The sequence below is a fragment of the Athene noctua genome, chromosome 2 (assembly GCF_965140245.1).
Source record: "Athene noctua chromosome 2, bAthNoc1.hap1.1, whole genome shotgun sequence".
Taxonomy (NCBI): Eukaryota; Metazoa; Chordata; class Aves; order Strigiformes; family Strigidae; genus Athene; species Athene noctua.
The window spans coordinates 131,119,174-131,191,262 of NC_134038.1; the positions used below are offsets into that span (position 1 = coordinate 131,119,174).

The following is a 72,089-nucleotide window of genomic DNA, read 5'->3' on the forward strand; positions in this document are numbered from 1 at the left end:
TCAAAGAGGTTAAAATCAAGTCTCTCTGATGGCATTTTTACGAGATGACTCCCCAGATGAAGTGATTTGAACTTCTGTTGCTATTATTAAAATGGGAGTGTATTTTTCCTCTTTCACTTCAAATACCCTTCACTAGATGTGCAAATGCTGTAAATGTCTTTATGAAACACTATTTTGACAGCCTTTTAATTATAATAATTAAAAACTGTTTACAAAGTCAGACGAAAAGAAGGTTGAGCTAGCTCGGCCTGTGACTTTCCCTGCCTAAAGGTTCCTGGTGACAGAGCTGGTAATAGTTTTTGACTGTGAATAAGTCTTAGCTCTACAACAGCCTCAGCCTGATGGAGTGTTTTATGTCTGCAGAAAATTCCAGCATATTATATTGTCATACCCATGATAGTATGAATGACCTCAAGCTTTGAATAAAATACAGTAGCTGGTGTATCTGTTTAAATGATTAAGCAATGAGCTAGGGACAAATCTCCCCTGTCATTACTGTGTCTGCCTGCTGTGCCAAGTACACAAAGAAAACACGAAGACATCAGTATGAGATGCATTTTAAGTCTAGGAGCTTTTAGGGAAATTACAGGGTTCTGCAGAATTTCATTCCCCATTAGGGCTGACTAGTATTAAAGTGGAAAAGGAAAGATCCCTTGTACCTTTTTCCCCTCCATGAATCTGCACGCTATGTTGAGGCAGAATGTTTTATCTAATTGAGAAGAATTGCTCTATAAAACCAAGCCTGCCATTTCCTTTTTGTGGCAATCCAGTTTTAGTCTACCATTAACATGTGCAAAGTAGAGCGCTGCTGTGACATTTTGTGCATAGTTTAAAACACTGAGAGGCTGTCCCTTGTTCTGACCACAGAACCTTAATAAACAAATGAACACTTTCTACTTGGAAAAACCTTCATCTCTAAACCCAAAATAAGAAGCTTTTCTTTGCCAAAATATGGCGCTGCAGGGATTAGACTGTTTTGGTAGTGTCTACCTCCTTTGACAGCTGATGTTGCACTGAATACAGATTTTCTGTGGGTGCAAGATACCTGATTATAACCATTGCCAAATATTTGTGAATATTTTTTTAAAAAAAAAGGTATTTTAACATTTTGTATTTTCTTGTCTATTCAATTCAAGCTGGTCAGTCTACATTGCCCTTTATAAGCCAGAGAAGACAAAAGGCTTAAGGTGAACATTTCCCAAGTGCCAGCCATTGCTTCAGCAGAGGCTGTGCCAATCAGATTGGGAAAATCAGCACAGCTGACCCTCCCAAAAATGAGTTTAAAGACAAACCTCCTATCTCTACCCTGGTCAACATGCACTGTTTGATGCATTAGGACCTTGACTTTTAACCATGTGAGAATAAACTAGTAACTTTTGAAAATATAACCAAAGAAAACATGGGGGATGGGGAATCATGTGGTCTATCATTTGCAAGTCACATGCACTCGTCTTTCTCATATGTCTACAAAAAACATTCTAGTAATAGTGCCTTTTTCGCTTTTTCGTATGTTTGAGGCTTCATATGGCAGATATTCTTCCCCTCTTTATGGGACTTGTTCCACCCCAAACATAGCTGTGAAAAATCTCCACAAAAAACACTCTGTCGTTTACTACTTCTAAACTCTTTATTACCTTCCAAACTCACAGCCAGTTGTACTGAAAGACATTTCTGCATAAGGAGCTCACACATACAGCCTACCTCTCTTCTAAGGCTTGCACCCAGCAACTGGTGCTGCGCTGAGGATTTGTAGATTTTCTTTTTCAGTGTAACTTTCAAAGATGAGTTTGGAGCAAGCCTTTGTCATGGTCAAAGGATGCTTTGCTACCCTACAGCCAACCTGCCAAAGGGAGGGACAAATCCAGATGAGACCCATCATATGTGAAAACTCTATCCCCCTGACTATTAGCATAGAGTTTATGTGCACAAAAAATGGATGTACTGGGAAAATTAGGAATGATCATAAAGATTCTATCAGTAACTTTGTGCCTCCTACAGTGGGCTAATCTCAACCACTAATACTTCTCATCAGCCAAAAGAATCCTTTATTTTCAAGTCTGTCCCTGAAAACAGGAGGGAGGTGATGTAGATGGCATTCAACTTAATATGTGTGCCAGCTGACCTATAGTCCACAGTACAGGAACCGTTTTACTATGGTGTAACATTAAAAATGCAACTTGACACTATTATTCATGTTGAATGTTAGCATCCTGCTCTCATCAGTGCGGCTCAGTGATTTACTCTTGTGCATCAGTATGCAATGTGAACACAGCATGTGGAGTCTGGTCTGAATGTGATTTTCAAATTTATTGAGAAAAATCAGAGAGTCCTTGAAGATGAAAAGCTTCATCTTAGTGCAGGATGTTGTGTTCCATGTATAGACTTCACTAGTACTTCCATATGGTTCAGCTTCCTTAGATTTCAGTAAAAACTAAATTCTTTTCAGGGTCTACTTTTCTTCTCATGCTCATCAGTCCTGAACTTCAACATTCACTCAAAGGCTGTATTTGGCCCCTCACCCTGGTAATGTGGAAAAAGCCCAGCTGTTTAAGGCTCACAGACCTCAGCACATCCACACTCAGTAACCATCAGTGTGAGATCAGGCATTGGCTCTGTGCAGAAACACTGTGTACAGAACCACAGTACACAGCATTAGCTTCCTCCTGTAAATATACTTCCACTCACACCCCACCAACGGAAAAGTATTTAGCTCTCAATGTGAAGTCACCTGAATATTGTTTTCACTATCCTGCAGGAGAGGCCTGCAGGAAATATTTTGCAAGGATCAGGGAGTATTTACCCAGCTCCTAAACAGCAAAGAGACTCTCCTTCAAACTTTTCAGTGAAACTCTCTTTCAAAAAATAAAAACCCAAGCCTGGACTGTTTCCCAAAGGCAAAGTGGGCTAAAAAAACTCCTCCAATGGGAAGAATTTGCACTCGGCATGACAGCTTGACTAATCTTGATTGATGCATCTATCAGCTATTAGCTGCAAAACTAAAGGCACTACAAACACCCAGGTAGGAAGAGGGCTTTTATCAAGGCCCACAGATTTGAAGTCAGATTTCAGGCCAGCAGTTGCTGACAAACACTTTGCTTGATGGAGGAAGGTATCATCATTTTCTCTTTTCTGATTGAAAGAAAGTCCCGGGAGCTCTTTCTTTCTTCATTGTAAAGTCCTCATGAAGCACTGAGGTGTCCCCTAGATCCAGCAGGCTCTCCCCTGCATGCTAAAAACCTCTTCCAAGCAAAACACCCCAGTTAAATCAATGGAAGTGTTGCCTGAATTAGTATCTGGCCTTGTAGATGTTAAGCTGAGTGGAAATATCCTTAGACGATTGACTTCTCAAGCCTCTCAGCATGGGAGTATCCTGTTCCTGAATCCACTGCTCAGGGCCTGAGCCAGAAGGCAATTATATGCAATCTCATCAGCAGTGACTGGGAGGAAATAACTCCCTCTCAGTGCAACCTGTGATAATGATGCTCACTCAGGGTATGTGCCTTGTCCACTGCTGTTGCACCAGTCAGAGGATTATAATTTTCTGAGGTGTTCCTCAGCAGTGCTCCTGTTCAGCAATTATCCTTCCACCTTGTATGAAGGCTGTTGTCAAAGTGGCTGATCCCTAACTTCATTACATTCACTCCAGGATCATATAATATTTAATGTTTTGCTTTGGTTGTTGCCAGTTACCCTGCCCTGCAGAGCTGGAGGACGACTCACAGATAACCCCTGGCAAACAGAGGTGCCACAAAAACATCATAGTTTCCCTCTTTTGTAAAGATTGCCTCAAGAGGATGGTGGAGAGCAAACCGAACAGGACAGCTGCAAGCAATCGGCAACTGGAACCTGTTGTGCTGCTGGCAAATGCATTTCTTTGCTCCTGTCCAAGCAGCAAAGGCTGCCTCAGTTTGAGCAGCTCCCCAAAAAGCCTTTGTAGTGATTGCCACTTGAATCCATGTGCTGGTTTTGTACATGAGGAAACAGGTACGGAGTAAGCCTTCAGAGGGGCAGAGGAGCACACAGAGGATCTTTCACAGCTGGCCCATACCGCTGAGGTTGATACACATTTTCATCTCTCTCTAAACGGGCTTTTACTGCCAGGACTGCAGAGAACCCCCTGTTTCCCTTCCCATCTGTGTTTCTAGAGGTATCTCTCAGGGCTGTTTTCTGCTCCTGCTTGCTGCTCCACAACAGAAAAGCAGATGTCAGGGATGCTCTGGACCATCCTGTTCGGGTTAGCCCAGGCATTGCAAAGCTGCTGGGAGAGACACTGAGCTTCTCCTGTCCCCTCCCAAGTTGATGAATTTTCCCACCCTTACTGGTACATGACTTCCCACTGCCAGGAGAAACCCTCCCAAAATATGAGAGACATTTTTTTCCCAACTGTTTAATAGAGAAGATCCATTTCCCAGGAGATTATCCTGCCACAAGCAAGGATCACAGGACACTTGTCTATCAGTGGTGTTATCACTGGAGGACTGTGAAGTCAGCAGGAGACATTTAAAGGAGCTAACATGCAACAATGAAGACAGCAGATGGTCCAAGGAGTACTGTGGCAGCAAGTGGTGGCTGGAAGGCCAACAGAGGCAAGAGGAAGGAGCAGGCAAAGTGCAGGTTGAAGGGGGTATTTTCTGTGAGGTAGGAAAGAGCAATAACTTGTCAAGAGAATTTTTCTAGCACCATTGGCTGATTTCTGAGAAAGCCCACACTGCTTGGCATCTAGCTTCATAAAACTCACTTGATTTTTCCACCTCCTGCAAGGTCTGCTTTGCTATAACTAGGGTAGCAATGCTGGGTGCCCATCAGCACAGGGGGAAGGCAGACATCTGAACCGGTTCTGTCTCTGCAAAATCAAATATATACTGGTGTTGATATCAAGCTTCCTTCAGAAATTGAAATGGTTTTGAAAGTAGTGACAACAAAGAAGAACATCTAGACTTTATGAAACTCCTCTCTACCTTGACTATGAAGGGTCACTTGAGGTTATTTTTTGTTAGGATGAGAGAAAGGCTTTGCCATTGCCAGGACCTTTTTTGTCAGCATGGCAGTCCTGCTTCAAAGAGATGCAAACAAAAGTGTGGGTAGAAACATTGGCCACCTCTGGGTGCTCCATGCCACTGACCAGGCTCAGAAATCTCCTCCTGACTCAGACCTTCTCCTCTGGAAGTTATCCACAATAGTTCCAAGGCAACAACTTCCCTCCCTCATGACATAAACAAAGTCTGAATTAATTATTCAGTGCAGCTCAAGACATTTTAATAATTGAGCATGAAAGCTTAGAAAAAAAATGCTAATGCTGTTGGTACCTTTCCCAACAATAAAGCTTGCCAAACAGAAGAGTTCAGTGGAGGGAAGATGATTTATCTTCTACTTGCACGGCAGAAGTTGTCAGAGAAGCTGTATGTGGGTCTGATAACCACTCTGCTTCTGCCAAGTGATCCATGCTGTTACACTTCACACAGCATTCAGGGACAGAAATCAAGGTCTCCCCATTTCCGATAGTCTCCCAAGGGCAAATATACCCACTCCCTCAAGATGAGTGGAAGCTCAGACACAGTCCTGGTGCAGATCAGCATCTCTCTGTTGCAGACATTCACTCTGAACCGGGCTTGTATGCTTGTGGTCCTTATTTACTGTGCTAAAGGTGTAGCCTGCAGCACAGGTTTTATCTGAACACCAGTTCCCAAGTAGTCTTCTGCAGTCAGGATGGTTCTAATAGCTTTCCTGTGTCCTCCTACAGTTTCTTAGGCCTGCACTTCTCATCCCTGTACCTCATCCATTCCGATGTGTTGTGGAAGTAAAGGAGAGACCCTCACCCTCAGACCCATGTCTTCATAGGCAGAGAAACTATTTATCTTGTTTGGCATGTTCGTTCCCATTACCCAGAGTGTGTTTTACTTTACCATTTGGTTACACATTTGGCTGACACAATACAGCTGGGATGCCTGTCACTGGTTTTCAATAAACCTTGTTTTTGCAATGTTAATGTTATTTCAGTTGCGAATACATTGGCATGGTTTCCAAAGTGTTGTCCTAAGAGGAAGAAAAGCCAAATATTTTATATTTATACCACAGCTAAGTGCTATATCACATATTCTTATCACTGTGGTCTGTTTTCCAAGTAGGACATTAAATGGAGTACATGCTCATTCCTTATTTCCAAAGTCCTACCTAGACTTGGGCCCTGTGGTTAGAGATGCATTTGCTACCACTTAATAAATTTTGCATGTCACAGCTTGTGTCACGTGCATGTGTCACAAGTCCTGTCACATGCACCTCTGGGAAGAATCTGGCTGCCTCCTCTGTGTCTCCTCCAAGTAAGTAACTGAAGAGAGCAGTAAAGTCTTGTTATCGCCAGCTCTTACAATGGCTGGATGCTTCCCCACCTCTCCTTACCTGCCATGTGATGCAGCTCCCCCCTGTCCTGGTGCCCTCCACTGGACTGACCCCAGTATGGCAGTGTCTTTCTCATGCTGGTGAACACTGAACTGGACCCAGTGCTCAGGGTGTGGTCTCACTCAGCGGAAGAGAGGAAGAATCACTTTCCTGGACCTGCGGTGCTGAGTTTTGCTTTAGCTCACCAAATCCAATCATGACATCGCTACTGACATCACTGGGATTTTGTCAGTCCTAGCCTTGCTGCCCTCAGCACATCCTTCTGTTTCATCACCTCTCTAAACCTGGCAGACAAAGAGGAGAAAGACTATTCACAATTGAAACTGTTGACATTGCAACAATGTGCCAGCTTAATTCAGAGGTGGGCTTGATAAGAAGTCAGATCTAGCAGGAATCCAGAGGTAAAGGTCTCTAGAAGCACACCACCTTCACACGCTCACTGTGGGAAAACTGTTGAGCCCACACCGCAGGGTCTGAAAGCCTCTCTGGACCTACAACACTACCTGAAATCACAAGATGACAGCTCAGCCCTGCTCACGCTTAAGAGCTAAATGGCTGCACAGATTTCAGCTGTCCCTGGTGCAAAACCTATCACTCTTACTTATGTGCATATTATAAATGACCTGTGATTATTTTATACACACTCTAAGCTGCCACATTGCAAACTATGGCCAATCTGACTATCTAACATAATAAATGACAGTTTAACTCCACACATTACAGGCACTGTCATAGCTACTTCGGTGCAAAGTTGTGATTATATTGTGTTATAATACAAAATGCTGACAGCATTATGGTTTCTGGCAATTATCCTATTTTTCTTATCTCTCTGAGTCATAGAATAAACGGAATAAGCGGTAAATGAGAATTTGCGGTCAGGCTAGTGTTATGTTGCCTTTTTTCTGACCAACCCTGTTGAGCTATGAAGATGTAAAAGTCCTTGGCAGAAATAGCTATAAATCAGTTCGATAGGCACCTGCTTGGTTGCTTTTATCTGCTTGATTTATCCTTTGGTAATCAATGACAGATTTTAGCTTTGATCTGACTGTTAGGAAGAAACAAAATTGACACCTCCTCTCAAGTAAAATCACTACTTCAAATTGCAACTGATTTAAAAATGTGAAAGGTTATAAGGTAAATCAAGATTTTCAGGATTGAAAAAAGAGTCCTCTCTCACCCAGCTCATGACTTTAACCTAAATTACGTCATTTTAAAAAATTCTGAGCATGGTTTAAAGCAATGTATGAATGAAATTAATTTTATTCTGTGATTTGAAGTTGTCTTAAGCAATCAAAGTGAAGCCAAAGAAAAGTTGGTGAAGCTGAAAATCAGTGAGAAGTTTCTATGTTTGCAGTACATCCGTATTTACCATCTCCCTGTCTTTGCTGAGCTCAGTTTTGGTTTAGGGTCAGCTGCAGTTCCAAGTCTACCATTGAAGGTATAAGCCAGTCACAGGAGAGTTTATTTGACTGGAAATGAACTTTTAAAGTTCATTTTGAAGTCTCTTATTATCTGAAGTCTCTTATTATCTGTGTACCAAAAAATGCTAAAAGTACTTCAAATGATGTTATTTTGACTAATGGTTTCATCAGTGACTAATGACTTTGTTTAGGTCCTGTTACAAACTCCTCATAATGCTAATATGAAAACACTCCTTAATGACACTGTGCCCTTTGTTTAGTACTTTTCAGATATATGTGTTATTTGTATGAACAAACTTCTTGAAGTATGAAATTACCTGGGGGGACATTTCATAACATTTATTGTGTCAGCAGCAGAAAAGACATTTAATGGAAATATTGTATCCAGCACACATTGCCTCAGAAGTGTCCATTCTCTGCCAGCACTACACAAAACTCAGAAATCTGCATGGAGACAGATGCCCCATTCCTTCACCTCATCAATTAAATGCCAGTAACACTTCATGATGCTGACTGCTTCCTTTTCTCTTATTTGGAAAGCTGGATTCACTGTGCGGGAGGACTAGTAAGGGACAAAAGTCTGCTTTAACCACAACCTGTTTTCTACACTTTAGTGCCCCTGGGAATTTCAAAGGCCTTATTTAACATTTAAGACAGGTAAATATTAGAACAAGGTGGCAACCAGAATTTTCATTTTACAGGAAATTTCACTAGTTTGAAGTTTGTTTTCATTCTGAAGCAGAACAAAATGCCACATGAAAATTTCCATGAAACAAATATTTGAGGAAAAGCCTGGGTGGGACATAGATAAGGTAAAACATTTCACTTCATTTTGTCTTCTTTTTCCTCTCTTCCCAATGTAAGGTTCAACATATTTAGAAATTACAAAGTCATTTCAAAAGAAAGGAAAAAACTAAACATTGCCAAAATAAAAATAAATTGAGTTTAACCCATCTCATTAATAAAATTAATTTCTTCACTACCTGAAATTTCAACTTTGCCTAAGGGTATTTTTGAATGAGAGAATATTACACTGGGGAAAATGATCCACTTTTCTATGATGCAGTACAATAGGATGCTCTGCTGCAGGGACATCATTGCTGAAGCAGAACAGGAGAGGCTGGGAGTCTTCTCAGCCTCTTCGTCATCTTTGGCTGCTGCCTCTTTTTTCCAGAGGTCTTGTGTACCTGTTTGAAAAACAGTCAGGTGGAATGTACTGGTAGCCTGGCAGAGCATGGCCAACAGCCCAGTTCTGATGGGGAATCCATGGGGAGAAATTACAGCCTGTGGCCAGGCAGAAGGAATAGGTAGGAAAAAGACTCCAGGATTTGTGAAAGAAAAATCAGGGAAAGAAGGATTCAGTAAGTAAAAAAAAAAAATCAAAAAAATCAGCATATTTACTTGAAGTTGCAGAATGTTTATTTTGCTGCTTCTTGTAAAATTTGTAACGCATTGGATATAGACCAGGGTACTGTTCTCCTAAAGTTACAGGTTTGGGCTGTGAGTCTTGCTTATTTAAAACCTGATCAGTTGCTTAATGCCCTTGAGCAGATTATAAAGGAGAAAAAGGTCAGATTTTCAAAGGTCCTGAGCATTTTCTGTTCCCACTGAGCTCTGATAATGCTAAAAAGTTCTGATTTTCCTCACTTTTTGGTCATGAATACAAAATTAAATGACTAGCAAGTCACTATGGCTTTTTGTATAAGCATCACACACTGAAGTCAGACAGAAAGACCTGGAGAAAAATCAAATGGAGATTGCATAGGGATTGTGACTTTGGATAGGGATTAAGACAGCAACCATCATTTGTGTTCATCTTCTCCAAAATCTTCAGACATGTGCTCAATGCTCAAAACCAGTGAAAGGGAAGCCTGAGTACTGGGAGCAGAGACACAAGCAGGCACAAATGAGCACAAGGTATGGGAAACGCACTATCAGGCTAGACAAAGGTGATTTTGCAAAGGCATATGTCTTTCTGTAACCAATACTGCTTGGCTGTGCTTTTTAAGGGGTTGATACTTCATCACTGTTTCCAGAATAGGTCACCAAATCCTGACTAGCCAGATCTTCAGCCAATTTAAGCTGCTGTAGTCCTTTGAAGTCTGCAAGGAAACACCAATTTATAGCCTCTGTGGGCCTGGTCCAAGGTTTCTAAATAAGAATAGACATATTAATTACATATGGAAACAGCCGTCAATTCCAGATCACATTGAGAGACAATGGTTATAATGTAATTGTAGTTTTCCACTGTTCATGACAGTCCATGACATCAGCAGATTATTTAATTACAGCTTTCTTTCTCAGCCCAGGATAATATGCTATTGCTCTCTGGAAAACTAGATTAAATTAATTAAGAAATAAGGTGTTAGATATTATCTTGAGATAAATAGGTCTATCTGAGAAAGTATTGAAATATTGCTGAATATTTATCTAAAAAATCTGATGAAGTCACAGAGGCATTAAGGTGATGAATGAGTTATGATTTGTCCAAAGTGGAAGATTGAATGATCCCCAATTTATTTTCAGTCTAACCCTACAGCTCACTTCCTCCTGAAAGACTTGAGGGGGTATACAAAGTTCAGCCAATTTTTAATATGAGTTTGGTAGTTCAGAATGGTGTCATCCTTCCACCTGGACTGAGAGTTTAGCCATGTTGCCAGAGGTGTATGAGAAACCTACCTCTTTGGGTCTCATGGGCACTACCACCAGCCCATGTATGTGGGAGTCTGAGACTGAAGAGGAAGGGGAGCTCTCATCCCTAGAGGCCATGGCTCAACTTTCCTCATTGCTATCAGTGCCTATTTTAGGTTCCAGGGGTGAACTGTTATCTGAGGGCACACCGGTGGTGAAAGTTCTGGACAAAAATCCACAACATCCATGTTGTGGAACCAGGATAGGAAAGATGTTGGGACTGCTTGAACATCTAAATAGAGTGCATGGAAAGAGGAAAATCTTGTTTCAGTATGCCCAGTGTGGGAGAATGCGAGACCTGAGGACGTACGCAAAGTCCAGCCAATTTTAATATGAGTTTGCCTGTTCAGCCTGCTGGAAGTGTATGGTTTTGCTGACATTGGGCTTTAGAGAATGCTTGCATCTCTGGCTGCTCAGTGACAAACCCATGCAAAGCCTTAAATAGCAAGATGATGGTGTTTCACATCAAGAAGCAACAGCCACACTTCTGTTCGCTTTTTAATACCCCCATGTGATTGCCCCAACAATGATGTGATCGTCACCCTACTTAAACAGTAGCACTGTGCAATTCTGGAGCATCTCTCCCATGCAAACTATTTTCTTTTCTCTAGGCAGATGTTAATGCTGGTTTCTCACCACCCTGACAAGTACATTCCTGTCCTTTATAAAGCATAGCCCCAAACTTTAAAAGCTTCTAGCTGAGTAAAAGTATCGCTGCACACTGGAGCTAAAGGTTACATTAAAGAAAACATCCCTTCCTGGAGTATTTGCTAGGAAGAAAACAAGGTGGGGTTTTTTTTTAAGCACCCTTTTGTTGTTTCCCTCACAGAGGAACAGTTCTTTTACAGTTGTTTTGCAGGTTTTGTTCCCATTTATGGGCCTCAGAGAACAGAACATTTTTGCTCTCAAGTCTCACAGCAGATGTTTAACAAGTTCACTCCAGCTAAAGACTGTGCTCCACTCTGGACCACAATGGTGGTTGCCAGCAGAGACTGCTGGTAGATGGGACATTACTTAACACTGCAGAAGGCTTCTATCAAAGATCAAAATGAGCTGTTTTCATGAAGCAAAGGGAAAGGAGTGGCAACTGGTGAAGATACCATCAACCTTCAAAAACCCTGTCTGAATGAGGCACTTTCGTCTGGGCTGGGGGCCTTTGCAAATCCCAGATTGCCTGCTTTGATCATCTTCTTGTCCTAGCTAACTGTACTCAATCCATGTATTTTATCCAAACTGTGGTAGGGTCTGTACAGAGCCAATGGGGGAGTCTTCTATTTTAAATAATTTCTTTTTTTTTTTTTTTTTCCTGCATCAGCACTGTATGCCTGGTATATGTAAAGAATCCAATAAAAGGATCCTGATAAAGCAATGTGGTGGGTTCACATTGTCCGGCTGCCAGACACCCACACAGTCACTCTCACCTCCCCTTCTCAAGCATCAGGGGAAGAAAATAGGATGATAATGCTTATGGCCTTAAATGAAGACAGGAAGATCACTTATCAGATACCATCACAGGCAAAACAGCCTCAATTTGGGGAAAATTAATTTAATTTATTGCCAATTACAATAGAGTAGGATGCTGAGAAAGAAAGAAAAAAAATAAAACACCTTCTCCCTATCCCTCCCTTCTTCCCAGGCCTTCACTCCTATGCTCCCAACTCCTCTACCTCCTCCACCACCTGCGCGGTGCAGGAGGATGGGTGGTTGTGGTCAGTCCAGAACATCTTCTCTCTGTCTTTTCTTTCCCTGGGGGAAGCGTGTGTCTTCTCCATGTGCCTCAGTCCTTCAGAATAAACCTGCTGCACCACAGTCCTCTCCCTGGGTTGCAGGGGAATCTGTTCTGGTGCCTAGACCACCTCCTCCCCCTCCTTCTTCTCTCATCTTGGTGTCTGCAGAGCTGTTTCTCTGCATTTTTTTTTCCTCACTCCTCTGCAGTGTGGTGGTTTTGCCCTTTCTTAAATGCTTTCCCAGAACCTTGCTGATGGGCTGATCTGTGCCCTGCAGTGGGTCCATTGGAGCCATCTGGAACTGGCTGTCCAGCATGGGGCAGCCATGCTCCTAACAAAGGCTTGCCACCTACATCCCATACTAGGAGAAAGAGAGGGCACTTTCCTAGCAGCTGCTGGGCCAAGGCATCACATTTTGCCCATCTTTGAAACTGGGGGAAAGGCTCTGCAATAGCTCGTGGGGCAGCAGGAAGCACTGCCCTAGGACACCAGACTGATGCTTTGTCATGTCCCCAGCAAGTCTGACATGTCTGTACATTGCTGGCCTCTTCCACAGTGCTCGTTTGTCAGAAGTTTGGGCAATAGAGAAGCTGATCCAGCATGTGTGAAATAGCAGTAAACTGTTGCTATACTGGCCTCTCTTCAGGTAGGTAAGAATGACAGAGAGATCATGGTTTTCACCTAATTCTTTCTTCCTTTCAGTTCAATCCCCTGGGCATTCAGGAATTCCCAACAGGCATTTGAGATTCAAAAGCACCACGGGAAGGGAATTGGGCTGCACCTGCAAACAACAGAAAATCTCCCATCCCCAGCAAGTGGCTGATGCTGATGATTACTTCAGCAGGCACTTCAGGGATGGAAGAGCAAAAGCCAACATCATCAAATTCACAGTATTAATTTCATGTCATCCTACGTGTAGCAAGCTTTCCAAACCCTGTGGTGTTCCTAGAGATGTATTATCCTATCTAAATAAGAGAGGTAAGGGCTCCAAAAAGCTAAATGTGGTCCTTGACAAAAGCTTTTCACTGTGACAAATACCTTGTGGCTAAGGATGGTAGTCTTCCCTTAAAGAAAGACTACCTTCGGGGCAGAGCTGCAGTAGGGCTAACATGGGAAGTCTGGCCTGAGGAGACACTTCTTGAAAGTCTGAATTGCTGTACTTGATATGCTGGAAACAGGGAAGCAGACAGGAAAATAAAAGTTGATTAGTTTTCATTTCTTGTGCTTTTTTTTTTGTTCCAATGTGATTTTGAAAAGGAGCTTCCTCAGACCCATCAATTCCTGTCTAATCTGACAGACTCCCCCTTTACCACAGTATCCTAAAATAGCATTAAACATGGGAAAGTTGGGAATCTCTTTAAGCAAATCTAAGACACTGATGGGTTTCCAAATGGTCTTTCCTACTTTTTTTTTTTTTTTTTTTTTCTCCCTTTTCCCTTGCATACATATATCTCATGGGCACTAGCACTTTTGACATGCTAGAACATCATACTTGTTTCTACTGTTTGATTTTGGCTCTGAGCTTGTCTTTTATATGAGGCGGTTGACAGTCACTGCCATCTTTGCGGGTATTCTGCTATAAAGTACCACTGCTCAATCTGAAGCTGATGCTTAGCTATGAAAACTGCAGTGGTAACTGCAAGGATGAGGACATGCTGGTTTAGGAGTTGAATGCAGGACCACCACAACCACCACCACGCTGGATTCAAGAGTGTCATTAATATCTCAAAAGAAGCCTGTCAACCTGAAGAGATGCAAGTTTAATAAAAGGCATTTTATTACCCCAAATTCTTCAAATAACATTTGGCATTTTGAACAACAAAAGCTGTAATTGCTGGATTGTCTCTTACCCTTTGTGAAAGAGCAAAAAACTTTTTGTTCTTTTAATACTTAACTAGAGGCCATGAGAAAACCAATGTCATGCTCTGATTCACATAACAGAGGAAATTGCTGAAGATAGGACTGTCCTGCTGGTATTGTAAATGGAATAGGCTTGTGCTCCAAGACCTGTTCACAAAGCACCTTCTGCAAGTTAAATAATTGATGACATAATAAAGCTAATGAATACATACTCCATACAACTACATGGCTTGTACTGTGCATGTCAGAAATGGACCTTGACACGCTTGCTGGGATCCCATCTAAGGCTCTAACTGTTCTTTGCTTTGTGAAAATATCTTGATAGTAACTCTGGATCTTCACAGGGCAAAATACAAGCTCACCTCTCATTGCTGTTTGCTTCAGTTTCTAAAGTGGGTGTGTTGCTTGGTGAGGTCCACTCTTGCAGCACATGAAAAGCACTCACAGACTGGTTTATTTCAGGCCCAGAAGGACTTGTCCAAGTTACTAACCTGGTATTTAATGGAATATTTCTTCGGGTAAATTCCACAATTATCTTGTTTTTGAAGTTGAGCACAGATTGATGAATGATCAGAGAGGTCATAGGAAGTTCAGTTAGACTATGATTTAGTTTATGAAATTATCCAATCTACCAAACAATGCAAGTGATGCAGAACTACCACAGACTTCCATGAGCTCTGACCAACACCTCGTCATGCTGTAGGCTTAAGCTCTGAGACATTAAGATGCTTCTTGATTATTTCTTGGAAGAACATGTGTGACATAGTTACTGAGCTAAAAGAATTTTCTTATCTATGACATATTATATATGAAAATAATGTTTAATTATATTAAAAGCTAGGGTTTTTTATCCTTTCTGTTTAAGTTCTGTTCTAGGAGATACTGTGATATTGTATTATGACCCTTGTAGAAGACATTGTACTCAAGGAGCAAGTGATTTTGGGCAAGCCATATCTGCTCAGTTGGGCCTTGCATGTAGGGCTTGAGAAACACATAGGTTATTTAGCACAAGTAACTGCTGTAAAGGAATTTCCTGAAACATCCCATGCCTGCCTGTGCTCCACACTGGTGGGTGTTACTATAGACATCTGTCAGGAGAAGGTATATGGTTTTGTTTATTACAAACAATAAAAGGTACCACTCTATGGGAAGGAGGAGGAACATCTCCATGGATGGGATCTGCATAGCATACCATGGGAAAATGTAGCCATGGTCTGTCCAATGCTGCATGAAAGCAGGATCCCCAGCATCTGAAGGGACATAAGATTTGCTCAGTATCTATATTTCTCCTTTTATTCTATCTAATTAAACCAGCTATTTTATTACAGCATCTGTAGCTGTGCCTTCCTTACTAAAATCCAGAAAGAACCCTGCACCACCAGTCCCCACCATCCCGATGCAGAACAGATACATGCAGGTATCCCTGCACAATATCATGTCACAGTTTATTGAGACTCATCTATCTCAGTTATTAACATCCCAAAATTTTGCAGAAATGATACCATGTTTTGGAGACAAGGTCTAAGACTTATCATTAGGGAGAAGTGCTATCTGCATTTAGATTAATTTTACAGGAAGGAAATCTGCAGGGATGAAAGAACAGTGTATCTCTTGTTGGGACTGTGGTACCTCCTCACCTGAGTGTGTGAAGCTCTGGAAACCACTCTGCATCCTGAGGGAGGCTTAATCCTGCCTTCCTTTCTGCAGCCAGTCACTGACAGCCCCATCTGGGGTGAGAAGCTGCTGCCCTGGGACATGTTCCTCTTGCACTTTCCACTCCTACCCCCTGGGCTTCTCATAAGACTGCTTCCCTTTAGTCACAGGGTAGTGACCTCAATGCCCTGCCCTGGACAGCCTCTTGCCCAAATATCACTGGCATCCCTGGGAATGGTCCATTCCTGGTGACATCTCAGTAAGGGTCTGTGCCTTCAGACCTGTTAAAGACAAATCATCTTTTGTGGAAGAGTTTTCAAGAAGTCCTTCAGAGTAAGTCTAGAAGTTAGGTTTCTGAATGGCTTTTCATATTGAAGCAGGTTCTATCTTGCTTATGGTCTGTTAACTGTGCAGCCTTGTGCTCAACATGCACACTCTTTTCTGGAACACACTACTGTAAACTCCTGGCATCATTCAGCATTTTCTCTCAGTACAAGATAAGCTTTTCCATACAAAAGTTTTTGCACATCCTATCCATAAATGTTATCGCTTTTAAAATGTATTAAACTATTCCTTACTACTAATAAAGTACGGAAATAATTTTAAAGTCATTGCTCAACACAGTAGTATCTGGTATTACGAACAAAGCAAAAAGATTCCTACTGTTTCCCAGCATGTAATATACTCTCTACATTTTTAAAAGACTTACATGACATATATTAAGAGTGGCCAGTGACCATTATGTTTGTAAGTATATTGGGGAGGGAAATAAACTCCACATTATACAAAAATAGCATACTTAACATAAGCTAAAAATATTTCTCTGCAGAGACTGACTTCTCTAAATAAGATCTGTGCAATGAATGTCTTCTGTAGATAAAAAAAAAGCCTTTATAAAAGACATTGTCTCTGGGAATATCTCACAAGTAACAAGCTGTAACAATTAAAATGATTCTAGAAAATTATTCTAGACAAAGGACCAGATCCAACATAAAACATAAACTCTCCTAGACTCAGTTGTATAGGACCCAGTCTCCATCTTCCTAGAGAACTCACAGCCATGACTGAAGTACCTTGTACTTTCCTTGTTCTGTACAGTAGGCACAGATTTATGACCATGAGAAGCCAGGACCTTAAGCTGGGAGTCAACGCAGCTAGCTCATGAGCAATGTCTGTGAAGATGTCTGTAAGAGTCATCTCTTCCCAAAATAAAGGCACCTCACTTGGAGCAGTAGGGAAGCATCTCATGCCCCTGAGCAGCTGGGACCCCACATCAGCCTGTCTTCACAAAAGAGGTGCCAGGTGCTCTGTTCTGCTCCACATAAGCACTACTGTGGTGCTTCTTCCCCTTCAGTGATTGCTTAGCCACTGAGAGTCAGGTTCATTCCTTTGCAAACATCTGGATCCCCACATCTCTAGTGGAGATGAGAGGGTGCTCTGGTCTGGGCTCATCAGGACACACACTGATGCTTTCACTGAGGCACCTAAAATCATGTCAACAGTGAAGTTTCTCTGTGGTTTTAGACACCTATATCGACCAGTGAAACTAACCCAGGGCACTTCTCTAGTCTAGAGAAAACCATGCACAGCGACCCATTGGACAGCTGATGCAAGACATTATAATTGCAGAGCTCACAGCTAAATTGAAGCTTCATGCTGCTCCATCTGTATTCAACCAACTAGCTTTCAAAACTTTTTCCATCTGATTCTTCATTGCACGAGGCATTCTTCCATATGATTCTTCATTGCACAAGTGTACCCACTAAAGATGGGTGAGTTACTCATGCATTACTACATCAGTACTTGTCACAGTGAAAATGTCCATATTATTAAAGGTTTCACAACTATTTAACTGTTGGAGAACATGTTCAACATTTTGCAATATGGCAGACTTCTGTCTTTCAAACTGCTTAAACATTTTTGCTTTAAACTTTTCACATTAAAGTGAACAAAAGAAGCTTTCCCGGTCCTCTACCATGTAACAAACTACAGCATGTCATTGCACAATACTGAGGTCATGTTATTTAGACATCATCATTCCTTTCAGAATAGTGATATTATGCCAAACAAAATGTCTCCACAAATCCTTAAAGTTATTCTTTAAAGGAAGCACTCAGAGTTAATCAAGACCATTTGTGGCACTGAGGAATTTCTTTTTAATTCTCTATCTCAGATACAGCTGTAATACACATATTCTCAATTCAATTTGCTGTTTAACAGAAAGAGTTGATCGAATTTATACATTTAATGTAAATTCAAAGATCTGATTCTCTCTTCAGACAGCTGAAGTGAATGTTCCACTCAAGCTGACAAGTTGTGCAAATGTGAATTGACAAAAATTAGAGCCAGTACCTGTTTTTCTTTGTAAAGATTAGTTTAACAGATTTTATCACATGAGTACATTCTAGCACTGAACTATTGAAAGAGGTTTCACTAATCTAAAATCTGGGCCATTTAAATTATAAAACTAAAACCTCTGAGAATTTCAGCTGACAAACCTGCAGTCATTTTCCAAAAATTTGTTTCCTCTGTGTTTCATTGTAAGTTCACAAAATTAAAATTAAAATCCTTTTCCAGCAATCTTGGTTTTCCTGTTTTCTTTGTCAAGCAGCTCAGTAGCAGCTTTTCTTTCAAGGTGCTATCTCACATGGCACCATAATGTTTTGATGGCAGCAGTGCAAAAAAATGACTTTCAAAAGACGAAAACCAAAACATTTTTGCCTCAATTTAGTAATATCGCCTCCAGAATGAGTAAGCAAAGTTCTCAGCTACCACAGTGTATAGCAAGAGTCTACTTTGACCTCCCCCATCATGAAACCAGTTTTCATAGAATAAGAAAAAATGGTTTTAAAAAGCTCTCTGAGACAAAGTTGCTGCAGTCCTCCAAGTGCTACTTCTTCTTTCCCAGTGGGCAAGTGAATAATGAAGGCTTCATTATGCCAATGTTTACTGAATACATCTTTCCAGAACAGTGTATACCGCAAGGAGTATAGCAATTACAGAAATACTGAGGACTCTGTGCATCCTTAAAAAGGGGTATGAAGACATCCAAGTGTAATGGAAAGCACATAGTGAAGATAATGCTGCTTCTTGTAAACAAGAGCATGCGAGTCAGCCATGTAAATCTTCCTATGTCTTCGGGGCCCCAAGAATCAAAGTTATCTATAACAGGATTAGTCCAAGCCCCCATGCAGAACACTGGCAGAAAGGGATTAAAGTCTTCTAGGATGCTTCATGCTCACCTACCATTAACTAGACCACTAAGACAGCACTATTATGGAGTGAACGGTAGCCTCCATTTCAGATGCAGATCTCCTCATGCCCACGCTCCGTGCTTTTCAAGGTGGAAGCTGCACTGCACTCCCCAGTACCTCTCTCAGAGCTCCCCTGGACAGTAACACAGAAGAGATCTGCCAGAGCTTTCTATGAGCCCAGAGGGTTGTGAGGAAAGAGGCAAAACTTTTCTGGCCACAAGTGTCAGAAAGAAGACTTGATCGAATACTTACTGTTTATATTGTCAGAAAGACAATCTTCTGCTGGTCTAGAAAACTGGTCACCAGCCATCTGATGACAACCACGATCCTAGGATCTCTGTGGACAGTAACTCTGGGGAACAAGACACTGAGAACGTGCTACCCTGGGGAAGAGTGGCTCCTCAGTGACTTAGGTAGATCTCTCAAAGTTGATGAAAGCTCTCCTTGCAGGCGGTGAAAAGAGAAACAGGAAAATCTTTATGGGTAAGAGTTTCTGGTCCAAATGAGCCAGGAGCAGTTGCTGTGCTGAACGGATGCTCATATTACCCTGTTCTGATCAGGATGGACTCAGACCAAAAATGAAGCAAGCTTTTGTCAGACACCTTGGCTCTGGATAGCTGAATAAAACAAAGTTTAATAGTAATGCCTTAGCTGACATCCACTCCTTTTCCTGCCATGGACATAACAAGAGCAATTGCAGTTTTATCTCTGGCCACATCCCGGGTCTCTTCCCTCTGCAGAGACTGGTTCTGGCAGAATTTCTGTCCCAATTGGTGCTTTGTCACCCCTCCTCCTTATTCTGCCACGGCAGTCTTTTCCCCTTCAGCAAGAAACAAGCTACAAGGTAAATAAGATTTTCTCACCTAATGCTGAGATTTCTTGAAACTACCTCTAAATTGTCCAGCTAACTAACAATGAGTCAATGAGTCAAGGAGAAGGACTACTTTTGAGAAGAGGTTTTAGTTGTGAGGGTTTCTGGTTTTGCTATGCATGCTGAGTCCACACACAGTCTATTTTCTTGTCGTGGTTCCTAAAACCTTCCTAGGGCCAGCTTCATTTCTCACCAGCTGTCTTCTGAAGTGCAACCACTGATCCCATCACTGCAGGTCTGCTTCTCTCTCTGCTGAAAGGGTGAAGCCAAATTAGGGTCTGAAGACAATTTCTTCACACAAGGGCACTAGTTCATTTTTGGTGAGTCATTTTAGGGCACATCCATGGATTTTTACTGATGAGGATCTGCTTCTCAAACCACGTCTTTCATCTTGAGAGGAAGACTCATGATGAATTAGTTCTTTTTACGCTTGTAGTACATACCAGGACAAATTTGGAAATATTTGCAATATTTTGCTTTGAATAGCATATCATGAGATCATCTGATGTTAGTCCCTAGAAGGTCTGTACCAGAGTTAGTGCCAGGGACTGCAGTGGTGGAATGAAAACTGAAGGAAAATTGCAAGACTCTGCTGCAAACCTAATCTCAGAGCTACAACAAATTTATTCATGAAACTGCCAGTTCTTCCATTCGGACAGTACTTCTGCTTCTCACTGTCTCCCCCTGTTTTTACAGTGGACAAAACTTCCATTTTCTTTTATAAAGCTACAGGAAGGAAGGAAATTCTCTGTGTAAACCTATGGAACTGTCTCTGTCAGAAGCAGAAGATCCCAAGCTATGCTAAGTCTACTGCTGTTAAGAAAACATCTTAAAAAGGGTATGTGTCATGGCTGTAGTGGAGGGACTTCCCTAGCAGATACACACAGGCAGCTACCGATGTTCACTAAATCCTTCTGTGAAGGAGTTGCCTCCTGCATGACTTATGTGATGGGAGGGGCATTTGGCCCAGTACAGCACCCACTGCAAGGATCCTGCCGATGCTGGGACCTATGTTTCCAGCTCAGAACACGGGGCCAGACCCACATGGGCAGAGTACAGACATGTGGGCTTGCTTTAGGTATCTCTAAGGATAGTTCTGAGGCTCTGAGTGTGGGCCAGAGGGGTAGAGCTGGAGGACATTCAATGGTCTGAAGTTATAAGACTGATTTTGCTTCTCTGACATGGGTGTACATAAGGGGATGGGGTTTGTGCCCCAGTCTGGAAGATGACATTGGAGAACAAGACCAAGATTATTAGATCTTCTAGGCAAAGACTTTTTTTTTTTTTTACTTAATGTCTGTACTATTTCTTCCACATCCTTGAGCTTTTATTGTTGCCTTCATGCTATCTTTTAGTAAGAGTAAAGAACAGTAGCAACAATTCATGGTTCAGTCAAATGATATATTCTGTATATTTTGTTCTATTTTATTTATTTATCTCAGTTGATCAGCTGACTGTTTAATCAGATGAATCATATGCTATTTTCCATAAACCATAGCAATTTTATCTGCTCTGGAGCAATATAATGATCCGACAGTTCCTTCTAATGTATCACAACAGGAAGCTGACTAAAATCATAGCTCACTATTAAATATGGAGGACAGAGCTAAAGAACTGTATAAAGTTGCAGAACAGGATAATTCACAAGACTCTGCAGATTGGAGAATTATGTGACTTTTTTTTTAATATGGTAACTAATGTTGCATTTTAGGCATTCTTATTCTCTAAGAAGAGATGTATGGACTATCTATCCACTGAAAGAGCTTTATTGTACTTACCAATGTCATAGGTGTGGATGAGAAATCATAATTTTGCTGGAAATCTTGTTAAGAAACTTTCCTTCCAATGTACATCATTGGCAAGAAACAGAAGTTCTTTTTAAATGGACTGAATTTTCTAAATGGTTCTTTCTAGAAATACTTTGGTTTTGTGATCAGTTATTCCTGGATTCAGCATATCCTAGCAGACGTGATTTTTATTACAGTGAAACAAATCTACAACCTTGATCTCTGAAAATCATCAATACTAGCAGGTGTCCTAACACATTCATTAAATCTGGAGATCAGCTTAATGAACACCCTTATTCCATCTCTCAAAAACATTTCTAGGATTCCCAGAATCATACTGCAATGCACTTGTGGAAATTGCAAGCAAAGTGGTGCTGGTCTGACTTTAGTGACTATGACCAGATTTGAGGATGCAATGGGATTCAGCAGCATGGGTCTGGCACATTCTTCGTAGTTAAACCAGTTCCCAGGCAGTGTGTGAATGACTTGCATACTCATCAGGACACAGCTTGATTAAATTTTTCTTTTCAAATAAATCTTCTGAAGAATTGTATTTTTTTTTGTAAACTGGGCCTGATTTCTGGTGGTTCACCAAATTCTACCTTACAGGTTTTTTGTATAGTAGTCGCTACTTAGTATTTAGTGTATTTTAAGTAAAGCATCTGAATGACTTGTCCAAGTCATGTGTTTTTGCTCTCCAAATGGATGTCTTTTTGAAAGGCAAATCTAAAGAGGGACATGGTTCTAATTACAGTTCTGGAGGATAGAGAAATATGCATGTTAATATTTGTGAAACACCCGGGAATTGCAACTGTTTGCATGAGTAAAGCAGCAAGTCATTAAAGCACTCACAATAGAGAATAATATGTTACCAATAGTAGTTACATGTCTTTTCCATGAATATTCATAAAGCTATTAGTGCTTTATTTTTTATACTGTTCCATTAATGCCAAATGAAACTATACCACAAACATGCACATTAGTAATCACACAAATATATCTTGGAGATGTTGAGAGGTATTAAGCAACTGGTAAGATCAGTGTGTAAAATGTACTTCTAGGACTGTACTTGCTTGGAAAATACACCAAAGAATTCAAATATAACAGACAATGATTTTCATCATGTGGCTGAACACAAATAACTTCCTCTAACTTCAGCAGCATGACACTGTTGGTTTGCACTAAGCATAAATCATTTATACAGGATGTCTCTTATATGTCTCATTATGAGATGCTATGGACAACTGAATGAGAGTGAGGAAAGTTTCATTTCCATAGAATTCAAGTCTTCCCATTCATTCTTCTTTGATCTGTGTATGGTCTTTGATTTCTGTAGTACCAGCAGCTGGTGAATAACAGATTGGCTATCAACATAGATCTGTGAACACCATCTTAATTATTCAGTACTTACCTGGTCTCCCAGAAGGTTGTTGTCCACTTCTGTGTGGTCATCAACCATCTCCTGAAGAACATAAAGCCCCTGGAGACTGATTAGCTGTGTACTCCACACAGTAAAACTGTTAAATGGTGCACAAGACCATGTCCTGAGCCACTGAAACACATTCCTCCCTGTTGAGGTAATGAGAAGCCGCCCTCTTAGTAAGGCAGAAAGGCTTGGGATAGGGTGGGTTTTCAGTATGGAAGGACTGAGAGGGAATTGCCCTGGGGCAATCTGCTCATAGTGGTGGGTCAGGCTCTGCCCCTGGGAAACCCAAAATCTAGTATTGTCTGTGAGGTATTTTAAGCATAATTGGAAAATAGGCAGTAGGCATCACATTCAACTTCACCTACTCACAAAATGATGATAAGGCTAACAGCCAGAAATAGAGTGCTACTTGAAAAAATCACAGCAAATAAATGATTCAGACCTATGAGGAAGGGAATAAATTACATTTGCTTAAAAGCCATGCTAATGAGTGCACTGCCTTTTTCTCTGTATTGTTGGTTTTTCAGTGAGCATATATATCAGATGTTTATCTCACTTTGTTATTCAAGAATTTTATGTACATCTGCCGCACATAGCCAAGGGGACATCTGCAGAAAAGAGATTGGAAAAATTGTATATCTGTGAGAGAATACTACTATTGTTTAAATCTCAAAAATTATTATTGCAGGTATTGATTTATCCTGCAGAAAAATACTGTTAGCAGAAGAGACTTTCATATACCTGCATTCCCCAAAATGACAGAAGAAAAGGGGGTATCTCATCCTAGAAAATAATTTTAGGTTGTCAATGCCTTAAGCCACATTGGTTTCATTAGAAAAGAGGAAATAAAACAAAGAGTCAAATTAATTTTATTTGGAGCAAATAATTTTAAATTTTCCTGCTCTCAGAAACAGTGGTGGAGGACAGAGCTTTGAATGGAATGAGCTTAGAGAAGACGAAAAGTGCCAGATCATTAATTAAAAAATAAACAAGGAAAATTAAGTGATGTGCTGAAAATGAAGGGAAAAGTGAAGAGAGGCTTTAATTGAGGGACAAGTAGGAGAAAAGCAATTAAGATACCATTTGGGAGTAAACAGGAGAGATGACAGAAGATAAATCATCCTCCAAGAAAATCTCTCTCGCTCATTAAATATTTAAAAATTATTTATTATGAGAATTCCCCCCCTCACCTTTCCAAAGCTTTTTGCTATGTGCTCACAGCACTTGGAGTAGTAGGAGGACTCCAGGCCCTGACAGGTTGGCCAGTTTTCCTCTGGCCACAGGAGTTGGTGACATGCTGAAGAGCTAATGCACAACTGCACATTTCTAGTTGACAGCAGGCTCACAGTCACTCTTACCTCCAGTCCCAAACCCACATAGACATAGGTTGCTTGCAAAGCCTTACATCTGAAATGTATTTACCCTCCAAGATGCAAGGCAAAACAGGAGGAAATCCTGGTCTCATTGGGAGTGTAGTGTTCATGTTAGCAGAGCCAATACACCAATTACACACCTCTCAAACCTCTGCTCTCATCTCACAACATCCCCCAGGCATGTAACATTATATGATGGGCAGAGGCAATGCAACAGTAAGCTCAAGCTGAGGATCAAGACGTTCAAGACATTTTTGGAGTATGTGCTTTCCATTTGGAGACTCACTCCACACCTGCAGCACAACACCAAGGCTTTGCTCCCACACCTGACTCTTCACCTCATAACAAGCTGGGGCAGTGCAAGAAAAAGACCACAGTGCAGGCACTGACTGCTGACATGTGATAGGACCTAAGTGCACGATACTGCATGGTGTGCCTGATGCCTCATTTAATGGATGTAATTCCCCCAGGACTTAGAAGAGCTAGAATTAACCATTAAATCCAAGAGCCTCCCTCTCAGGATATCAATGGATGCACTTTGCATTGTGCAACTGTTTGACCTTAGTCTGAAAAATATTTTTTCACATTTTCATCTAGTGCTGTCTGCTGCCTAAAGGCAGAGCCACTTAGCAGGTGTGGCCAGAAATGTTAACTGTTCTCCACTACTCCCCCCATATATTTCTTAATTTCATTGACACTTGTAGATGATGGTACTTGCCTTGGGAGAATCTTCAGACACTCATTGGAGGAAAAAGGTCCTTTGTCCCCCCTTTTACTCCACCCTCAGAATATGCTCCAATACCCTGCAAAGTCCCCCCATGTATAAAAGAGAAAGGGTAAAATGAACAAAAGAGACTGGGACAGACACTCAGGACAAGCAGCACCTTAAAGAGAGATTAAAATTGCCCTAGCAGATGGTTAGAGTTTCTTCTAATGTAAATGTGGATTTGTGGAACAGAGCCACATAATTCTGAACATTCACTTGAGGTTTACATATGTGTTTTACACGTCTCTGTATCTAAAGCTGGGGCAAGGATGCACTAACAGCACAGCAGGATGCTATAGCACTCCCATCAAGCTGAACTGTACTGTACTGTCAGGTCCTACTGAATCCTTCTGGCCAAGTGAGTAGAGAGCAGCCCTGAACTGAGAAATCCCATTTGTTCCTCACATTTAAACTTTCATAGTTATTTCCCTCTCTATTTCAGTCTTCCTGTTTCCCCAGTTAAGTACCAGACACTTGGAACAACACTCGTTCTGCTACAAGGTTAGCTAGCACCCTGAAACTCCATTTTTAGAAAAGGAAATAGCTTTCTAAACCCAAGGAGAAGGGTGGGTGGGAGAGTGGATTCTGCTACATTATCAGTTTGAAAGCAAAAGTATATAAAAGGATGAACATTAGTAGATTCTGCACCATTAGCTAATTTTATGCATACTAATATATCAGCACCATAAAGTGCCTGGTAACTTAAACATCATTATGCTACTGCAGGATTTGACAATTTATGTCATATACCATGGAGAGTACATGGGCAGATTTTGGGAGTGGACCTGACTAAGAGATGAGCATTGAAGTAAGCAGAAAGGACCAACTGTGCTGCAAATCCTTGTCTCCCTGCAGGGAGAGGAGCATCACTGGTGTATCAATCAACTGCATTTTACCCCTTTAACAGCATCTCAAACATCTACTGAGCCCATGCCAGGACACTGCAGCTCTAATTTGGAAAAGGAAGCCCTTCCAGACAGACTATCCTTAAGAGGCTACGAATCTCTGTGTTATGGTACGATATTTTAGACACTTGAACTGATTCTGAAATGTGGCAGCTTCATTGCTGCGGCTTTACACATACTGTAGGGCAATCAATATCACTATAAAGGTTTTGTGCATGCAATTAACAGGTAAAACATGAAAGCTTAACTCCTGGTTGGTTGTTTCTTGCAAAGAAAGATGGATGAAATTTCTCAAGTGAAAAACCAGTGGACACAGTACTACACTGGAGTCCAACTGGAATGGTATTTTCTAAACAATATAAAGAATAGATATCTCTTTCCACTCTAGAAAACTGAAAAGATAAAAATGGTGATATTAAGATGCAAGACTAAGATCTGATGCTTAGAGCAGGAGAGACTGTATCACCATGATTTTTTTTCTGCAAGGTTTCTTTTGTGCTCCATGGCTTGTTTTAAGTATCTTGAATCTAGAGTTTTTCTGTCTGTGTCTTTAAAAAGATTAAAAGGTGAGGAATAAGAATCCTTTACACCAAGTTACAGTTTTTCAGGGTCTGAAAAATATTTTGAAATTATTTGGAATCATGACCAAAGTCTGCCTGTGTGCAGAATGAAGAGCCTAGGCCTCAGTTTTTGATGCAATGTAAAGGCTGTGAACATGAAATAGAGTTCCATTACTCACTTCATTAGTTTGAAACAATTAAGAAGACATCTGCTTATCTACATGTAAGACAAGGATGAACCACTTTTAGGAGACCAGAAATACATATAAGCAAAAATACAGTAAATGAGGAAACCCACTTTGCCCTCCCATGCATCATGTCTGCAATTTACATCCCCTCCAGTCATTCTTACAGCTCCACCATACAGCTGGGAAATGGATCCTTTAATTTTTGACTCAGAAACTTAACAGTTTTTTGGTAGAGGGCATGAATTATCCTCTGGAGATGATGGGTTACCTCCACTGATTACGAAGGGACTTTGGGAACCAGTTTAGACTAAATACCTAACTGTTAAAGATACATGGGATGACTTTTAATAGATCAATAGAGTTTGTATCAAATATTAATTAACCATAAGAATAATTTATTATTCTCTTATACCAACACAATCCAGTCTGTAGCATCTCCTAAGTATGTCTGAATTCAAAATGAAAATGCTGATTTCTGGAACAAGTCTCGCCGCCATAGGAGGCTATGGACACGACTTTGCATCAATTTTACTTTGCAAAGAGTCTTTATGCTGCAAATGAAAAATCTTTATTCAATACAAGCTGATTTACAAGGCTAAATGCTATGAGATTGGAAGTTATTGCAGATAGTAACATTATTTCATATCCAAGCTTTTATTTTAATACTACTTAACCTGGAAGGCCACACTGCAAGTTAAACCTAGTATCATGATTTACCACTGTCAACTTCATAAGTTAACTAAATCACCTATAGAGCTGTAAATAGTAATGAATATTGGAAATGCACACCAGTTATGAGTTGTGTACACTTGGCTCAATGTTATGGATATTAATGAATGCTGGTGAGTGGCTGCTTTGGTTGTGAGTGGTGTTACTAGGTGTAAAATTATAAATATTAACGATGTAGAAAAGACAGTCTATTTGGTTGTGACTTGTGCTTTTTTCTGAGCATGTATATATATTTCACCCTTCAGTGTTTTGATGGGGGTTTAAGCAACAGCCTCATCCTCCGCTGCTGCTACAATGAAACAGTATTTTGACAAACGTGTCCATCCAAAATGCACGAGGTGGTTCCATTTCTGAGTTTTGAACACAGCTCTGTCTGCCAAAGACTGTCTCAGTCCCACCATCAATGCTGCCGGGCTTTTAGAGGAGGATGTATCTGCTGAACCTTTGGCAGCCCCAGACGTACATCTTGTACTTTATGCTATAAGCAGTGCAGATGGCAGCACTTATGTTTAACTTTTGCGGATACTTCCCGTTGTAAAACTTTGTTTTCAGTTGTTTTAAAATTTCCCAAAGTTTTCTGGTGTGTCTGCCCCCAGCTCAGGTTTTCCATTAACCTGTTTCCTGTATCAGTGCTGCAGACAAGGTGAGGACACAGGGCCTTCATGCACACTGAAGGGAGAGCAGCATTCTTCTCCTTCATTCCCCTCTGGAGCCTGAGATGTCCCTGACCAGACCTGATGCTTCTCCATCAGATCTGCCATGGCAATTTGGTGCAATTACTGGTGTAAACTGGGGCAGAGCCTTTACTGTGCACCTTATGTGAAGGGCAAGTGCAGTGCTAGAGTAGGGTGCAGCCTGGAAATCCACCTAACTGTGGGAAAGATAGTGCCCCTGTGACCTCTCTCCTATCTGATTTATTTAGTGTGTGTTAGTATTTAGAAGGGAAAGATCCTCAGGCTGACTCATGCTGTTGCTGTATTTATGCATATTGTAATGCTGTGCTGTTGGACCCAGATGTGATGATTTCCAGAAAAAAAACATGCAAGGGTCACTGGGGTGGGGATGCTGGAGATAGAAAAAATATTCAGAAGAGGGCTACTATTATGAGCAGTTAATCATAACTGGCTAATACTTCAAGGCAACTGAATTTCCCTTAGCTCTTACATTTCTCATTGAGTTTCCACAACCAGACAAGGCACAGGGTCTTCCAAAATTTCTGGAAGAGGGCAGCAAATGCTCACTTTCAGACCTGTAACTTTTTTTTTTTTTTTCAAGCAAGAACAAGTATTTAAAAATGAAGGTACAACAGGAGAAATAAGTTTGAGAAAGACATCCGATTTAGGGGAGGAGGGGTCGTGGGGCATAAAAACGACTACAGGAGCTGCAAATGCTCACCTTTGTCAGAAATGAGAAACCAGTCCTTTGAGATTTCACATTCCTCTTTAGAATTTCATTTGGGAAGTTAGGTCAACACAGTTATTTCTAGATCCCCAATAATTAATATTAGATGAAACTACATTTTCTTCTAATTGTCCATGACTTCTTGACATAGCTCATACCTTTACTTCAGTCTCAGTAAAGCATATATTTTCTGCAACAGACAATCACAAAACTACACTGAAAATGTCTTTTCCATGCTTTCCTTCCCTTTTTACTTTCTGGCAATTTTTCAGAGTATTTCTATTAAAAAAGAAATGGTTTTGGACAACGTAACCCAAATGGAGTTTTTAACTATAGTACCAATACGATAACACTTCAACACAAGTAAAGAAGTATGAAAAAAAATGCAAGACAAAGTTTGAAGGAACTTTCTTCCCTCTTTCCTCCATGGATTAAAAGCACAGTGGTAATAGATTCATCAGTTTTCCAGGGCCTGTTTACAAAATGAATGTTTTTGAGGGTTTGTCTTTAAAGTACAAGTATGAAATTGTAAGTCTCTTGTTTCAAAACCCTTTGGAAACCAGGCTGTAATAATGTCTTGATGTTTCTTGAAAAGTGCCAATTCAGCCAGACTAATCTTTCTGAAAAAGATTTTTAATCCTAGGAAGAAAGTTTCTTAGGTTGCCTGATATTTTATAAACTGGGATTTCTAAACCAGATGAAGTCCATTGGTTTGTAAGTGAGTTTCTGTCTTTATTACAGTAAATTATTGAGTTTATCCTGATTAACATCCCAAAGTTCATTAGTGTTCTGTCTGCCCATGCCTGAACCATATATTACTGAAAAGTTTTGTCTAGAACTTACAGAATCACAGAATCATCTAGGTTGGAAAAGACCTTGAAGATCATCCAGTCCAACCATTAACCTAACATTGACAGTTCCCAACTACACCATATCCCTCAGCGCTATGTCGACTCAACTCTTAAACACCTCCAGGGATGGGGACTCCACCACCTCCCTGGGCAGCCCATTCCAACACCTAACAACCCGTTCTGGAAAGAAATGCTTCCTAATATCCAGCCTAAACCTTCCCTGGTGCAATTTGAAGACCATTACCTCTTGTCCTATTACTTGTTACTTGGTTAAAGAGACTCATCCCCAGCTTTCTGCAACCTCCTTTCAGGTAGCTGTAGAGGGCGATGAGGTCTCCCCTCAGCCTCCTCTTCTCCAGACTAAACACCCCCAGTTCCCTCAGCCGCTCCCCGTACGACCTGTGCTCCAGACCCTGCACCAGCTTCGTTGCCCTTCTCTGGACACGCTGGAGTCATTCAATGTCCTTTTTGTAGTGAGGGGCCCAAAACTGAACACAGGAATCAAGGTGCGGCCTCACCAGTGCCGAGTACAGGGGTCAGATCCCTTCCCTGTCCCTGCTGGCCACGCTATTGCTGACACAAGCCAGGATGCCATTGGCCTTCTTGGCCACCCGGGCACACTGCTGGCTCCTGTTCAGCCGGCTGTCAATCAGCACCCCCAGGTCCCTCTCTGACTGGCAGCTCTCCAGCCACTCCTCCCCAAGCCTGTAGCGCTGCTGGGGGTTGTTGTGGCCCAAGGGCAGCCCCCGGCATTTGGCCTTATGGAAACTCCTCCAGTTGGCCTCAGCCCATGGCTCCAGCCTGTCCAGGTCTCTCTGCAGAGCCTCCCTACCCTCGAGCAGATCAACACTCCCACCCAACTGGGTGTCATCTGCAAACTGACTGAGGGTGCACTCGATCCCCTCGTCCAGATCATCAATAAAGATGTTAAAAAGGAGTGGCCCCAAAACCCAGCCCTGGGGGACACCACTGATGACCGGCCGCCAACTGGATTTAACTCCATTCACCACAACTCTCTGGGCCCGGCCATCCAGACAGTTTTTTACCCAGTGAAGCATGTGCCCATCCAAGCCACGAGCAGCCAGTCTCGCCAGGAGAATGCTGTGGGAAACAGTATCAAAGGTCTTACTAAAGTCAAGGTAGACAACATCCACAGTTTCCAACTTAATTTCTGTATATAAGATATAGATTAAATAATTGCAATGTATTGATATGTTTAAAACACTTTTTATGTGGATGTAATTTTCTATCATGTGTCAACAATTTGTATGAATGCATTTTAGTTTGTCAGATTCATCAGCAATATCACCATTGTTCATGTGAGTGTGTGTGCATGTTTGCATCTATGTGTAGAGATATGTGAGAGCAAAAAACTGGATATCCAGGCATCGCTCTTTGGTACAATCTCGTGATTAGTCTAATACCTTCAACTGAAAAAATCTGTACCTGTTTATCTTTACATAACACTACAGGACTTAATTTCTAAAATACCAGGTAATTCTCATTTGTATTTCCATCAAGGTTTAGTTTCTATTCGAACTTATGCCACTTTTCCTCTCCAAATATTACTAGTCTGTTCTTGTCCTTTTGTTCACCTGTAAACATCTCCAGACCAGCAAGTTCATCCTCATGGTGAGTTGCCACAAACACATCTGTCTGCTCCACTCCCTGCTGCCCGGCAATACCTTTCAGGGAAAAATGTCTCAAACTGAGGTCTCATTCATTACATTTAGAGTTACATTGCACTGGATATAATCATGTTCAACAGGTATTAACACTCTTTGTACAGCTTCACTTTCAAGAGTTGAAAAAATGCTTCTAGATTTTATTTAACCTTTATTTGACTACCTAATATGATTATGACTAACACAGCTCTGTACATATTATGACCATTAATCATTATTTGCACACAGCTCATTTTTTTTGAGGCACAATTTTCTGTATGAGAGAAAGAAAGGACAAAGGTGATTGTATTTTTTAATATCTATTTGCCAAGGAAAGGGAAGATTTTTCCCTGACTCGACCAATAACCCATTTAGCTGGTATGCTTAAGAATTTCTTACTGGTAATTTTATTAGGCTAATTTAATTAGGATGAAACTTGACCTATGGGATGTTCTCATTATTTTTATCTAGATGACTGAAACTTTTTAGGATGGAGAATATGAATGGTAAATGACCAATATTTTTATTCTTATGGAAGTGCAAGCCTTCTAGACTTGTAAGTGGCAAAGTATTTATATATATGTTTAGAAATGCAAGTCTTTCAGTCTAGATGCAGAAGAGTCATCCCCAATGATTTCCTGGGATCAAAAGTCTACTTGCAGACAGGAAAGTGAAGAAGCATAAATGCAGTCAAATGAAAAGTAGTCTTCTGTCTAGTGTTTCCAACTCTCATATGCACTATTCAAGCAATTACAATAATTGCCAAAGACTGCTTCCATAAGTATGGAATACCTTTCTATTTACTCTTTCCTAACTGTCAGGACAGCTACTTCACATGCACTTAATACACCACATAGTGTGTCATTCAGTGATTGCTTAAATGATCAGGTTCAAGCTTTCAGATATACTGTGACATTTTATTTTAAAGAATGTCAATGAAAACGACACTATTTCCTTCTGATGGTTTGATCTCTTGATGCACAGAGAACAGTTGCATTCCCAGTTGCAACTGGGCTGTCAATGCTGTAATAAATTATCAGAAAAGCCCCCACATCTCGCTTATAATCTGAAGTTGTCACTCAGATGTAGTAAAGGGGATAGGTCCCCCAATTAGTACTCTGTGTTCAGACCACAAAATCTGAACACAAAATCTGAAGAGTACACACACTGGGTTAGACCAAAGATACATCTGTCCCAATATCCTTTCTTCGCTACTTACTCAGCATGGAAGAGGACAGCCTGATCAGGAAGGTGTTTTTTTCCCAGGGTGAGACTCATCCCTTGCATTTCTAGAGTGGTGATCTTTAATCTTTCCAAATGCAGGAAATCCAGCTGCACCATTTGTGATTAGCTGGGCTGTGTTCACTTTCTTCCTGTAAAACCCTAATACTAAAAATAACTGAAAGGAAAAAAAATAATAATAAAAAAAAGGCAGGCCAGTACCTGCCCTCCAGTGAAAGGTGCTGAAGCTCCATAAGAAGTCACTGTGGCACCTAAAGCATCTGGTGCATCCTCCAAGTCATTCATCAGTTCCCTGTCTGCCTCTGGGACCAGTCTGAGGAACACAGGAATGAGCAGCGCATGATGAAAGCCATGCAACTGCTCAAATCAGCTGAAAAAGAGTTAATCCACATCTTCACCCTCCCATCATCACCTTTTCTCCTGGTGGCATGTCTTACAAGAGGTGCAAGTGCTATAGGCTCCCTGGATGGTGCCTGGAGCATGGGTATCCTTCTGAGAAGGTAGCATACCCTGATTACCTCTCCCAAAGACTGCAGTGGACAATGTGTGACTTGGAAAGACAGGAAAAAGAATATGAGCAGTTAGAAGAGGCTGATGGTGTAAAAATGGATGTCCTGCCTCCAGCTTGTAAGGAAGGGCAGCTGCTGTTTCTGGGGTGTCACCTAGGCCCCTCAGATGTCTTAAGTAAAATCATTATTTTGAGTGTGAATAAGTGAATATAAAGAGGTTTGCCTTTTGAAAGCAGTAAAATTATCAATAAATATTGGCTACTGTAACTAGTGTAAACCAGATCTAAATAACATAAATGGAAGGTATTTTATGGAAAATAAAACCCAATCCCCAAAACATAGAAGAAGATAACAAAGAGCACACAAATGCAGAGAACTGGTAGCCTCACTTTTCCCTGCCTCCCCCCCCCCCAAAAAAAAAAAACAAACCACCCTTAAATCTCAAGGACTTCCTGAGCCAGGAAGCTCTCAATGGATTTTTTCTCCCCTTTGAGTGTGGAGCATGGCTGGTGGTTAATGAACCCAAGAAATGTGTTTAGCATCCTCAGAATCCCAGGGAAGGAGCTCCACAACTCTTCCTGTGCTATAGACCTCCTTGTGAACCTTCCTCCTGCTGGCTGTTCCGTAATGCCTCCTGCTTCTCGTACTGGGAGAGGTGGTGAAAAACCAGTCCATATCCATCTCTCTAGGGAAGACCATTATCATCTCCCCTTTAGTTAGCTCTAACAGCCTGAAAAATTACCAGAGCCTCTGCCTGCCACCCACCTGTGTGCCCTAAGCACCACACATCATTACCAACTCCATGGCTTCAAACCAGATGGCAAAGGCTCTGTATATGTTTCGGTTGTACATATACATAAGGGGGAATTTGGGGCCCAAAGATAAAACACGGATAGCACCAAGTAGACAAGCTGTTCAGTGAGCAGGCAAATACATGATCTTGGTTTTTTTAGGCTCTACCCTATTTTAGTTTTCCACAGCCATATCCCCTGGCCTTTTCTCCGGTGGAGAGCAATAGTTTCAGCTCTGTTACCAGAAGCATTCTGTTTTCCTGAAACTTGAGAAAAATCTGCTAGAGATCAATACTTTTACCAGATTTGGTTGGAATTGTGACTATCATATTGAAAAATATTTATAGTGGGCTGAGGGGCTGATGAAGAAACATACAGACATCATGATGATATAAGCCTTATTTCCTAGGAAGCTGAGCTAAAGCCTACATTGAACTAATAAGTTATTACTCATTCCAAATCACACTTTTCATATGATCTAATCTTTTATGAGCAGAAAGGAATATTAGGCATGTAAATCCTTCATTCATTGACAAGATAACAGGCCTGCTAACATAAAAGCATTTTATTTTACATATGAAAAGTAAGTCTTTTAACCAATTTAACAAGAAAGCATTTATCTTCTTTTTTTCTATTGTTTTAGTGATTCAAAAGCTGAGAAATCCTGAATTAATTAGAGAATGTGTTAGTTAATAAATTAATTACCCTGCCTATTATTTTACTTTGAAATATCAATGCTGATCAAAACTGGCAAAGAGAATGAAACTCTACAGATAAAATGTTAATATAGATGGAATAATATAATCAAAGCAAAACAGTAATGGTTTGCTAGTGGTAGAGGTTGAGGAAGGGGGAGAAAAGACCTACCTGATCGCAAATTTAAATCCTCTTTTAAGGTAACTGGGTCCACCCTTGATAAAGCAACCTTCTGCTACATGCTGGCACATTTAGCACATTGTAGATTATCACAACAGTGTAACATCACTCTGCATTCCCATTTCTGAATACCATTCAATGAAAAATTGCTTGCTTAATGCCTTTGTGCATCTTCTTTATTATGCAGATACTCTCAACACATTTACAATGAGTTCCCATCTTCTTCCTATTATTTCAGACACAGCGAAGCAGCTTAGGTGCTTTAGGACCAGTATGGAAGCTGTCCATTTTTCTTGTCTTACAGCATCATTTCTCTTGAGCAGCTCCTGATCTTGGCAGCTATGTATGGTCTTGAAAGATTTATTTGAGAGTGATGTTTTTCCCTCTTTGCTCTAAAATGTTGAACAGTGACTGCAGTTACTTGAGACACACTGATGACATTGACAACTTAGACACTGTGCATGGCTCATCACCGAGAGGAAGAAACTGCAACATGTTTTAGGAATAGTGAACACAGCTTTGAAGATCAGTTAACTTTCTTCACCAAGACAGATTTTTAAAGTGGAAAAATCCCTTGAGTGTGTTTCGTGCTTCTATTGTATCATTTTATGTCTTATCACAACACATAAAACAATGTACAGTTTACCTAACATAGCAAGCTGCTTAAGATTTCAACAATTTTCTTTCTTTTTTTTCTCAATTTTTTACCTACTCTATTAAAATAAAACCTTTTCAATGAGAATATCTACCAGATCCTGCTTGTATGAATGATCAGGAGGATGGTCCATGTCAGCACTTCAGTATAATGTATGAAAATGTCTCTTGTGTATCGAGTATCACAGATAAGGTTATTTTACAAGACACACTCTTCTTAGATCAAAACTGAGGCTCCTGGAAGAGCAATGTAAAATATGGATGTACTAGAAAGAAGTACTTTCTACCAAAACCAGATGGAATATATGATGGATAAAGGTTTCAAAACTAACAGGATCAAGTCCTCATCATTCCTGTTTACTCTGATTTAAATATAATTCTGAGCTTGCTTCTCCTTACAGAAACCTGAAAATCTTATTGTATAGCCCCAAGGGCAAATAGGCCAGGCATCAAAGCATTCAGTGAAAACTGGAATTTCTAAATCTCTTATTTTGAAAACTGAAGAATAGGTCACTCTCCAGTGTTTGAATGCCATAGGTAACATGATCTTGATTAAGATCCCCATAGGATGCCTAAAGCACCCTTGAGATAGGATTAAAGCTGTGTAACTATATCCATATAATATTTAATTATGGTAAAATACCTTCATGTAGACAGTGTCTATATTAAGGGGCTTGGGATGCAGACAGATTCCTGAGTTCAGGTATATAATTTAGCCACATACCAACTCTGACTCACAGCAAAATTTAGGTGCTCACCACCAGGATGTTTGAGGACAATCATAGAATGATGCAAATAGGTGCCCGTTGTGGGTAACTGGTCACAGTCCTGTGGCACGTCACAGTGTGCATCAGAAGATTACTCAAGATACAGACTCTGGGCTCCTGTGGAAGGCAGCTCATCCCTACTGTCATAGGACAAATCCCACCCTGCAGTGTCCCCTAAGCAAAGATAGTTCTAAATGCTCAGCTGCAAAATATAGCCACTCAGAAGACGATGAGAACAGAGCAGGAAATGTGTATAATGGGTCTTGAAGAAACCAGAAAAGTACTATTGCTCTATGCAATTATAAATATAATAGCTCCTTTTTGGAAAGGAAGGAAACAACATATATCTGTTATTTTTATATTACCCTACTGCTATATTATGTTATTTTCAGACCATCTACAACTTGAATGTAATTACTATGTACTAGACAGTGATGAACTATCCAAATTATCTATTTTCCCCTTGTGAGTAGAAGGAAATAGTCAATAGTCACCATAACCACTTCTCTCTCTTGATTGTACTAGCTGCCCTGGACAGGCAGTTGTTCTTTTCTCTTGCATAAATATACCACAGCAGCCCTGATCACTAGTGGCACATTTACATGGCCTAGGTCATGAAACCAAAGTGCAAAATTACTCAGTGGCTCCCACCTCTCCCTCTGCTCATGAAGCACAGCACTATTGTGAGAGACAAAAAACCAGGCCTGTGAGAAACTGAGCGGGACATGACAACTATCTTTTTTGATCTCTCTTCAGGTCCACTGTTCATACATCATTTTTCTCTTTATTCCAAGCAAAAAATGGCTTAATTTAAGAGAAGTTTCTCTTTTTTTCTGGACTAATTCTCTGCTAATGTGCTAAAGCATTAAGCCAAAATCAAGCAGCAGTTCTTTACTAACTCAGCAACCACAGCACCAGTTCTGCCCTGGTCTTGCAACAAACAGGTCCTTTAGTTAGAGCATGGCACTGGTGACAGGAAGGTGTCCAGGTTGAAAACATCATGTTCTGCACTCAGTGATCACCAAGCTGACTGGGACATGTGGGACAATGGTTGCATGTGAGTAGTAAGAGAAGAAGGAGTTGGAGACATGTTTCCCAAGCCAACTCCACCTGTGTGACTGATCATGCAACTCATCACCAAGTGCATCACTCTTCACCAGAGAAGAACTTAGGTTGGGCAGTACCTCAGGAGGTCATCCAGTCCGGCCCTTCTCAGTGCTAGGATAACTTCAAAGTTAGATTGGATGACAGCAAGAATGCTCTGCACTTCTTAGCCATGGGTGGACTGAGAGTACACACTCTTGTGCTTCTCAAGCAGTTATTTGCATATCATTACATGGAAGGGGATCATCTTCTACAGTAAAGATTCCACCCCTCAGGCTGACTGGGACAGTGTAGTTTCTGATTGTGGAATCAGTCTAAGCTGAAGTACCTCTCAAAACTTTTCTCCAAGTCCCAAACTTTCCTGTTTCCTCCAAGCAAGTATCACCTCCTGCACGCAAGCCTGAGCTGCAGTTCTGCCTTTAGCTTTTAACCTGTCTTACTCTATTTGCTTCTTTCTCTTCTCCAGTGCCTTTCAGATTCCCTCTCCCATTATGACACCAATCTAGTGGAAGTACCTGTCCTCAAGACTGGCCATGCAACTGAGGGTATCTTGAAGAAGTGGTTTAATCCATATGTGGTTTTTGACACCTTGGTGACCCCTTACCTTCCCTCCGGAAGCCAACAAAACTTCTTTCAGAGTCTTCTTCTAGGACACAAGATACTGTCTGCATACAGGGCAGCATGTAGCTGCTTCATGGGGTTCTTCGTGCTTTAATTCTGCTGCCACTTTCTGCTCCTCAGTCACATATTTTTCCACAGGTCTTGGGAGCACACAGGGAGTATGGCATTTGGTGAAGATCACTGGAGCACAGAAGACCCAGAATTGCTAGCAGTACCACAGCCTCTGTTCTCCATGCACAGCTATAGCAAAAAATTCCAGACTCATCTCTATTTAAGAGAAGGCATCAGATAATTTTATACATGTTTTGGTATCAAGGGGATTAAAGTGTTGCTTATGCATGCTCTGGACTGGGGACACTCTCCTAATCACTGCTTTATTTTGGTGAAAAGTCACACCAAAATAATTTACTCACTAAAAAAGTATAGAAGAGATAATATGCCTTTGAAGTACTAGTAACAATGAGTGATGGCAAAATTAGTCTTAACTAATATGTCTTTAAGAGGAAAGACTTTTGTTCACCTGATGTCATTTTTCATGTTGTACACTTGACCATGTGTTTAGAGCTTGGCTGTACATTAATAAAATAATTGTAATCAAATCACAGTCTGTCAAAGGCAAACCCTTGCTTTCAAAAGTTAGTATAAAAAATACAGTACACAGTTTGACTCAGAAAGCAAATGCTGTCATGTTCCATCTTTCTTAAGGAAAATATCAAGGGAAAAGTACAAAAAGAGAAGAAAACTACTAATGTTTAATGAAATACTTGAGATCATATGAAAAACAGATTACATAATATGTCCTGAGGTAATAGACCTCAGATCTATGAGTAATGTTTTTATCTTTGATGTGTCCAAATATATTTAACATGTTTCTTTTCATTTGCCGTACAAAACTTGGGGTAAGCTACTCAAACTTGGAAATATCATCACTAGTATTTTTATGAATTATATATCAGCACATCCATGTGGAAAGATGTGAACATTTTATGATCACGAACTATCTTCATTACAAGATGGGAAGGAAACTTTCCACCACTCTAGCTTTCATTTGGAACATGTTTATTAAACATACTTCTTTAGTCTGGTGTAGATCTTATATTATCCTAACATTATTAATGAAGAATTTTACTTAAATATTGATTAGAAATGCTGCAATGGAGGTACTGATGCATCTACAAAGCTTACCATCACTGCTAAGAACAACATCACCTTTCAGTCTAGTTGCACTAACCAGAGTTTTACCTGAAGATTGATGGCTTCATCCTTCTTTTCTAAACCTAAGAATAAATTACTCAGCAATATGCATTGCCTTTTATGCATCGCCCAGTGAATGCACACCAGTTATGGCCAATCCACATGTAATTTACTTCTCAGATTGGTTAAAATGGGTGGCATCATTCCTGTAATTTTAAAAGACCACAGCAATTTCCCTTATCCCTCTGACAGAGTGGTTGTGGATCTTTACTTTCAGTGAAGAGCAAAGAGCTGATGAGATGCCTACCTTGAAGAGGGGTAGGATAGGAGAGCTCCAGACTGCCTACTGACTAACCTCAGGTCATCTCACTGTTTGTGCACTGGGTGTTTGAACTCCATTTTCAAGCTTTCAAGCATCTAGTTCTTCCTGGTGTTGGTCAGAAGTAGGAACCTGAATTTCATTCCTTCAGGTGTTCTAATAAGCAACTAAAACTTAAACATTGCAGTCCTTAGTTTTTATGTACCTAAATCCTCTTAAAAAAATGAAAAAAAATTAATAAGTGTATACAAAATTAGTAATTGTATATGAAAATAGAGGAAGACGTCTCTTCCGTAATTTGGAATACATGCAATGCATGTGATATGGTCCCATATGGTAAACACCATGCCACCTGAGCTATGTTTTACTAAATAGCCATTCCTTCCTCACATTCCTGGCTGCAGACAAGAAGCATTGCTTGTGTACTGCACAGCCAGTGCATCCAGCTCTGTGTGCAGCTGTGGGTGCAGAGAGCCAAGCAGACTTGCAAGTTGGCAGGTTATGTGGGAATTAGTACAGCTGCAGATTTGCTCAACATTTCTGTCTGAATTCATTAATCTGGATGTCCTGGGAAAATCAGATGTCTGGGAAACCATTCAGGGTGCTCTTTCATAATCAGTACAGACTACCAAAAATATTTGCATACACATACTACAATGCATCTGTGAGGGCATTGGCACTGAGGCAGAGCACAGGCCTTAACGGTCAGTCTGAGATAAGTCCTCATGCCTCTCCTAATTAGTTAAAATATGACAGCTTTGCCACAACTGGAGAATGCTAGCAACCTAGATGAGACTCCTCTTATTACTGCAAGTGAGCAGAAAGGGGAGGAATGCAGCAGAAAGGGAGATGCTGGCTCATGGGTGTGTGCCTCTTTGTGAGCATGGCTGGGTTGTGAGCAGAAGCAGGTCTTAGACTTGGGAATGACAGTCCTCTGCTGCATAAAACCTTGAAGTGATAAAAGCTTTTGTTTCTAGCCGAGTGATGATCCAGTGATGTTTTCTCATACGTATACCTAAAAGACATGATTTTGTCACCCTCTTAATTTCAGTACTTTTTATTTTATACCTCAAACTTACAAACAATTAATTTTCCCTTAAAGACTGGCTGAATTACTAATTGGGCTGCAATTGGCAAGTGTCTCGGGCCAGTCCAGTAATCTCACTTCAGATGAATGGAAGCCCAGTAGAAGTGAGGACTCTTCCAAAGGTAGTGGTGCTTCCAGGTTAACGTCTCATTTACCATTGTTCATTGGTCTCCACTGTCCAGAGGTAGAATCTGGGAGCAGTCATTATAGCGGGTGGGATGTGAATGTATGGAAAGGGAGGGTGAGGGAGAGGGCCCTTACGGAGCTCTGACTTTCAGGGCACAGCAGCCAGGGCCCAAACACTCAAGAGGGAGACTGTCCTCCTCAGCCCAACCCAAGGCTCTGTGATGTTCCTGCTCTGTCCTCCAGCCCTTCTCAAATGCTCTCGAGTCTTTCATCATGTACATCAAAAGGAATTCTAGAAGAAACAGATGCAAATAACCTAAACATAAATCCCACCATATCAGGGACTTCGCATCAAGCAGTGAGGGCTGCGGGGGGAGAGGAGGCTTCTTTGATTTCCTTGGGCATGGAGGTGGCCCCCCAAGACATGCTGTGAGAAAGTGTCCCCCCCTTCTTTCTGCCGATGAAGGCGGGGTTCACGGCTTGTTAAAGCATTTGCGTCAGTTGTGGCAAGGTTTTAAAATTTCTCAGAAGTCAGCATGGAGTGAGTGGGAAAGGATGACAGTGAGGCAACAAAACCAAACATAAAATAGCCTCACATGCAATCTGATGAAAAAGTCTCAGGTTTCCATAGCATCCACCAGCAACTCTGTCACCTTCCTCTTTAGGAGACACGTTTGAATTCTAGCACAAATAGCCCTTCTTTGGTTAGGCAGATACTTTTGTAAAACGTCTGTGTAATAAATGACCCCCATAAATTCATTTCACACTTTTTTTATCTTTCCAGTTGAATGATTTGGCAGGAAGTGACCTACTTAAAAATGAACTTGTCTCAGACATGAATTTAGAACTTGAGAGTTTTAAAAAAATGCATATATGATTCAAAACTGGAAAAGAAGACAGCCAAACCATAGAAAGATATTTTACTTCAAGTGATTATCAAAGCAGCATGGAAGACTGTCCTTGCTATTTTCACCCTTTCTCTACTCTTTTTCTGCTTTATTTGAGCATCTGAACTCCTTACATCTCCCAGTGATTTTGTCCTCAGGCAATTTCTTTTTCTTTACTTTTATCTCACCATACACAATGTTACATCCAAGACTAAAATTCATGGGTGTTTGTTCCAAAAATGCCAACTTGCTTTTACAAGTTGTTGTGCAGGGTCTTATATATTATTTAAGGATTTAGAATGAAGTCTCCTAAAAGTCGTGGAGTAAACAAAAAGCAGAAAAGTCATAAGCAAAATTTTTGAGGACTTGAAAGACTTCTGGAGATGTTGTAAACTTCTGTTGAAGATGTGTGAGGAAGGAGAGAGATACAACAAGACGCAGCAAGTGCAAATAACAAAGAAGATAGTGTTATTATGGATTTGTAAAAGCTATTAACATAACTACTAAAAAAATGGTAGTTGGAGTAATATTAGAATTCATTTAATTTTGCTGAAACTATACCCTTTTTTCTTGCTGATTTCTGAATCTATTTTTCAAATGTGTTGTGTTACTGAGAAAAATATTAATATTCAATGAAGATATAACCATATAAATTATCTAGTTTCTAAAGCAGAGTAAAAAAGAGGATGATTCATCAGTGTTTGATCCCAAGGTAAGAAACTGTTTCAATTAAGTACAGATTGTAGTAGCCATGAGCAGCATTAATCCCTTTCTGCTGCTGTGATGAACACTGGGAAGCTGTGGGGAATCAGCAGAAGGAACCGGTGCAAAATAAGCCTCATCCTCCCGGCAGGAGAAGGTCGGAGGTAAGGGCAGGAGGCCGGGCTACGGTTGCACATGTCACAGAGATGAAAAAAGGAGAAGAAAGAGTGAGTAGAACAGTCATGTGTCCATGGCTTTCCCAGATAACCAAGAAATGCTGTCGTGTATTCCTAAACTGTGGGACCGGGGTTGTTCCTGAACAACCACTCCAGTGTGACCATCCTCCTTCACCGCCACCATTTGTGGCAGGAGTCAGCTGACCCTCAGTGCAATGAGGAAAGGTTCTGGTGGCAGGATCAGACAGAAGGTACTCAGGTATTGAAAACAGGCCAAGGGCCTGACTTTGATGATCCATCTGCAAAATTTAGTAAGACAAAGATCAGTCTTTGAGGGGTCTCTGAGAAAATTGTTCTTCCTACAGAAAAGCTGTACAGAATTTTCTAGAGCTAGATTAAAAGTCAGCTTTTTGCTTTCACCTGTTGTTGAAGTAAGTTTAAATCCTCCTTTTAACCTCATAGGTCAGTGTGAAGTAGTTTTCAATTTAACTTGGATAACTGAAGCAGAAAGCCTTAGAGAGTGAGCTCCAGACTCAGAAGGTTCAGTTTGAATCAAATCAACGGATTTATAAATACATTTGTAATCTAATAAGTATTCAGGAGACAAACAGGGTCTCTGTTTGCATCAGAACAAAGCGATGTCAGCAATTTTCTTCCAAGAATGATGAACTTAGTTAATCTGAAGCATCTCTTCCTTGACTGCTTTGAGAGGAGAGTTCACATTGCAGTTTTTCTCTGGTCAAGCTGAGACTAGCAATGCTCACAATCTGTCTCAGCTTCTGGAAGTATTTTGTGCCACATTTCATGGTTGCCCCTGGCCATTTTGTTGGGGATGGCAAATGTGGAAAAAACTGGGTTCATGATTCAAAGAGACAGACACTGTCTCTGCAAGAAGAGTACCATTATATATTTGTTATTAAAATGTGTTGTTAGAATGTCATTCACTGTTTTTTTGAGCAAAAATGAGCAAATATTGAACCTTTCATGTTTCTTGTGAAAACTGTTTGGAGAGTTATGGTAAGGAATCTCCAAGTATCTGCAAGTCCAGATCTTTTCACTTTTGTTTTGAATGAACACAGATCTAGAAATTTCACAGAGGCCCTTCTTCTCACCAGCTCCCCACACCTCTTGCAGATGTAGCACAGCTTTCCTTCTCTCTCTGAGACCTCAAAATGGTTGAGAGTAAATGCTTCTTCTCCTGCAAGGACATGCTCTCTCAAGTAGCTCAAGAAGCTCAACGGGACCACATTTATTTCTCTTGTAGCTGATTGCCTCTAGAGCTACAAGATTGGGAGGATAGCTTTGTCCACAATATTTACATTTTATTTTTACATTCAGTCTCTTAACACCCTGACATTTATTTTAATTTCAGTTGGTCCCACATCCCATCCATATGCCAAACTTAGTGTGGACAAAAATAGGCCTGAGATCAGGGTTAAGGAACCTCGCTCTAGGTAAGATGCAAGTGATACTAGTGGCTTGGTGGGATGGAGAACAGTGATGGGAGTGTGAAAGATGTCAGGGATCAGAAGAGTGGGGAAACCCATTAACTTTTCAAAATAAGCACCAAAGACCAACACTGCATTTCCAGCTCTCACCAGATGACTGAATAAGTGTGAGATCAGCCTTGCTTCAGCCTGTACCTGCCTGGGAAAGGGTATTCCTGCAGCATGCAGATCTCCCTGCTTCCTTTCTTGCCTGCCTGTGAGCACAATACAATTGAACCTATAACATCTGATTTCACAAGCAGGAGAATAATCTCTCACTCATTATGGATGGAAAGGGGTGGGGGGGTGGAGGGGAGAGAGAGAGAGATGCATAATTGTCACATATGCTTCATATGCATTAATATGTACAAGCATATGCTCTGAAAATGTAAACCTTCATTAAAGGAAAGATTAAAGATGATGAAGTTGTAATGTAAAATTTAAAATACAGGTGAAGGAGTAATTCACTAACCTGGCCACACTTAATTAGAAAATCAGAGTGCTGTTGTGAATTCTGCTAGTTTTTTCAATGCCATGCAGATGCTTTGCCAATAAATAATCTTACAGTGTCAAAATCAATCACTGTGTTACAATGACTCCTGATCTGTGATTGAAATAATTCTATTTCCCCTGGAGACATATACCTATGAAAAATTTAAGACGTCATCAATCATGGTCTCTCTTTCCAATGTTTATAAAGTTGTATCTTTGAATAAGAACATTTCCAGTGCTCTTTTCACAATAGAAATGAGAGCTGAGATCTAGTACATTTACAGACATATTTACAGACAGGATCACTGTGCTTAGGTAGACTGCATCTAACTCCTAATTTTTTTAAGCTATATAAAATAACTGTTCTGGAGTTGTCTGTTATTTGTAAATCCCAGGTAAAGAGATGAAAATATACATGAGAATTAGGCTCTAGGTTTAAATACATAGCATATAATTGTATAGCATATAATTTTATAGCATAAGGACACTGAAGAACAATGCCAGATGCATTCATTTCATGTCAAGTTCTCTGAAATGGTGTATACTGGAAGAATTCAGATTTGCATTCTGCACAAAATCTTACATGGTCACATATAATTTGCTATTTCCCCATAGGATATTAGCTGTTTGTTGATGGTATAAGAATCACTTGATAACAGTGTAGCAGCCAATGTGTCTTATCATTAAACTATTGGACTTTTTACTGGAAACCAAAACATCATCATAAAATTCAAATAAACATTTCACAAGGATCATCACACAGGATGTATCATATTAAAGTCATCAAAAAAGCAATTCTCTGAGGTGTGTTTCATAGGCAATTGCTTCCCAAATAGTTTTCTTTTAGTGTTGAGATTCAAGCCACAAGAAGTTCCCTAAACCCGATTAGGGAAATGTCTGGATAAGAACTCCAAAAGTGCCTTTCTCTGTCATTTCCACGGGAAATGTCAACCCCTATTTGGTTTACCTTGGGTATAATGATTTCCTGATTCATGAACAAAAATCTTAATGTTAGTTGTTAGAAATCACATGGTCTAACTGTAACAGGAGGGTGGGATCTGTGCCCTGAGCATGGCTAGAGCAGGAATATTCAACATAGACAGCTTGTACCTGCATGATCTCTCACATACTTATTCATAAGGTAACTCATAGATATAAAGCCACTAATATCTTATGTCTGAGGCAGAGGCGGTTTTTGGCAAAACTGTGGGGGTTTTTTGATTGTGCACGAAGGACATTTTACCATGCTCTAATGCATCCCTAGGTCAGGGGCCAGGCAGCACGAAGGCAGGAGCTTCAGCTACTTTCAGGTCAAGATGTAGCTCTTGCTCCTTTATTTGAGCTTTCTACCTCCTCTCTACATGAAAAAGTGAACACGGGAAGTCTTCCTAGAAATTAGTTTTGCTCATTAGCCATGAAATCTGCTCACTTCCTGGAAAGTTCACAGTGTAATATCTGGGTATTGCAGGTCAACGAAAGATTAAGCAGTCAATTTATTTTAGAAACTGAGAAAGAGAAAAGTGAGCTTGACCTATTAGTCATTTTTTCACTCCCACCCAAACTATTAGATAAGTCTGATAAAGTACTTGAATTCATTAAAATTTCTAAAGAATAGAAAGGACTGCTTTTTAATTTTCCATCTCTCACTCTCTCTAAAAAGAAATCCCTGTAATTTCATAGGTCAAGCTATGATTACATCCATTTTGGTAAAAAGCTGAATTACAGAACAGATAGGACTTTTCAGTTCAAATTTATCATACTTATCATGGACTCCTGGATGACAGAAATTGACTTCACAGGAAGCTGGGAGTCCTCAGGATTTCTGTAAAACATGAGGTTCAACAACACTTACAGGATTGGCAAGCCTGTTTTGATATATCTGACCTTTTGCTCCATTGTCATTACAGTAAACAAAAACGGTATAATGAAAAACCACAAGAAAACAGTTTTCCTGCAAGGGTCTTCAAAGTTCACACATCAAAGGGAATGCTGTAAAGCTGCAGCATGAAAATCTGATGGTTTGGGTTCCCAGAGTCGCTAAACAATGTCATTTCTGCCATCTTGTTGATAGGCAGAAGGAGGAGCATTCACACCACCCACACTCCAGGTCTCAGCAGAGGTGCCCACAGCAGGTGCTTGGGCTGCATGAAGTCCCTCGCCAGGCTCCCCCGAAGGACTCTTTTTCTCAACCACCCTCTCAAGCAGCCCGTGTTCAGAGGGACACGCAGAGGACCCCCAGATCACTGGGTCACAATCTTTCTTATTTAAGTGCAGAGTCTTATAGACAAAGTGTGGGCACCCCCAAGAGCCGGGAAGAGGCTCATGCCTGGCTGTGCTTTGGGGAATATTTTGGGTCCTGAGGAGCATTTCTGGTGAACAGGGAGGCCTGGTATTGTTCATGACTTTATTTAGCAAACAAGGTGCCGTGTTTGCCTTGGATCCACAGTTACATGCCGATGGATGGTCCTCAGAGAGGAAGTGTAGCAGTGTCGGCAAGGGCACCTTAATAGTAGCAGCCTGGAGCAAGCAGAGGGGTGGTACAGGGGAGCTGATTCCAGCTCCTGAGCTCTCCCTTCTATAATACCTCAAAAGAAACACTATTAGCTCCTGCTAAACTCAGAGCGCCTGACTTGGGCTGCGGTACCACGCACCACGGCAGCACAGGTGCTGAGGGACCCCCGAGGTTAACTGAGGACCCTCATGCACAACTGAGGTTGGAGAAGTTAGACGGAACAACTGTGAAATGGAAGATAATCTACACGGTTATCGGAGCCGGATGCCGGCGGCAACGCAAAGCTCTCGGAGGGGAAGGATGAAGGAGGGATGTGCTGCGGGAGAGGCTGGCTCGCTTCCAGCGAAGGCCTTCGCCCCATCAGAGCAGCCAGCCCAGCCGCGCCTGCCTGCTGCCCTGCCCTGCCCTGCGCTGGCAGCCCCTCTGCAAGCACACACACCGGCCCCGGGGCGCCCGGCTCCCCACACCCTGCACCCACCGGCCGAGGCCCTCCTCAGCTTCGGGCGCCCCTCGCTGCCGCTCCCGCCCCGCTCCCCGGGCCGGCCGGGGCTGCCCCAGCAGCGGGACCTGGGCCGGGAAGGCGCTCGCCCGGGCACGGGGGGACGCCCGCGGCCGTCCCCGCCGCTGCTCTCTGTCCCCCGGTGCCCCGGTGCCCCGGTCCCTCCCGGCGGTGCCGCTCGCTGCGGAAAGCAGCTCTCCCCTCGGTGCGGGCGCAGGCGGGGGGAGAAGGGAGAAGCCGCATCCGCACCCTTACATCTGCATCCGCACCCTATACCTGCACCCCGCACCCTACACCCGCACCCGTCGCCTTGGCCCCGGCCGGGACGGGGCGGTCCCGGGGACCCGGAGCGGCAGCGGGAGGGACGGGGCGACGGGGGGACGGGGGGGAGAGCCGCCCCGCGCTCCTCGGCCTCTCCGGGAGGCGCCGCGGGAGCGGGAGAGGGGGGCGGGGGCTGCTCGCCGGGGCGGGGGCTGTCACGGGGCTGGGACGATAAAACCGGGGGTAATTGCATTTAGGCAAATGAGGCTGCCTCGGCCCTCCCCGTCGCCAGGTATATAAAGTGGGGAGCGCTCCCGCGGACGGCCAATGCGCACGGAGAGCAGCGCCCGCCCTCCCCGGTGCAGACGGTGCGTGTGCCTCGGCGAGCGCGTCCGTCCGTCTGTGTGTACCTATAGATGCGTGAGGATGCGCTTGTCTCTATGTTTGTGAGGGGGTGTGTGAGCGCGGACTTCTAAGTGCCTGCCTATATGCGTGTGCGGGGGGTCTGTACGTGTGCGCACCTACGGGGGGGGGTCGGGGTCGGGGTGGGGGTGCCTGTGCACGTTGTGTGCCTCTGTATGTGCAAACACTTTTTTGTGCCTGTCCCGATGCGTGTGCCAGGGATGTGTGTGTGCCTCTAGCCGCGCGGGTCTCCGTGTGCGTGGAGAGCTGTACCTCCGCAGGTGTGCGCATCCGAGGCGGGCGGCTGTTTGCGTGCGTTTGTAACGCAAAGGTGTGCCTGTCTATGGACACGCGTGTGAGGGGGGTGTGTCTGGCCGGGTGATCTGTGGGAGGGTGTGAGCATCTGGATGTGCACCTACGTGTGTGTGTGTGTAACTGTGCCTCTGGGTGTGTCTGGCTGCACACCGGGCTGCACACCGGGCTGTACGGGGCGGGGGGCGGCCTGTGTGTGCCCAGCGGTGTCTGTAGCAGTCGGGGGGGGTGGGGGGGTGGGGGGTTGTGCGTGGGGTTCAGCTCGGTGCCTGTGTGTCCGTATGCGCGAGGAAGCGTGTGTGCATCCAGGTGTGCACCGGGCGCGTGTGTGCGCAGGGCTGCGTGTGCTCACCCCCCGGGCGCGGGGACCCCGCCGGGGCGCCGGTGCCGGCGCTTCACCCTCTGCCCCCTCAGGACGTCGAGGCGGCCATGAGGCTCCCGCTGGCTTTCGCCGTGCTCCTCCTGGCCTCGGCGCGGGCGCTGGCCGAGGAGATGGGCGCCACCGACGACCTCAGCTACTGGTCCGACTGGTCCGACGGCGACCAGGGGAAGGTGAGCGCCGGCGGTCGCTGCTCCGCCCGGCGGCCCCCGGGGCTGCGGGAGCAGGGGGGGGGGTGTCCAGGGCGGGGGGTACCGCGCTCAGAGCCGGCCGCTGTCGCCCCGCAGGAGGAGCTGCCGCTGCCCCTGGAGCACTTTCTGCAGAGGATGGCCCGGAGACCCCGGCCCCAGCAGTTCTTCGGCCTCATGGGCAAGCGGGATGCCGGTGAGCAGGGCGGGGGGCTCGGTCCCTCTCACGCCCCCCTCCATTCCTCTTCTCCCGGTGCCGCTCCAAACTTCACGGCGGTTGCCACGCTCGGTTTTGATGCCTTAAACCTTTCCCGAAAGCTGCGATGGGGGTTGTTTGGTTTGGGGATGTTGGGGTTTTGCTCTTTTTTGGTTGGGTTTGGGTTTGGGTTTTTTTTTTTTTTTTTTATGTTTAATATCAGATAAATTCACCGGTCAGAAAAGAGCGGGCTCACGTTAAAGTGGTAAGTGCACACCAATTACAGCACGTAAACACCAGTGAGGAACACCACGGTAATTTACAGGTCGGCATATGCGCCGCTGAATTCCCGAGTGTGGAAATCGGTTGTGTATAGTTATTGCCGTGTTTTCTACATGTTTACTGATCCAAGAACTGATCTAAGAAATTGGAGTTAAACAGATCTAAATTGTGTGGGTTTAGCTAAAACATGTTTTTGTAGTCCTTTCAAAGAGAAATATAGCTGGAAATAATCACCTTAATTTCCCTTAAGTGGAATATGTGTAGGGTAGTTTCTGTATTTGATTCTTCGAAGCATTGCAGTAGCATCATATGCACATGCCAATCGTTTTTCAACCACTCTTTTTCCTTATTTTCTCTTTCCTCTTCCAATTAGGATATGGCCAGATCTCTCACAAAAGTAAGTTAAAAAATTGCAAATATTATAAGCAATTATTAGAAGATATTCAAATAGGGGAGAGTGTATTTGAGGGGATTAGTTAGAAGGTGGACTGGGTTCAGCTAAGGACTGATAGCACCGATGGTGGAGGAATGTTCTGCTAAAGGATTGAATCCCCACCCCAGTGCGGCCGTGAGCCTGTACCTCATCTTAGCTGCCACAAACTCCGAGATTTCAATCCGTGTTAATGTGTGGATGTTGCAGCTCTCTTATTTCCCACGGGGGGGATTCTGTAAGCCTTTCTCATAGGCAAGGCAGGCTTACTGCCAGACTCGGAGAGGAGCAATTAAGATGGCAAAATCTGGAAAATTAGAATAGTGAATTCCCAAATCCCTGAGAATGATTCCACAGGAGAGCCCGTATCACTGCATGCACGATACTGTATCTGACAGCCTCGTCTGGGTGGGAATCAGACCCCCACTCACTGCAGGGGCTGACTGATGATGTGCTGCCACATAAACAGGCATATCTTGCTCCATTAATAAGTGTGCCTTGCTTTCCTTCTATGTAACACTGAGCAGGACATGGCGTCAGCAGTGTGGTGTTACCTTGTTCTGCAAAGTGATAGTTTTATTCCCTGAATTTATCTAAAGATGTTTAGACAGGAGCCGGAATACTTTTAATAAGTAAAATTGCTATTGTATTCTGTGAGACCTCCTGTGTCCACAGAGGTCAATAACTCTCCCGGTGTTCTGCTAGCCACAAGATTTTATCACTAGCATTATGTATCGGAAGATCAATTAAAGAGTTGATACAAAGCTTGTGCCAAGTAACCTGCTGACTAAAGTAAAAAGTTACAGCTTTCTGAAACTGTTTCGGCTTAAAGTAATACCTGTGAGGTCTGAGAATCATTTGTCTTGCTTTGTAGATGAATTAGACAAGCAAAATTATTTACAAAGAGAAATTTCTAAGTTTGCCTCAAAAGTCAGCTTATAGAAAGAAGAACGGCCCCTTTTCGTTCCTTTTCTGAAACTATAGCTACCTCTGTATCTGTTATATGCTGTAGGTCAAAATTTGGGGTAATTTATCCTGTACATATCCATTGCCTTGAGGAGTACTAATGGGACTGGAAGGTAACATTTGAACTCATAAATATTCCAAAAATAGAGCCAGCCTGTCTAGCTCGGACGTGTCCAGACATAGAGTCCCATTGGCTTCCTCTCCAGTAAGGGCTCTGCCTGACCTGCAAGGAAGATTTCTCTTCCACATTACAGAAAAAAACACCAACAGGTAGAAGACATGCATCACACAAATGCAGGCTATACCAAGACACAACCTTCTTGCGCATTTGCTCAGATTAATAGGAATTGTACTGGTAGAAGAGTAAGAATTGGTACATTGGTGTTCTTCCACTGTACGTAAAACAAAACAAAACAAAAAGTCTGAGTTAATGAGAGGATGTCCACTAACTGGCCTGTGCCTTGGTCTAACCTGTTTAGTCTGATTAGTCAGACTGATGTTCATTCTCCATTGTCTGAGAGTGTTGTGAGCAGCTAGTCTGTGAGATGAAGTTTAGCAGCCTGTGCCTTCCTTCCTTGTGAGAACACGTTATCTTAAAAGCCTGACTGTTTAAAATGTGTTAAAACACCTCCAAATGTATTTTTTCAGGGCATAAAACAGACTCCTTTGTTGGACTTATGGGCAAAAGATCTTTAAATTCTGGTATGTATATAATCTAATCATTCTGTTGCCTCTTTGTTATCTTCCAGTGGATGGAAGAAGCAGTCTTTATGTAGTGTAGCCCCAGAGTTCTCTGAAAAAGGATCAGGATTTTGTTTGTTAATCAAGATATTTCAGAGTCTGCTTCACTCCAGTGCTTGAGATGATCAGTCTGGTCTGAGCTGCAGGCAAGGTCAGGTAGAAGTCCCCAGGGTGCTTTCCTTACTTAGAAAAAACTGAATTTCACTGACACATCAAGAAAAATTGAGAGGCTGAAAATGTGAAGCTCATTTAAACTTATGATCCAAATCCCCTGTGTAAAGGGATAGCCTCATCATCTCTGGAGATCTTTACTCCTCAAACTTGGAGCAGAAGGTGGAAAAGCAGAGATCTGCCATTAACACCACCTCATTCTTCAGGTCAAGCTGTTAAACATTCCCAGCCTCTTCCAGCTTTTCATTCTTCCTAAAAAAGAAATAGCAACACACATTTTAAGCTTTGAACTGATACTGTGAATTTGTGTTATTTTACCATAGCATCTATACAGAGCAGAAGCCTCCTCCCTCGTGCAGAGCCCCTGTGGGTAACTGCAGACTGCCAATAGCTCTAGCTTCCCTGGGCTGTACTCAGGAAATCCCTCACTGTCAACCATAAAGTGTCAGTTAATTCCCCAGAATAGGAATTAAAAAAGTAAAAAACCTAATACGTATTTCATGTCTCTGAAATAGTTCTCACTGTTTTGTTAAATGGATGATAAAGTTAAAATTACTAGCTGACACCTTTATATTATGTGGATACATGCTGTGATCTATATTCTGCAATTATGGTTGTCAGTAACTTTTATTTTCAATTAAACCCTGTTCAGACTAGTAATATTGCTCTCTGCATCATTTTGCAAATTGCTATGTATCATGAATAATTTTGTACAATTTTATCTGTGGTGGCAATAGCTATTAAATGCATAATACCTGTAAATATATCTACTATCACAAAAGTAAATAGCCTAAAAAAAATAAATTGGGTTTGGTTGCCATTGGGGTTACATTTACATTAATATGAGAACGTAACACACAGCAAATGTTTTAAAAAGGCTAAGATCGTATTGCCCTAATTTCAAAATTGCTGGTATAGTCAGGATATTGTTATGTAGTGTTTGTAACAAAGGAGAATAATGAAGTTTTACCTACCCTGTCGGGCTATGTAATACCTGCCTGACAGGTAAAACTAGAATTCACTGCTTTTCCACCCGATTCCCTGAGAGGAAAATGGTAAGAACTTGCTTCTGCTCCTAAGGACTGCGTAATCAAAGCAAGATCAGGAGTACGTGCTAGGACTGTCCTTACTTACCCCTGCTGAAAGATATTTAACTGGGCAGGACCTTTTCTTAGTGCCATGCTTTGGTGCCATGGTTTTCTTTTTCTTCAGAAAGCCCCTGAGTCCCCTGGCAATGCGTAGGAGTTTACACTGCCCTGCTGCTGGGTTTGAGCGCAGTGTTGATTTAAAGCCTTTGTGACAAATCAGGGTACTGGGATGCTGGTGTCTCAGTCCCTGGTTTGGTAAAATGGGGTCTGACACTGACTGTCTCCCAAGCTGTGCAGTCTGTTGGATGAACGCTCCAGGTAGAAGCTAGAAAAAAGTCACACGTACAGTAAAGATACCGTAACAATCCATATTGAGAAAGAAAGCTCAACTCCTTTTGCATTTAGCCCGATGAAAATTGAAGTCTTACTAATTTAAAACTGCCACTGATCCAAAATGTCAGCTCCCTGCAGGATGCTGTGCTGAGTCCCCCCAAACCAGCTGTGTGTTTGCATGCAATAGTCAGGCATGCATATGCTCTGTGAAAGCAATCCTTCCTTTGGGGTGGAAGCAAAGATGGTTCTGGTGACTAACTACATCACCCTAGGGTCAGGGTCTCTGGGTTTCCCTCTCATTTTAAAAGAGCAAGGAGAGATCTACTGCTACTAAACACTAAATATGTTACCGAAGACTATTTTAGGCTGCAGTTAGTCCACAGGGTAGTCTGAGGTTTCCTTAGCTCCTGCTGCAAATTTTAGTAAAAGGTATCTCTGTGTACAGGGCTTGGGAACAGGTAGGTTCTAAACCTGGAAGAGCTGACTGCAGGACAGAAGCTTGGTGCAGAATTAGATGGATTACTGGGAAGTAAAGAGACTCTGAGTTAATGGTGCATCGAGCAGCTTGATAGATGAGAGGTAGAAAGTGCTACTCGCCGAGCTTTAGCCTCCTGGAGGATAGTGTAGTCTGAGGGGTAAAACCAAATCAAAGCAGCTCAGAGCTGGGCAAGGGAGCCCTCATCTTCCACACACTCCTCAGTTCCAAACATGCAGATGGGGTCTGGTGGTGAACCAGCAGGTTGCAGGACTCTGACACTTCCTTGTGCTTGTTGGGGTTTACTCAAGTCTGCACCATGTGCTTCATTCTACTTCATTTTTTGCAGGATCCTCTGAAAGGAGCATAGCACAGAATTATGAACGGAGGCGTAAATGAGGCATTCCCGTGCATTATTTATTAAACTTCATTTGTTCCAATGGCCAATGCAGTGTAATATAAACTAACCACCCTATGGAATAACTATTTATTTATTATTAACCAATTTTTTAATTTATTTTTTTGGTTTGGGTTTTTTTTCTGCGTTGTACCTTCAATAAAATTATTATTTTTCATATTGTGGCAGCGATAGATCTTGTGTAGGTGCGTTGTGGTTCTGAAAGAACCAGCAGCCCTGGTGACGTCTCACAACAAAGCACATTGATATGACCTGTAAAGTTGTGTCCACTAAACAGAGAAAATATTATTTTGTCATTGAAAGTGAGTCTATCAGCTTCACAGCCAGTGCAGAACAGAGCTGATGTACAGTCTAGTGCCTCAATTTGTTTTCATGGTTTATAATGTACTGTAATTTCCGTATCAAAAATATATTTGTATCATTGCAGCATGTTTTATGTTTTGTGACTACGTATCTATATATTTTAAAAAGGGGGGTGGGTAAGGTTTGAATGGGAATCCAAGGTCTTCATTTCACAGTCTGGAATTTTATGATAGTAACATTTTAAATAAAAACTACTCTGGGGATTTTGCAACATACTTTCTTTGGTGATAGTTATGGAGTTATTTCCCATGTTGGTCTGGAATGAGACTCAGATTCAAGCAACAGTGGTCTGAGACTGGAAGGAAATATCAAATTCTTCCTTTTTCAGGGAGGCTGTGAGACTCCTGGTGTGGGTTTGGCCAATGTTTGGGGCATTTGCTACCGGAGACAGGCATTCCTGGGGTTGTTTCAGGTCACGCAAAGTGCCATCCGTCCTAAAACCAATGGAAATCAAGAAGTGTGTTGACTGAATGAAAAGGGCACGATGTATCACCTACCTCCAAGTAGAATAATTTGCCGTGCAATTCATCTGCTATTGAAGGTTTATTATTTGAAAACCAAGCTTTTAATAAATTCTAGCTCTCAGATTCACAATAAAAGCACCTGTTATCTTGAAACCATTCAATAGAAGAGAAAAAAATGTGAATGTAATTATCTTTCTAATGAAAATATCTGGTTACTATATTTCTAGGACAGTCCCAAAATGCTACATACATCTCACAGAATGCCAAGGCATCTAGAGATCTATATTCTTTCCACCTGCTAAAAGCTATACTTCTCTGTTTGATGCTATCATACAAGCTTTCAGCATAGATGAATCAGCAGTGAAAACAGCCAGCGTATACAGACCAAATTTCAAAGTAAGTAATACAAAGTGATTAACTAGTTGTTGCTTTCCATTTTGGAAGTGAACTCGGCAACCTCCATTTACAAGTTTACCTGAGGTATCCCCACAACTGCACGCATTAATACCAGGTGGGCATAGGACCTCCCTCCTGCTAGATTAGAAGCAGCACCTAAGCCTGCCCATGCTTAAAGAGATCCCACTTCCAACTAAGCAGGAGCAAGTTCTAGCGAGGTGGGGGGACTACACAGTGGGAAAACTGAGGCAGACGTGACAGGGACCACACTCACATGAGATGCAGTGGTTGTACTGCCACTCTGACAGCTCTTCATCTTGCCGTGGCTAATTTTCAGACTAATAAACTTCTGTATGAGCTCCCACTGAGCTCAGTGAGGGGGGAAGCTGATTTCTGGGCTAACAGCATGGCAAAAGGACTGAGGAAATGCATTTTGAATAACGCTCAGCGAAGGATAAAAAGAAATAAAAAGCTTTAAAACGTTGTTCCCCAAGCCTGGAGGCCCACAGTGTTCCCAGAGCATGCTGATATGTGAGACACAGAGAGGAAAGAAAAAGCCCTTCTGCTCACTCCCAGCAGCCTGCACATCTCTCAAACCTCCCCACAGAAGCAACCACTGCAAACATATTTGCATCCAGAGAAAGCCACACAAGACAGAGCGGGCTATAAGTGTTTGGAGGACAGCACAGGTATTAGTTCACAGCATCTGGCAAAGGTCTGGGACGGAATTTTCTGGCAAAACCATAGAATTATAGAACGGTTTGGGTTGGAAGGTACCTTTAAATATCTTCTATTGGTCAGGGATATCTTTCACTAGATCAGGTTTTTCAAAGCCCCATCCAACCTGACCTTGAACACTTCCAGGGATGGGGCATCCACAGTGTCTCTGGGCAACCTGATCCCGGGTTGTGAGATCTGATCTAAATCTACCCTCTTTCAGTTCAAAACCTGTGCTCCTTGTCCTATCTCTACAGGCCCTGGTAAAAAGTCTCTCTCAGTCTGTTTTATAAGCCCCTTTTATATACTGGAATGTCACTATAAGGTCTTCTTCAAGCCTTCTCTTCTCTAGGCTGAACAACCCCAACTCTGTCAGCCATTATTCATAGGAGAGGGGTTCCAGCCCTCTGACAATTTTTGTGGCCCTCCTCTGGACTCCCTCCAGCTGGTCCACATCTTTCTTCTGCTGAGGCTCCAGAGCTGGACACAGCACTCCAGGTGTGGTCTCACCAGAATGGAGTAGAAGGGGAGAATCACCTACCTCGACTTGCTGACCACACTTCTTTTGATGCAGCTCAGGATACAGTTGGCTTTCTGGGCTGCTGGCACACATTGCCGGCTCATGTCCAACTTTTCATTTACCAGTAACCCCAAGTCCTTCCCCACAGGGCTGCTCTCAATCCATTCATCCCCCAGTCTGTACTGATACTGGGGATTGCTCTGGCCTTGCACTTTGTCTTGTTGAACTTCATGAGTTTTGCATGGGTTCACTCCTCAAGCCTGTCAATGTCACTCTGGATGGCACCCCTTCCCTCTAGTGTATCAACTGCACCACCACTGTTTTCTCTAGAAGGAAAGGCCTTCAGAACATTCTCTTGTTACATGGCTGTCTGATGAGTGGTTTCAGTTTGGCATTTGAGACAACTCATTTTAATTTCCACTGTCAAAATAACATCACATTTGCATTAATTTAGGTTTTGAACAATTGGATTAAAATTGACATTGATTTTTATGTTTACATAGACATACATACCAAGCTAGAAATAAACCAAACACACACCAAAAGGCACAGCCTGAAATGACCCAGCCGACTACCAACAATACAAAAAAAACCCCTTCATCATATTTCAGTGCTGGAGGGGACCATTTGGTCGAGCTGTGCCGTGTGGGGACTGTGAGGCCATGCCTGCCCAGTGGGTCTGGGGCAGATGTGGAGGTACAGGAATCGCACACACCTGCAGGTGTCCAGCCCAGCAGCTGCCCATCCCCACTGCGGGCTCACCCCTGCCACCCTCCTAGCCCAAACATTTGTCCTCACAGGCATCCTGGGATCCTGGAGACTCAAACAGGAATTCTTATGTCTTTTTTTCAGTCTTTAGTAGTAAGCGTTATAGTCTATACATAATTGAGTACTTCAAAGGACTTTTTAATCATTTCTATAGTCTTTAATCTTTGTTTTGAGGCTCTTTCAGCTTTTAAACAGTTTGGACAGCATTGCTTGCAGCCCCAGGCCAGTCGTGCCTTGAATCGCTGGGTGATCCCAGCTCTGCAGCTCCACTACATGCTCTGGAGAAGCTTTCACTAAATCCCCTGCCGTCTCTGCAACAGCCGGCCATGACCGTGGCACAGACTTACCTTTTTTTCGGATGGCAACAGTCTGACATCCTTCAGTCTGCATAAGCTAATCGATAACACTGCAGCAAGGGCATCTGTCAGCGAAATGCAAGCGAGCTTTAAATAAAGCAATAGAAAATCTTTCTAGGAAATCAGCACAGAGAGTAAACCCAGGGTGATGCTGGTAATTGTCCCCACTGGGGAGGTACTACAGGCAGTGTGACATCACTGCCTCCAACATGCTCTGCACCCTTTTTGCTTCTCTTTTTCCCCAGAAATACATCATTCATCTGCATCATAACAGGCAGCTGCTCTTCTGGTAGGCGCTGTCTCCCTCACACACAGGCACTCCTGTTCCCCCAGATGGGGGATGCTGAAGTCAAGGCTCTCAGCAGCCTGCCTTGCCCAAGTGTGACCCAGAGGACTATCAGCTCCATCGATCATCCATCTCTCTGCCGTTGCATGGATACTGTTCCTCCATTGTGCAGATGCAGCCAAACTTACCCTGGGGAGCCAGAGCCACGGTGTACACAGTCCCCCACGAACTGGGGAGCCGTGAGAAGGTCTGAGTCCCCTGTACGCATCTTGCCAGGGAAGCTTAGCCTGTGCAGTGCTTGCCCACACAGTTGCCACGAGCAAGTCCTTTGCTGTGTTCACATCAGGAGGCTGTTGGTTTTTTCAGCATGGTCCTAACCAGAAGAAAAGGAAGAATCTAGAAATGTCTGAGCACAGAGATCTTTGCAGGAACCCAGCCCCCAGCCATCATTAACTAGAGCAGAATAACATCAAGAGGTTTTTAAAAATTATTACAGTGATTCTTAAAAATGCTGTTTATTCAGAGTATGCCAGTAGCGGCTCCTTCAGAGCTACCAAGAGCCATTATTTAAATGCAGACTATGTCCCTGTACCTTCTTAAACTACGACTTAGATAACTGCTTTAGCATAAAGAGATACCAGGCAAGTCCCAGTGCAACTTTGGTAATGACCAAATTTTCCATGATGAGCGTGAACAGTTCCCTTAACCATAATATCACAGACTGCATTAACGAATGTCTCCTGGAGTGCTGTGATGAGCACACAGCGGCTCCTTCCCTGGAGTTATACTATGTCAGGATGCAGCTGCCTGCAATTCTGGGTACAGGTCTATGTCCTCACACTACCTCCAAAATGGCTCGATTCCCTTTACAGAAAATAGTCATTACTGGAAGAGTAGGGATTTTTTTTTTTTGTCTGCTAGCAAGAGTACAAATGTCCTCAAAACTATCTACATCTTTCAGGGAAGACAAACAGACTCTTCACGTTATTCTCTTAATGTTTTTGAAAGAGCCTAGACTGAAATATCTGTCAACAGGAGAGGCATCTGGGCTGTGTGAAATTCATAATGATATTAATTAAAAATTATCACTGTTCCATCCCTGATAGATATCTGGTTTCCGTCAGAATAATACAGTAACTCATCAGCTCAGAAACTCCTTTTTAAAGAGAAGTACCCAGAGTGCATACAACAAACACCAACTCTTGTTTTCTATGTCTATCTCCAAATTAAGCAGTATTACCACTTACTGCATATAGAAGAAATGAAATGTGAAGAGACTGTTAAAAAAAACCCCAAACTCTTTGCCTGTCACTGTGCTTCATGCTCTCCCAGAAACCTGGAGGGAGGAAGCCCAGCAGGGTGAGGTGACTTGACCGGAGGTAACAACAGTGGTTGGACTATAAATGCAATGAGCATTCTGTACCTGACTGGCCACTTCTGCAAGGTACTACCTAAGTGCAAAGAAACTTCGGAAATTATAAGGCTGAATGTTAAGAAAAACTCTGGCAAATAAAAAACCCCACACCTTTTTTTTAATTTTTTTTCCTATCATCTAAGTTACTTACACTGTTATTTCAGAAGCATAGCTGGAAGATAGTTAAAAGATGTACCTGCACCAACATATGTCAACATACTTTTAACATTGTTTTTTACATGAACTGGTTTGTATTGAAAGCACCTAACTAAGTAACAGAAGAACACATTTAAACACAGACATTCAATTTTGGCACATAGAAATGCTTTTTATTTTCACTCATAATACTCAGAAAACAATAAGCACATTGTAATTCTGTGTACCAAAGCACTAAAATTCAAGCAATAACCTCTGAAAGCAAATCTTGCTTGGAGAAGGTATACATTAATTACTGAATATACATACAGTGTGGCTACATTAAGACTGCATTTAAAAGCAAAAGTTAACAGTAAAATCCTGCTGGTAGGGTATCAAACAATGGTGACAGATTTTCTGCCTATCCGTGTGAAAAATAGGCTATATTTGTGTCTGTTAAGTTATGTGATGGGTAGAGCTGAGAAAATAAAGTTTTCAGTGTGATGGAAAAGAAATATTTTGTGCATACCTGCAGTTATCTGCTTGCAGATGAAAAATTTTGCATATGCTTTTAGCTGGATTTTTTATTGCTCATATGATGTACCCATACACTTGAGTTTATTTTAATAGAAGTATACTACACAGTTGAAGAAATAATGTTGCACGCTGTTTCATTTTCTAAAAACATTTTGAGCTACCACTCTGTGGTGGATTATGGGACACTGGGACTACACCCAGAAATATAGATGCTGCACTTATTTAAAAATAAGACCTCTGCAGCAGCCCAGCAAAACTGATTCTGTTTCAGTGCAGCTCCGTGCTCTCTGCCACCAAGAAGAGGAGGGCTGGGGAGCAGGCTGAGTTTGGCAGAGCAGCACCGAGGTGGCTGGACAGCCCTCTGCAGCGGGTTGTGGGACCGTGCAAATGCCCATGGCATGGTCCCACCGACAGCTCAAGGAACTGTGGGCCACAGGACATGCTGCTCCGTGCATAGGTCCTGGTGCCACACTGGCTGCTGATTTGATTGACCTTGTTTTATGAAAATCATCTGTAAAAGATGGTGGAACTGTAAAAAATATTTTTAATTTTACCCTTTTCTATGTACACAGTTACTGGAAGAGTTACAGGGCATTAGCTACTCAAGCAGAGGGGATCTAGCTCAGCAGCACCTGTGGCAGACAGGAATGGTCCTCCAGGCACTCTCCAGCTCCATTAGAGCAAGCCCTTCTCCATCCATCCATCCATCCATCCTGGGGGAAACTCTCCCCAAGCTGCAGACTTCAGCTGTCAAGGAGGAAGAAGAGAAGCTGAATTTCTAGCATGAAAGCAGATCATCCCTCTGTCCCATGTGCTTGGCTGAGTCAGCAAAAGTTATACACTCTTTTCTTTCCATGGAGTGAATTACCACTATAACTGTATTAAATATATGAACAGCCATTTTAGAGCACCTGCCTCTATTCAGAGCTGAGAGTCCAAGAAGAGTTTATTCACTTATCAAGTGTTTTCTAAAGAAACATTTGTTTTACCATCACTGTTGGTATTGCTGCATCTGAAGAATACAGCTACTTGTGTTGCAGAGGAGATGATTTTTTTGCACTGAATACGAAGAGCAAATCTCATCCAGCATTTACCATTACAATGGCAGAATGAATTTGGGCTGAAGCACTTTCCAGCTCAGACAGTTTACAGCTACATGTTTTATTAGCATGTAACAATTAACATGTATTGGGCAAGATGTTGGTAGCGGAGGGGCCACAAGGGTGGCTTCTGTGAGAAGCTGCTGGAAGCTTTCCCTATGTCTGACAGAGCCAATGCCAGCCGGCTCCGAGACGGACCCACCGCCGGCCAAGGCTGAGCCCATCAGGGATGGTGGTAGCGCCTCCGGGGTAACACATTTAAGAAGGGGAAAAATAGAACTGTGCTACTGCAGCCGAAGAGCGGAGTGAGACTATGTGAGAGAAACAGCTCTGCAGACACCAAGGCCAGAGAAGAAGGAGGGGGAGGAGGTGCTCCAGGCACCGGAGAAGAGATTCCCCTGCAGCCCGCGGTGCAGCCCATGGTGAGGCAGCTGTGCCCGGCAGCACGGGCCGGTTAACATGGAGCAGATCTCCACCTGCAGCCCGGGGAGGAGCCCACGATAAAGCAGGTGCATGCCTAAAGGAGTCTGTGACCCCGTGGGAAGCCCATGCTGGAGCAGGTTTGCTGGCAGGACTTGGGACCCTGTGGGGGACCCACACTGAAGCAGAAAAGTAAAACTTCTAAACAAAATAATACCAGATACCAGGATGCTGAATGTAATTTGCCTCCCATCAGGAGGTGTTTGTGCTGAACACAAACTGATGAGCCCATTAAATATTACACATCAGGGGAAGTCTTATGGCTCAAGCAGGCTTTCTTTACTATTTATGTAATACTATTAGTACATTTCAAAGATATTGATTTAGCATTAGTAGATTTTATAGGTGAACTATCTTTGCCAAGCAAAACAATTGTTTTACAATTCTTAATGTTAGGTCTTCCAAAAACTTGTTCAAGAGACCCCAGGGCAGTGCTGCCACATCTAACTTCCTCTGAAGTTTTCCACAGGTGCTGTGTCCTGCAGTCAAGTGATTATATGTCTCACATTTTAGGCTGAAAAAGAAATAGTTTCCAGGCAATAGATTAAGTGGAAAATTTTAAATTATTTGGAAAGAAGAAGGAAAAGAGAAAATGCAGGTACAGTCTTTTACAGAATTTTATGGGCTTTTTAAAAAAATATGAGCACCTGGCACTGTCAGCACTCCATATGTTTGTACACTAGAACTTAATCATAGATTCTCAAAACCATCAAAATGTTGGGGGGAAAAGTGTCATCTTGTGTTAGTTACTCCATTTCTGTGCAACTTTACAGAGCACTGAAACTTGATTCTATAGAATCATTTCTGCATTGCAGAAGATATCCCTTACCATGGAAACCCAACTATGCCCTTTGGGATTTTCATCACCATCTTGTTGTTCCGTTAATGGCTTCATCAGCATAGACGCGAGATGCTGCTGCTACAACAGTCCCCAACCAGAAGGGATGCAAACCATATTGGTTTGGTCCAAATAAGCCCAAGAGCATGGCCAAAGACAGGTAGGAACTCCCTTTTGTCACAGGCATACCATCTGAGTGCACAAAGAGAAGTCCCATCTTCAGGAAAAATACATTTCACATGAAAATTGTTAAAAGAAAAGTCTTTCTTCACTACAAAGGATGTTCCTAAAGATTTTCTCTATGCTTCTCAGGAGGACTTTTGCTTTGAATTTTCAACTGTGTGGTCAGCTATTAGAATTGTAAAGAAAGAATTTTCACCTTCCTGACATAGAAAGAGGGTGCAGGAACAGTTCTGCAGTATTGTTTCTTTCTTCTTTATTAGCTTTTTGGGTTTAATTCTTCTGGTGATGTTTAGGAATAGATCCTGCAGGAAATAGAAGAGAGATATTATTTCTGTTTTACTAGAGTTTAGCAACTTTATCTGAATGTGATATTTCAGTGATCTGAGCTGCAGAGCAACCAAGCCACACAGGTTTATCTTTGGTTATCAAAAACAGAAAAAAAGAGCGCGCTTCTTTTTTTTTTTTTTTTTTTTTTTAATGTGCAATGGGGTTACATTATATCATGAAATGCTTTCTTAAGAGCTGTGCAAGTTCTTTCTTAAAGGAAACACTTAGCAGGGGACCACCAGCACTTTCTGGCAGCTGTAGCCCACTCTCTCAACCAGATTTCATTGGCAAACCCATGGTTAGAAACTGGACAAAAAACCAGTCGCTTGGCAATTCAAATCAGCACTGGGACTGTATTCCTCTCATATGGTTGCACCTTTTAAACAAACCTCAAAAGTTGTAACAATCATGATGCCCCCAAACACAGGCTTTAAGCCTTTGATCCAGCTGAGAAAGCTGTTGCAGCATTTAAGGGTGATAAAGATCGATATTTCTTCAGAACCCCACTCTACTAAACCACTCATGAATCTTTCTATTTTTGTCTCTTAAGAGCAAAGAAGATCAAAGTTATAATGGAAACAAGAAATGCCCCTGAGTAGTTGCAACATTGTTTTAAGGTAACTCAATTGAAAAATTATGATTGATACCTCCTACACTTTGGGTTTTGATATTGATTCCTTCAGACTTATCTAAAACAGGAACAATTAAACAAGCCAATAAAAAGTCCTGAAATTTAAAGACAAGCCTCAAGTAAAAGGACATGTTTTACAGAGTATCCTGGATGGAGCCATCCATCTGCTGAGTAATGTTATCACTTCAGATAAAATTAAATTTGCTATTTACCTATCACCTTTTGCATTTTAAGCAAAAAATGTCTTATCTTGCTGCACTTTTTGCAGCATTTCTTGCCGAGCATTGCATGCAAAGACACCTCTTTATATGAATTCCAGGGAGCAGACCTCCTCTTCCGTGACTCCTGGAGTTGCCAAGGACAAACTCCCTCCCTGTCCAGCCCCTTCACTGCTCTGCAGCAGATGTCCCCTCTGAGGTCACCTCATGGCTCCCAGAATCAGCCAGTACTTCAAAGGCGGAAGCTAAGTAATATTCTGTTGTCATCACTGTAAATGATAAAAACATTTATCCTGAACTTGTGCTGGGTGCCACCCACCTCTATCTTATCCAGTTCTTAAAAACTGCTGATGTCTTCATATAACACCAATTTTCTACAAAACTGGAACACTCTGAGCTCCAGGCTCTTTCTGTCCAACTGGCTAAGGTGAAGCTTTACTAAGTGTGCCTATATTAAAGCAACACATTTGCCAGCAGGTGAAGCCTGAAAGTTTTGTAGCAGGCTGACAGCAGGCTTTCTGCTGTGCAGATTGCCAGCTGCAGCCAGCAGTGCTTTCCATTAGACCCTGATAGAAAGCATCACCTCCACTGGTGTTGTTTCCCACAGCACCTGGCAGTGTGATGGCTCCCATGCAAAACTACAAGTTTTTCCCAGCATCAGGCCTCAGCACGCATGTGCACATAGAAATATAACCAGTATGTGATAAGCACAGGCTGCGATGAGAAGGCATTAGCTCTGCACAACATTTTTCATATCCCGCACCCACTACAAACTCAATGTGCGTGTGACATGCTTTGGCACTGCAAAATTAGCAGCGAGGAATTATCAACAAGTCAGAGGGCTGCAAATATTGCTGTGCCAGGGCAACTTTTATTCACAGAAATAATGTCAGCATCTCTTATTCCCTCCTAGGAACTCTGATAGAGTCAGGTCATCACTGAAAAATATTTGCATATTTAAACTCTTTCATTATCTCATAAATGCCTCTAATCAGCCATTTGCATGCTAAGAGAAGAAGAACGGTAACAAAACTGAAGAGGCATAGGAAATTAAAGCAAATACCTCTTCACAATTTCACGAAGCAAAGGATTTCAAAAAAAGTGTATTCATGAAGAAAAAAATGAACAAAATTACAAAAAGTTCATTTTGGCCATGATGATTAAGAAAATTACACCACAGTAATAGTTTCCATAATAAGCCATTTCAATAAAACATTTGTATAGAGGACACTTACATTTCTACAGAGAGCTACTTACTGCATTTATCTTTTCTATTTCAAGCTGGGGCAGTAAGCCATGCTTAATTTTAAACACGACAGGAGAACTGTCTGACAGCTCCAGCTGTTTCAGCTGTTTCAGCACCAGAACAAAAATATCTGAACAAAACTCTAGATTAATCACCCTGAGCTATATTGAAACCAGTTAATTCTTGAACAGTAAAGGAGGTGTGATTTAAAAATAAATAAATCACGCTGAGATGTCTGAACAAAATTCCTGTAACCTAGCACCCTCCACAAGTACTGTTTAGAAGTTAGAGGGACCAGGAGACCTCGAGATCACCACACATATTTTATGTTGTTCTCTCTGTATGGAGCAGTGTTATATGCTATTCAGCTTACTCAGGATATCTTATTGTCTTTACACAGAACCATAAAGCACTGAAAGGTGATGTTCCTTCCCTAACCATAATCCACCACAGTTAAGCCTGAAAAGAGAAAACCTTGTCCTGAGGACCTTTCCTAAATCATGACAAAAGTCATGGGAATCTTGCAGTGATTTCAGCTGGTTTTCAGCAATGTCTCAAAAGAAAAACTGTATGTCTACTCCTATACCCATGGGCAACCAAACTCTGCCTAGTTGGATGCCAGGTAGCTGAGCTCTTCTCCTTCTTCCAAACCTGAGACATTTCATAAAAATCAGCACGCAGCCTCATACAATATGCATCAATATTAACTAGATAATCAGTTCACTTTTACATCTGGTCCTTTTGTCCCACACAGACCCTGCCTAGAACATGACTGGCCTGTCCAGGTTCTGCTCTGGGGATGTTGCCGAGTCTCTTCTTCATGGTCCTGAGCACCATCAGAAGTCACTGACATCAGACACTGAGAAAGCAGAGTGAAACAGTAGAACTCACTGATTTTTAGTCACTAGGGTGTTTCAAAAGGAGCATTTTTATCTGTCTCAATGAAGCATTCAAGGGACCTACTTCTTACTTCAATTTTTCTTTCATTAGACTTGGGTATGATTTCAGCAGAGATGCCTTTCCAAAAATGAAACAGAAATGTTTTACTGTAGATTATGGCAAAACTAAGGGATTTAGTTTTCTTTTGACTGAAATGATTTTTCTAGAAATGTCATGTCATGTCACAGACCAAGTCTGGCAATACTGTGCTAGAACAGACAGTTTGACCAACAGGAACATTTGCCTGGATCTTGTCAGCATGTGGCTAATTTGAGCCCTAAGACCGTGAGCACACTTAAAATAAATTAATTTCTCTACCAGGCTAAGCATACAAAATTCTGGGACACTCCTTGCCTCGTTAAAATTCCTCTAAATTCACCCTATATGCTTCTGAAATAAGCATAAAAATACCAAGCAAGTGCATTGTCCACCCAGCTATTGCTTTCTGGTAACTTTTAACTTGATTTGCCAAAAAGATATAACACATTCCTTAAATTACACTAGTTGGACTTTAATAATAATTTAAAAATCTTTTTCAATAAGTGTAGTCAAACCTGGCATTCACAAAGGCTCAAACTCAAAAGGTCTCAGAGCTACCTTGCTGCCCCCAGCTTGGTGGTCATGCTCCTGGAGGGAGCATCCCACCTCTGTCTTTTCATGAGAGAGACATTCCTCTGCTCCTATTTAGGTACTATTACAATTTTTTTCCTGGGGCTGCAGAATAAGGAGAGACCTGAAAAAGTCCTTCCAAGCTTGAGCACCAGAAACGTTCAAGATCCAGAGAAACAGAGCATATGAGCTAAGTACTCAGCTGCCACTGTCCCCCGACCCAAACTCCAGCATATGGGGATGCTGATGACTAAAAAGAAAAAGCCATTTTCTGTCATTCCAGTCCTGCACAAACTTGATGTTATTATTATGAAAAGACTCTGAAATTAACAGGCAATAGGAAAGCCAAATAGTGCAACTGTAGTGTGAGGGCTCCAGCAGCTCCTAGTATGCTGTACTGGGAGTTTTGTCTCCATCAGAGAAATCTGCCCCCCAAAGGGCTTTGCAAAAGTGCTAGCAAGGAGGAGGAAAGGAGCAGGAAGGTCCCATATAAAAGGTCTACACATCAGCTAGTAGCTGAAATACATCTCTCACAGCTTATATGAAAACCAGTGCCAGCCACATGAAGTCCAGTTCAGGCATGAGCTGCAGTATCCATGGGGACTGCAAGCTCGGGGTACACTAAGTGTGTCTTCTTCAGGGACGTGTCAGCAGACCAGAGTGTGGGACAGGTAGGTCAGATCCCATCGCTGGTAAGAGTAAGATGACTTGTCTTTTCTGTGTTACTTCCAAAGGCACTTTGGGCTCACGGGTGTTCACCTCTTACTGAGCCACATTCCTCTGGAGCACACGGTGCTGTAGCCGAGGAGACGAGTGGTGCTGAAAGTCTGCTAATGTTCATCTCTAGACCCTTAGCTCCACTCAACTGTTCAAGCAAAAATTGGCTCGACTCAGTGATGCATTACAGAAGTAGTGAAGGCACACCAGGCATGGGATCTGTTTGCATCCTGAGCCCTCCAAGGCATCGTTCTCCTAGATGTGTCACCCGCTCAGTAGAGCTGAGACTTTCAATCTCCTAAAGAACATCACAGCATTTCTCAGTCCTGCACTCCACAGCTTGTTTTTAAAAGACATTTCGCTTAAAGGAAGATGGACTAATACAGATAGATATTGCAAAACACTTTTCTATTCACTCAGCCTGTAGCACAGCTGATTTTGGTTTGTTTTTATAGCTCAGAGAAATAGGCAAGTTTGTCTTCATACCTCCTTGGAGATAAAGGATGTGTATTTAAATAAAAGCTGAGGGGCAGGGGGTATGGGCAGGGATCAAGATTAACAAGTTGTCCTTGACCCCAAGTTTTGGAAAGGCCTCATTCATTTGAAGGTGATATATCCTACCCGAGGAGATCCTGAATCAATTTGCTTAGGTACCACCACGAGTAGTGGCATGCCTGTGCAAGGCTGTAGGCTTCTGGGAGAACAGGTTTGGCTTCATCCCCTCCCCTACCTCACATCCACCCAAAAAGGATCCAGAATTTTGCTCTCATGATATCCACCCCATAACTGCACACTCTCAACCTATACTTCAACCAGCCTTCATCATCTTTTTTCCCAAAAACTGGGACCTACAAGCCCTCACTCTCCTGATAAACACCGTAGCAGTGTTTTTTCCCTTGACTTTCCTGGTCCAGCTAGATCCCGAGGTAGAAGCCCTGGCTGGGTTCCCACAGGCACTGACACAGTGGCATGTTGGTCTTGACCGCATGAGTTTGGTGGCACCCAGATGCAACTGGGCATCAAATATCATTCAATAGAGCCACAGATATTGAGTAGCACCTTCTGACATACAGTAAAGTACAGGCTTGCTCAATTTACGTGGTCAGCTGTAGAGTGACACTCAAGAGAGGTAGGAAGCCCATCTCATCCCTAAATGATGATGCTCAAGCCCCAGATCCCCTTGCTTTTTTCTTGCAGGGGAGAAGAAAGTCTACCTTCCCACTCAAAACTTAAGATGTGATAATTTCATCAGTAGTTGGGAGTTCTGCCACAAAAATTGACCAAAATAAAAGGAGCCATGTAGGAAACCTTGCTAAGTGAGTGGCAGATGAAACCTTCTGGGCTTGCATGCTCTGGAGAGTGTGAAGAAGAGCCCATGCAGCCAGAAACGAAGAAACTCTGAACCTCCCTGGTCATTCCTCAGCTTACCTTCACAGCATCCTTCTGAGAGTGAGACATACCTTCACTGGAGGGGGCAGAGATGCTTAAGTGCTTCCTCTTGCTCACTAAGGAAGTTTTCATTGTAGTGAAGGGTCAATCCCAAATTTTCTATCTTCTTAGAGAACTGAAGATGGCTCAAAGGATGTGCTGGGAGTGGCATTTCACTGTGCCTCACAATACGACATAAAATATTTTATTGCAGAAAACAGAGCTGGCATTACAGTACATGTACACATATCCCCATTCTTAATGGCCTTTCAGTTGTTAAAGTATCTTTTCCATGAATAAATTATCTACTGCAAAGAGCAGTCTGTCATGCCAGGTTTCTTCCTACACTACAATGGAGTATGGTGGCAGCAATGAACAGGCTCTATAACGTGATGACAGAAACAGCCAAGTACTATGCGAGTCTAGATAGGGAGTTTGAGGGTACATGTGCCCTATGCTGTATCCTTGACCTCAGTATGATTCCTCACTCTGCCAATACTGCTACTTTTTCTGTAGAAGGGGCAGGAAGGATTTTCCAGGGTGGAGAACCACAGACAGCAAAAGCTCCTGGTTGCTAAGAAAATAAAAATCTCAGCAAGAGAGTTATTAACAGAGATGTAACAGCCTGTCATCCAGGAAAGCATGGCAGGGGTGTCACAACAGCTGTCTCACTTTAACCTGGGAGGCTGTTGCTCTTGTTTTGAAAGTAGCCAATGACACCGGATTTATGGACCTCTCTGCTACACAGTGAGGGTGTTGCCAAGGGACAGCAATCCTCTGATGGATGCCTCCGCCATCTCCTGCACCAGCTTCTACATGAAAAATTCATAGCGACTTAGAGTCCATAAAGCTCAAAATTCCCAGACACCTGCACTGTGCAGAGTCACCCTGCAGTGCAGGGCTACCAGCAGTGAAAATTTTATAACTCAGTGAATTCTAAGGCAGTGAATTATTATAATTCACAAGTGATATCATAGCTCTTTTGTGAGACCTAAGCATTTGCAGTTTGGATTCCCATGGTGCCAACTCAACCCAAGCAAAGCCTGTGCTGTGCAGGCATAAGCGAGACCAGCCCAGGGCACCAGCAAATCTCACCAAAGTCCCACATGGGCAGAAGTCAGCAATTCAGAACATATTCTTGAAATATAAAGAATTCTGATGTCCACAGATAGCAACCTGTTTGTCCACAGCACATCTTCCCTCTGCTTTCTTGTCAAGCTGATTTCAGCTTGAGGAAACTATCGAACCTTCCTGCCCTGCCCTCCCAGGCTGCCAAAGGAGTTCCAATTAGTGTCAATTTGGATAATAACTCTATTTGCATTTTTAAGCTATTATTAGCAAGTTGTCAGTCAGCCAGTAATTTGTATCAGTTTGGTATAATGAGTATTTAAATATTTAAAAAGGGAACGTTAGTTTCTACCACCCCCTTCCTTTTCGTGCTAAAATAATGGTTTTAATCAAAAGTAATTTGTATTAATATACATTTTGCCCCAGGTGTTAAGAGCAGTCTTCAAGAGCAGTGGTGAGAGATGTTAAGTAATACAGTTTATTAATACAGACAACTACTTCTATCCTCAATAGTAGCAGAAATGGAGGCTGCTTTTGCAAACAAATCATTCTGACTCTCCTCTTGGCCTCTGCCAGGTGACCATGGTGTAGGAATTGAGGTCAGCTGCAATAATTTTATGTACCTGGGATTATAATTCTCTAAAGAACTATTTTAGACTCAATTACTCTATCTTCCCCTTAGTGAAAATTCTTCAATTAAGCATCCCGTACCACAAAAAAAAAAAAAAAAAAAAAAAAAAAAGGCAGAAGACCTCCCTCTGGAGTGAGCCTAGAGCAGGTGAAAGGTTGTGTTTGTCAAATCAGACAGCCAGCGATACATTGCCATTATACCACCGATGGTCGCTGGGGGATGTTTTTTCCGGATGGGGTCAGAGTCCAGATGTTCCTGTATATGCAGTCTGCTGCTGTTCAACATCACACAGAAACAACTGGATTGACCATTTAAACAAATAGGAAAGATTTCCAAATTTATATGACATACTGCATTTTATAATGCATGTATATATATTTTTAAATTTTTTTGAGAGAAAAAGTAGAGGTATGGCCCTAAGCCTTCCTGATGTGCATTTGTAAAACTTCCTACTATGATTTATAGTGTTCTGTGTATGACTATGTGAAATCCTACGATCCACATGTTCATCATGAGAAAAATAGGAAAAAAAAAACCCTAACAACTTCAGAGTTAAAATTAACATTCCTCATTCCCTAGCCCTGTATTACCTTCCATCTTCCCTAGAACCAGCACTTTATACCTCTTCTAACTCACATTTCTAATTTTTAATATCATAAATGGCTTTTAATTAAATTTGAATTAAATATTGAATGCCTTCAATACTAATGTGTTCAACCCTTAGCTGCATTCTCACCTGCAGCACCAGCATGAGAGGCTCTGCACAGTATCTTGTGAGCAAGATCAATTTAACAACATTTTTCTTTTCTGCTTGGCTTTACCCCTGTTCTAATCTAGCATTTACTACATTCGCTTCCACGAAGCTCACGCACAAATCCCCCTGACAAGCACAGGGAGAGCAGGATGGAGAGCAGGATGGAGAACAGTCTTCCCCAGGGATAAAGAGCTCGCTTGCATGGACATGCTAACAGCGGCTGCCATCTGCCGGCTAGAAAAAAAAAAAAAAAAAAAAATATCCCTTGAAGCAACCTCTTGATTCGAATTCCAACTTTGACATACTCGTTTTGGTCTGCTGGAGGAAACGTGCCTGCCCCTTGGCTTCCTCAGACACAGCGCAAGGGACAAAGCTGCGAGGCTGCAGAGCGAGCCAGCCCCGACCCGCTGGCGTGGGACAAACACGAACATGGTGCGGACTCTCCGATACTCTCAGCATCTTCTCTTGTAGTTCATAGCCACTTGAAAGATCCGAACCCGAACATATGGTACAGAACTCTTCCTCTTATTGGAAGAGGTTCCAGGCAACTAAAAGATTGAAAGTGGCACTACAGAGAGGGGTGGGTGAAATACCACGAACAGGTCTTGGAAAGCAGGGATGCACAAACCCTCTTTATCTAGTACCTCCCTGAGCGACTACCGCGAAAGATACTACAGCAGCATAAACCACCTCTCTGCTTTGTCCTCCTCAGTACCTTCTCTCTTTCCTCAAGCTTTGTAAATAAAAAGAAATA

General features: G+C 42.2%; 1 protein-coding gene across 1 annotated transcript; it reads left to right on the forward strand.

The window, feature by feature from the left end:
- Positions 1–48,101: 48,101 nt before the first annotated feature.
- TAC1 (tachykinin precursor 1) lies at positions 48,102–54,776 on the forward strand. The gene is made up of 6 exons (XM_074898013.1): positions 48,102–48,197; positions 48,958–49,095; positions 49,210–49,306; positions 49,962–49,985; positions 51,633–51,686; positions 54,142–54,776. Exons 2-6 carry the CDS (start codon positions 48,973–48,975, stop codon positions 54,189–54,191), a joined length of 348 nt encoding a protein of 115 aa, XP_074754114.1. The 5' UTR covers positions 48,102–48,197; positions 48,958–48,972; the 3' UTR covers positions 54,192–54,776.
- Positions 54,777–72,089: the final 17,313 nt, after the last annotated feature.

Coding starts and splice junctions, on each gene's coding strand:
- TAC1 (XM_074898013.1), top strand. CDS start 48,973: ATGAGGCTCCCGCTGGCTTTCGCCGTGCTCCTCCTGGCCTCGGCGCGG. Junction 49,307..49,961: donor CATGGGCAAGCGGGATGCCG/GTGAGCAGGGCG, acceptor TCTTCCAATTAG/GATATGGCCAGATCTCTCAC. Junction 51,687..54,141: donor CAAAAGATCTTTAAATTCTG/GTATGTATATAA, acceptor CATTTTTTGCAG/GATCCTCTGAAAGGAGCATA.